Genomic DNA, 72,089 nt, shown 5'->3' on the forward strand with positions numbered 1-72,089 from the left:
TATTTTAATAATCATATTTCATGATTATTAATAATTAGCCAATTTCAAGTCTACTCCTATTGCACAACACTTCATTCACAACACACAGGAACAATTACTGTCAAATCAAATAGATGCATTTAATAATAATAAATCACATCTTTAATTATAAAGCACATCTCAAAAACGAACAAAGAAAAACTCGTAAAAGCAACAAATTCAAATTCACTCATAGAAGAATGAAAAACTAACAAAGTAGGATAAAGGTTAAGTTAAGGTTAAGGTCGTCTTATTGTCCCCGAAAGACAAGTTGGTTTGTAAACAGTAGTCACACACAACCCATACACATAGACCTCAGACAAACGGCGGTTTCGAACCCAAACAGAGCGAGGATGGCAGCAGCAGTGTTACGCTCCAGCGATGAAGAGCAGCTGCAGTGGAATCAACACGTCCTCTTTATCAATGTACAGGACATTTCTCCCTGTGATCACCGGGGTTTTCCATGTGAGACGTCCTGACACACAGACCTGAGACCTGCAGCTGTACGACCAGTCCCCCGGGCAGGCCTCCCCATAATCTTGATCAATAAATTGGCTATCTTTTCCCTTCTATGAAGGGTGGTGCCCCGCGAGAACTTAGTCAAACTAAAGTTATGATTTAATTTTTAATATTTTAAATATTAATGTTTTATTTTTATATTTTTGATAACCAAATTTATTGAACGCCTAAAGGCACAACAGCTTATGGTATCATTCCTAACCATTATTGCACAACAACACAAATACTACATCATGCATTTTCTGTGTTGATTTTCTGTATAGCTCATTTCATAAAGAATTAATCCGAAGCAGAATCTTGCTCTTTGAAAAAACTTTATTGCAACTGTACATACATACTTCTCTCACGACTGTAAAAAGTTAGCCTACTGTTTGCAAATGAACTTGGTATTAACATGAACATGGCTCCAGTGTAACAAGTTATCAACATGCTAGGTAATGACAGACACGTTCAACAACAACATAAAGTCATAGGTTTTCTTTTCTGGCAGACAATGTTCCCAACTCACTGCATCCAGGCTCCAGCTGAGCTCGGCTCGCCTCGTCTGGTATTCAACTTCCTTTAAGTTCCCTGTTAAAGACTAACTTCTGTAAAAAAAAGAGTGTAAAAATCTTCCTAATTCCTGAGCTTAACTTCCCATGGAAAGTTTCCAGAAAGTTTCCGGTAATGTTCCGCCCCTTTGCAACACTAATCAGGATCAACACAGGTTCTAAAACATCACACAACCTGATTTTACATTGATTTAGAAAACAACAGCAACATTAGTTCTTTCAAACAAATTCATGTCAGTGTATTTATAGATTTCTGTCTTTACAATGTGAGAACTAAATATGTGTGATAAAGGAAGGCCTGTGTTTTATTGACAGCTGATCTCTGTGCAGAGCAGAAACGTCACCACGACGAACTTTGATCAACAAACATGGAGACAAAAGAAGTTAAAGATTAACACACAGAAACTAAATCACTGCTTTTAATGACTTGAGTCTATTTGAGTTTACAGAACTCAGCTGTGGTTCCAAGATAAAGCCTAACTCCAGCATAGAGCGGCTGAGTGAATGTGGTCTGGACTCTGTGGAGGAGAGTCATGGTGTCAGAGACGCTGTAGAAGGACAGAACACCTGCACTGTGATCCAGGTACACTCCTACTCTGGAGGACACAGGACCTGACACTGGAGTCGTGATGCTGTTGTAATCAAAGTGATAACTGTTTATATCACAAGATAACAACCAAGATTTATCATTGAATCCAAATCTACATTCATGTGAGTTTCCTGATCTTCTGATATTCTTGTATGTGACTGCTATATCAACTCGCCAAAACCACTGCGCCCCCACCTTCACCTCCCAGTAACAACGACCAGTCAGACTCTCTCTACTCAGGACCTGAAGCCAATCAGTGAATCTGTCTGGGTGATCAGAATAAGACTGTCCTTGACTTATATGTGTTACTTTTCTGTTTCCCTCAGATAATAACAGACGTTTGTATGCTGTGTTTGGATCCATTGTGATTTCCTGTGAATATTTTAAGAAGTCAGCTCTGGTCTCTGGCTCTGGTTGTCGCAGTAAAACATCCACTTGAGACACAATCTGTAAAATCTCTGTCTCTGTCTCACTCAGAATGTCCTGTAGTTGACCTCTGACCTTTGACACAGCTGCTGTCACGTCCTCAAAGTTCCTCAGAGGACGGATCCTGATGCTGGATGAGTGTGTAGACTCACTGAGTGGTGACAGTGAGGGGTAGTTGTGTAGAAACTGGTTGTGATCCTCTGTGTCTGAGAGCTGCTTCAGTTCATGGTCTTTCCTCTTCAGCTCAGTGATCTCCTGCTCCAGTCTCTCCTGAAGCTCTCTGACTCGACTCACTTCAGTTTCCTGCTGGGATCTGATCTGCTGCTTCACATCAGAGCTTCTTTTCTCCAGCAGACGGATCAACTCAGTGAAGATCTCCTCACTGTCCTCCACTGCTTTATCAGCAGAGCCATTGACAGCCTCCTCCTCCTGTTGAAGCAGCTTCACGTCTTTCTCTGTGTCCTGGACTCTCTGCTGGATTGCTTGTCTCCTCAGCCCGAGCTCTCTCTGCCTCTCAGTCCTTTCTGCTGCAGCTGTCACTATGTCGTGGCCTTTATGTTCCTCCACAGAGCAGAGATAACAGATACACTGCTGATCAGTGCGGCAGAACATCTTCATCACCTCGTCGTGACGAGAGCAGAGGTTCTCCTGGAGCTTCTCCGAGGGCTCCACCAGCTTGTGCTTCTTCAATGGAGGTGACTGAAGATGACGCTGGAGGTGTTTTTCACAATAAGAGTCCAAACAAACCAAACAGGACTTGAGAGCTTTCAGTTTTCTCCCAGTGCAGACATCGCAGGCCACATCTTCAGGTCCAGCATAGCAGTGATCAGCAGGAGCAGCTTGGAGTCCAGTCTTCTTCAGCTCCTCCACTAAAGCAGCTAACATGGTGTTTTTCCCCAGGACAGGCCTCGGTGTGAAGGTCTCTCTACACTGAGGACAGCTGTAGCTTCCTCTCTCCTCCCCTTCGTCCCAGTGGGTGTTAATACAGCTCTTACAGTAGCTGTGTCCACAGCCAGTAGTCACCGGATCCTTCAGTAGATCCAGACAGATCGGACAGGAGAGTATTTCTCTGTCCAGTTGATTTTCTTGCTGCGCCATTTCAGCTGCTGCCAGTGACTGTAGAACACATTCACTTCCTCTGAACAGATACAGATCTCTGCTCCTCCCCCTCTCGTTCACTCCCTGCAGTGACTCATCTCCCACAGTTCCCAGCTTGTTGTTCACTGGTTCTTACACTGACACACCTGTGAAGGGAGGAGACACAGACATGTCCTGACTGGGAGGAGCTGCTTGTGTTTGAGGAAGAAGTTGTTGGTGTTTCAGGTTTTACTGCATTCCCCAGCGACCTGTTCTCACCTGGTGTTAAGAGGAGATTCAATGAGCGGCAGGGTGTGTTATCCTTCATTCACAACACACAGGAACAATTACAGTCAAATCAAACAGATGCATTTAATAATAATAAATCACATCTTTATTTATAAAGCACATCTCAAAATGAACAAAGAAAAACTCGTAAAAGCAACAAATACAAACTCACTCATAGAAGAATGAAAAACTAACAAAGTAGGATAAAGGTAAAGTTAAGGTTAAGGTTGTCTTTACTGTCCCCGAAGGACAAGTTGGTTTGTAAACAGTAGTCACACACAACCCATACACATAGACCTCAGACAAACGGCGGTTCGAACCCAAACAGAGCGAGGACGGCAGCAGCAGCGTTACGTTCCAGCGCTGAAGAGCAGCTGCAGTGGAATCAACACGTCCTCTTTATCAATGTACAGGACATTTCTCCCTGTGATCACCAGGGTTTTCCATGTGAGATGTCCTGACACACAGACCTGAGACCTGCAGCTGTACGAACAGTCCCCCCGGTCCCCAAGTTGGGTCGCTTTGTCCTTCAGCGTGTCATTCTAAATAACAGCTTAATTACTGTAAGTCAGCGTTTTTTTTAGACGCAGCATCGGGGAATTTTTTTGCTGCTCTGGTTATAGCTGTCAGAAATCGGGCCGTTTCCGTAGATAAGCATTGATGTGAACTTCTATTAGTCGGACTTCATGTTGCCGCAGGAGGTGGTGAAGCTTTAGTTTTCGGGGAGGAAACCGTAACACTTTCCTCAGCAGGTGATTCGTCCTGCAGAATAAAACGAGGAAACGGAATAACTGTACAACTGAGTGTATCTTCTGAAAGCAAAAGGAGTGACGCTTGCTGAGGGATTTCCTGATGAGCAGTGAATTAGCTGGTGTCACGTCATTGTCAGCAGAATATTACAGATGTCCTGTGAACCCTCAGTCTGCTTCAAACTGCTCCGGGACAGAAGAGAACAGTCGTCAATTTGTCGGCAACAATCGGGCTCATTACAGTGTCACAGCCATCAAATCCACAGAATAGTTAATATCCTCTTCATAGTGAAGTTGTTTAAATCCCTTAAGGATCCACTGGCATGTCGAATGTGGTTTTAACAGGAGAAATGAAAGCAAAGCCCCCCCCCCCTGCAAAATACAATTATAGTCTGAGTTATGAGCAGTGTAGTGATTCTCCAGCCACTGGGACAGCGCATGTGTTTCCAGATACCATCATTATAGATACGTCTTGATTTGATGTTTTTCTGAGCCAAAGGTTATTTACCTCTATTGTTGTTAATCCACAGGGAGGAGGGCGGCGCCCATGGAGGCTGCTGTGGGAGAAACAAAAGGTGCAGCGATAAACCTCTGCATGTTTGAAGACGGTGGAAGTTCAGTCTGAGTTCATGAAGCGTTCAGGAGAGGAAACAAGAAGAAGAATGGACCTCGCACATTTCAATAACATGAAGCGTGAGTGTCAACAGGCCCCGGGAATCTCTACAGATCGATCTTCAGGACTTGGACTTCATGTTGGGGGTCTTGTCCTGCTGGAGACTGAATTTGGGGCCAATCAGAAGCCACAGTTGCAGTAGTCTATACCTTTAAAGTGCCCAGCGTTTGCACAGTGATGCAGCTTGAGTGCATTAAAAACAATATTATATATTATATCTTAATAAAATATACTGTTACAGAAATACTACATCATGCATTTTCTGTGTTGATTTTCTGTTTCACTCAACTCATAAAGAAGTCATCCGAAGCAGAATCTTGCTCTTTGAAAATTTTTTATTGATAAATCCTTAAAATCTTTGGGGGGGGTTGAATATTTCTGATTGCAACTGTACATACATCCGTTTCTCACGGCTGTAAAAAGTTAGCCTATTGTATACAAATGAACTTGGTATTAACATGAACATGGCTTCAGTGTAACAAGTAATCAACATGCTAAGTAATGACAAAGACGTTCAACAACAACACAAAGTCATAGGTTTATTTTCTGGCAGACAATGTTCCTAACCAGCTGCATCCAGGCTCCAGCTGAGCTCGGCTCACCTCGTCTGGTTTTCAACTTCGTTTAAGTTCCCTGTTAAAGACTAACTTCTGCAAAAAAAGTGTAAAAATCTCCCAAATTCCTGAGCTTAATTTCCCATGGAAAGTTTCCAGAAAGTTTCCGGAAATGTTCCGCCCCTTTGCAGCACTAATCAGGATCAACACAGTTTCTAAAACATCACACAACCTGATTTCTACATTAATATAGAAAACAACAGCAACATCAGTTTTTCCAAACACATTCATGTCAGTGTAATTATAGATTTCTGTCTTTTACAAAGTGAGAACTAAATATGTGTGATAAAGGAAGGTCAGTGTTTGATTAACAGCTGATCTCTGTGCAGAGAAGAAACGTCACCACGACGAACTTTGATCAACAAACATGGAGACAAAAGAAGTTAAAGATTTACACACAGAATCTAAATCACTGCTTTTAATGACTCAAGTCTATTTGAGTTTACAGAACTCAGCTGAATATCCAGGATAAACCCAAACTCCAGCATAGAGAGGCTGAGTGAATGTGGTCTGGACTCTGTGGAGGAGAGTCATGGTGTCAGAGACTCTGTAGAAGGACAGAACACCTGCACTGTGATCCAGGTAAACTCCGACTCTGGAGGACACAGGACCTGACACTGGAGTCGTGATGCTGTTATAATCAAAGCTATAACTGTTTCTACCACAAGATAATGACCAAGATTTATTATTGAATCCAAATCTACATTCATGTGAGTCTCCTTCTCTGCTGATATTCTTGTATGCCACTGCTACACCAACTCCCCCCAACCACCCCACCATCACCTCCACCTCCCAGTAACAACGTCCAGTCAGACTCTCTCTACTCAGGACCTGACGCCAATCAGTGAATCTGTCTGGGTGATTAGAATAAGACTGTTCTTCTCTCATACATGTTACTTTTCTGTTTCCCTCAGATAATAATAGACGTCTGTTTGCTGTGTTTGGATCCAGTGTGATTTCCTGTGAATATTTTAAGAAGTCAGCTCTGGTCTCTGGCTCTGGTTTTCGCAGTAAAACATCCACTTGAGACACAATCTGTAAAATCTTTGTCCTTGTCTCACTCAGAATGTCCTGTAGTCGACCTCTGACCTGTGACACAGCTGCTGTCACGTCCTCAAAGTACCTCAGAGGACGGATCCTGATGCTGGATGAGTGTGTAGATCCACTGAGTGGTGACAGTGAGGGGTAGTTGTTTAGAAACTGGTTGTGATCATCTGTGTCTGAGAGCTGTTTCAGTTCATGGTCTTTCCTCTTCAGCTCAGTGATCTCCTGCTCCAGTCTCTCCTGAAGCTCTCTGACTCGACTCACTTCAGTTTCCTGCTGGGATCTGATCTGCTGCTTCACATCAGAGCTTCTTTTCTCCAGCAGACGGATCAGCTCAGTGAAGATCTCCTCACTGTCCTCCACTGCTTTATCAGCAGAGCCATTGACGGCCTCCTCCTCCTGTTGAAGCAGCTTCACGTCTTTCTCGGTGTCCTGGACTCTCTGCTGGATTGTTTGTCTCCTCAGCCCGAGCTCTCTCTGCCTCTCAGTCCTTTCTGCTGCAGCTGACACTGTGTCGTGGCCTTTATGTTCATCCACAGAGCAGAGATAACAGATACACTGCTGATCAGTGCGGCAGAACATCTTCATCACCTCGTCGTGACGAGAGCAGATGTTCTCCTGGAGCTTCTCCGAGGGCTCCACCAGCTTGTGCTTCTTCAATGGAGGTGACTGAAGATGACGCTGGAGATGTTTTTCACAATAAGAGGCCAAACAAACCAAACAGGACTTGAGAGCTTTCCATTTTCTCCCAGTGCAGACATCACAGGCCACATCTTCAGGTCCAGCATAGCAGTGATCAGCAGGAGCAGCTTGGAGTCCAGTCTTCTTCAGCTCCTCCACTAAAGCAGCTAACATGGTGTTTTTCCCCAGGACAGGCCTCGGTGTGAAGGTCTGTCTACACTGAGGGCAGCTGTAGCTTCCTCTCTCCTCCTCTTTGTCCCAGTGGGTGTTAATACAGCTCTTACAGAAGCTGTGTCCACAGACAGTAGTCACCGGATCCTTCAGTAGATCCAGACAGATGGGACAGGAGAGTATTTCTCTGTCCAGTTGATTTTCTTGCTGCGCCATTTCAGCTGCTGCCAGAGACTGTAGAACAGTTTCACTTACTCTGAACAGATACAGATCTCTGCTCCTCCCTCTCTCGTTCACACCCTGCAGTGACTCATCTCCCACAGTTCACAGCTTGTTGTTCACTGGTTCTTACGCTGACACACCTGTGAAGGGAGGAGACACAGACATGTCCTGACTGGGAGGAGCTGGTTGTGTCTGAGGAAGAAGTTGTTGGTGTTTCAGGTTTTACTGCATTTCCCAGCGGCCTGTTCTCACCTGGTGTTAAGAGGAGCTTTAAGTGAGAGGCAGGGTGTGTTTTCCTTCATTCACAAGACACAGGAACAATTACAGTCAAATCAAATAGATGCATTTAATAATAATAAATCACATCTTTAATTATTAAGCACATCTCAAAAACTAACAAAGAAAAACTTGTAAAAGCAACAAATTCAAATTCACTCATAGAAGAATGAAAAACTAACAAAGTAGGATAAAGGTTAAGTTAAGGTTAAGGTTGTCTTTACTGTCCCCGAGGGACAAGTTGGTTTGTAAACAGTAGTCACACACAACCCATACACATAGACCTCAGACAAACGGCGGTTTGAACCCAAACAGAGCGAGAACAGCAGCAGCAGCGTTACGCTCCAGCGCTGAAGAGCAGCTGCAGTGGAATCAACACGTCCTCTTTATCAATTCACAGGACATTTCTCCCTGTGATCACCGGGCTTTTGCATGAGAGATGTCCTGACACACAGACCTGAGACCTGCAGCTGTACAACCAGTCCCCCGGGTCGCCAAGTTGGGTTGCTTTGTCTTTCTAAGAAGCCGCATTTGAAAAATCTGAACTTTCTATCACCCTGTCATACCCTCAAGTTACCACGTCCCTCCCTCTGCACTTTATACTTACATAATTGCTCTTGAATTATGTGAATATGTGATTTAGCTCGACTCGGTGTAAGCGTTTCTCAGAGCCATTGTTTCCCGTGCAAAGCGAAGGGAACTTTAAACGCTTGCCTTCGTTTGCGACGAGCGAGGGACCCTGAAGTGCTCGCTGCCTCTGTTTGGATGTCACAGTCCCCAGTGAGTGGCGGTTTTAAAGAGTACAGTTGCAATCTGAAGATCCCCACAGGCTCTACAAAGCCTTTTGACCTTGCGGAGCGGAAGAATGAGGCAGAAGTCTTGGTGAATGTGTTCATTACTTCCCTCTGAAGACACTCGCCGGGCATGCAGAGATTTATTTGTGCAGAGGGCTCTTCCTTCCTTTGACGCACCTCGGCATCATCATCGTCTCTATCTGTGCTCGTTCGACCCTCGCTGACCCAACTTAGAACCAAACAAATACACAGCAGCGACTTGTCACAGGTGAAGGTGAAAGTAATGAGAGTTAATAAGACGCGTTTAGCTCCGGTTTTTCTTTGTCATTATTTTCTCTTGGAGACGCTCAGCAGTGGCATCAAGGGGATGAAAGTGCAAACAGCGGCGATGTTGTTCCCCGGTCGCTCTCAACCTCACGGCACTTTATCCGCCTGCAGATTTGCATAATATATGAAGTGCCCGGAGGAAGTGTCTCCTCGTTATAAGACGTGTCATTACACTTTATTAGTTTCACAATCTGGGCCTTTGAGTGCCCTGCCTGATAAGGTAGTTGACAGGAAGCAGACTGATGGGACGCACAACTGCACTGTCATGGGTTTGAACATCTGCGGCTCGTACGGGACCTTTGAGGATCGGATCGGCACGAGAAGCATCACATCTGTCTCAGGACAGTGAGGAGAGTCTGTAGTGTCCATCAATCAAGGGTAAAACTACCCAGAAACCTCAGAGAGCCACATGTGAGGGATCCCTCTCCCAGGACAGGCACAAGTCCACGTAGTTTCAAATCCCTTTCACTTTCCAGGTGTATTTTTTTGATTCTTTTTTATGAATTGACGTCTCCTTTTACAGATTTTCCGTCGTTCATCTGCGTTTTCATCCCAACACTGTTGTTACATCACCGTTTCGCTGTTTACTGCTCAGCTGGCAGGAGCCCGCGGTGCTTTTGTTATAAGTGTTTCCTGGCTGATTGTCATGCATACAAGTGCAACCTCCCTGCTGTGTTTTGACTGATCGTTCCAGGTGAAAATGCCAAAACATATCTTCATTTGGCTCGGTGCGTCGGGGGGGCGCGGTGTTGCGACTCCCCCACATCGCTGCTATTTACACGAGCTAACAAGGCTGGGGCAGGATTTAGACTCCTGAATGTCACGCTGGTTTTAAAGAAGCAGAATTTAATAAGCTCCCCTGTCAGGTCGGGCTGCAGCAGTGCAATAATGTGCATGAATATGTATAAGCATCTCTTCCTCACATTTAAAGGATTAGCAGCTGAGTCTGTTACCTGTTTTAGAATTGCCGGAGGAGGAGTATTTTCGGCTCTACCGTGGGAGAATTATTTATCATCATTATTATCGTGTGCTGGGGGCCATACCGCACCGAGCTAATGTCGACATTAAGGCAAAACTGGCTCAAAACAGCGGGCGCCTCTATGGCCCACCATAATTACTCGATTTTCATTTACATATTATGATAATTTGCGAGTCATATGCCGCTTTGCTCATTCGCGATTTTTGAATTAATAGCCTCTGACTGTCTGGGTGGTCCGGGGCGGAGGTGTGTGTGTTTGACCCACTTCCAGGAGTCTGTGTCACTGAGGATCCAGCTGAGTCAGGTCTGGCCTCCTCTCAGCCGCCCCTCACTCTCCCCTTTGTGCGCCCTCATCATCCCTGGGCCGATGTATTCCCATTTACTGTGGCTGACAGTGGGAATGAACTGAGCTGCAAATAGCACTGGATCGTTTAACCAGGGCACATGAACCTGAGGGGGGAGAACGTGGGCGTTGTGCTACTGGGTGGGTTGCAGGTTCAAATCCTAGGGCAAGTAGAGAGCACACACAAAAATGTAATAAATGCAACACATGCACCTAGAATGTCACTCAAAGGGTGAAGAGCTCCTTCACGGCTCAAATTAAAGCTGCACCAAATTTCACAGGCATACATACCAGTTTATGTGTTCTATTTTTTCATCCAGATCCATTAATTATTCTCTGAGGAATCCTGTCTCACAAATAATGGATCATTTTCTGACACACAAACGCACAAAGACGAAAACGTAACCCGAAGGAAACGAGAATCCTTTCCCCCAAACCGCCCCAGGATCGATGGGCTGCATTTGGATAAACAGAAACATGACAGATCCTTGTGCATCTGACCAAACCCTTTATTAAATTCAGATATTTTTCAGGCGAGAATCGCTTTGATTTTGAACAATGTTCTTCAGTTTATCTAAGTGTCTGTTTGAAAGTTTTCCTCAGAATCTTTCACACTTCAGATCTCATGAGGTGATCCGGTCGGGCGTGAACACTTTTATGCCTGGAGGCTGAATAAACAAATAAAAGATACACTATGAACAGTGCTTATGATATATGGTCACATTTTAATAAACATAATTATCTACAAACCGAATTAACAGAGTCCATGTGATCTCAGTGTTTTCCACCTGGAATGTGACGTCCTGCCACATGTGCCACGACTGTTTGGTGAAGAAATACATTTTCCTTTTTTACACTTATAATAGATTTCTAATTTAGTATTTTGTGTCGTTGCACAGCTGAACATCCATCAGCAACACCAGGAGTGATCCTGCTGTGTAAATTATTCATAAAGTTTTAACATCCTTGCATTTGTCTTATAAATTACTTTAATTATCTAATGACTTCAAAAATTGCAGTAAGTTATATATTTCTCTTTAACTTGTCAAATAGCTTAATCATGTTATTTCACATGCACCTATAATATAATATGATAATTGCAGTTAGGGTGAGTATCATGAATCATTATCCACAGAGCGAACTCCAGCCCGGTGGAGGTGTCGTGCATGGCCCCTATTAAATAAACTGATAAATTAAATTAGGCACAGAAACAGTTGTTCAACCAAAGTATGTCAGAGCTCATATTTCAAGATCCTCCAGCTCATGTTGCCTCAGTTGGTTGTTTGCGTTGTGCATTGAATTCCTCGAATCACTGCTTATATAACATAACACCCCTGGCCGACTGCTACACCTGCTGAAAGTCTAAGTGTTCTTTAAATCCATGGCTGAGAAAAACCAGGCAACTTTTGTTATCGAGCCACACTGCTGAAATGCCTTTGAGCAAGCACGTCTCCCAGCGCCTGCAGGTGAACCAGTGGATAAGATCTCAGGAACCTTCACCGCAGCTTGATCCACTCTCCTTACTAATGTGGATATTTTGCAAAAAAAAAACGTTTTCAGAGTGCAGATTTTGTAAAGCTCAGGTTTCTGACGGGTCGTTGATGTAGACTTTATCGCCACCTACTGGCCCTTCATGCTTGTTTAAAGTTTTTTAGTTTTTGTGTTCTCCTCTGGACGGAGATATTAAGTCTACCCAAGGGCCTGTGGACTAAATCATTTAATTAAAACATAATTTCTTTCTCAAACATGAGAGAGAACCTGTGGCAGCTTCAGTCGTCATAAAAACTCAAAAGGTTTAGTTTGTCCAGTCTGGGCTACTGTAAAAAAAACATGGCCGCCTCCGTAGAGAGGAGCCGCTCCTGATGTAAATATAAAGTATTTAAATATAAAGGGCCCATTCCAGGGTAAAGGAAACAACAATTTAGATGAAACACACAAGTTTAGTGAAAACATCATTAGGATTATTTTATATTCAATTTCAAATCTTAAACAGTTTTACCTTTAAGTTAGAATTGACCTTTTAAACTCAGGTTTTACTATTTTAACTTCTCAGGCTCGTGTTTTATACCTTGAGTTTGAATCTGTGTAACTTGCATGTGGGCGAGACGTTCTCTCCCGTCACAACCTGACTTCATGTTTGGAGATGTCCTGATGTTGACTGCCGTACCTGTTGAGCAAGCAGATTTTTATTCCACCTCTGAGATTTCACATTAGACGCGAGTTGATATTTGACTCATCTGTCATGTCGCATTAAAGCTAACGGCAGACGAGGCGAAACCTCGCGGAGCCGGAGCTGTGACAGAGGCACTTTGCATATCAGGAAAAAAAATGAAAAAGAAGAAACGAGCAGGGGGGGTGGGGGGGGATTAAATGAGGAAGTCAGATTTTATGCATACAGCTCAGCTACTGTATCCTCTCTCACAGAAGTGTCAGCCTGAGTTTAAACAGATCTCGCTGCTCGCCCGGCCTTGGCCGAAGTCGCCGGTTCACTGACGGTCAAACCCCTTTGATCAGGACTCGTGCTGCGACGCCCCCCCGGCCCTTTGTTGACGAGCAGATACGACCCAATGAGGCAGAGCGCAACCTGAGTCAGCTGAAAGCTAAACCCCCCCCCCCGCTGTCATAATAAGAAACGGATGGAGAAGCAGAGCTGAGCAAACCACAGGAGAGACGGCGATGACGCGGTCACGCATCCACAACCGGAGGCTCATTGGTCCCAGGAGATCCAGCTTATTGCTCCTTATTGGTTCTGTCACACGTAAGCAAAATAGCTCAAAGCTAATATGTGGCTTCAGCTTGAAATCATTATACTTCCTGTTGTATTCAAGCTCTTACTTTTACCAGTATAACCATAATGAGAGTAGAGCAACATAAACAGGTATTTATGAGAGATGCTCACAGATTGACTGTCGGCCCACGGGCGATCAAAGGGAATCGAAGGATGAACTTGAGAAGCGAGTAGAAAGAGGGAGGCGGCCGAAAGCACCTGGAGGTCAACAGCAAAACGCTGCACAAGCAGAAAATAGAGACAGCTTGTGCCTCAGGACATCAGCTAATGAGCAGGGAATGTCTTCTCTCGTCAAGGATCCGGAGCACGTGATGAAACGAGGAGGTTGATGGTCCGTGGCAAACGATTCTTCATTATCGGACAGAAAGGGAAATCATACGATGTGGTAAACGAGGGGGTTTCGAGCCAAAGGCCTGGATGTGTTTGAGGAATGTTGTCTTTTCTAAAACTCATCAATCATTACCTTTAAAAAAATAATGAAATGAATGTCAGCAGATGTTTGAGTAAAGAGCAATGTCTTCCAGCACCAGGAAGAAGCGTTAGTAACTAGATGTCTATGATTCAGAGTTGTTGCTTTTTGTCTTTTCACAGGATTTGCTGACAAAATGAAATATATAGAATGAATTCACTGTTTCATTGATGAGTTTTATGAAAAGCATTGAATGGGAAGTTAACGTCCAGTTGCAGATTCTCATGGCAGAGGACAGGAAACATCTGTATTTGATGTTCACGGGCAGTAAATCGAACAAAGAACCCCAATTCAGTCACATTCAAATTAGAATATAACCTTTAGCTAATCAGTATTATTGAATTTACACTTTTGTGAATCATTCAGAATCGAAAAATAACAGAGCCTTGATTTGCATGTTCATCCTTTTTCACTCGTTCCTCCAGCAAACATTCCTGTTTCTCAGCAAAAAACAAAAGACGAAAGGTTATTTTTCTTTACAGAATCTTTTGTTTGTCATAATGAAATTCACTCTTCATGTCTTTCACTGGCAGAGGTGACGTCTGCTGGTCTAACAGTTGTAATTAGATAATTACGCAGACAGTCTCACTGCTGGTGTAGTTTCACTGACGACAGCAGGCAGACGAAACAGTGATTTGTGTGTAACACAGACAATTGGATGTGAAACCACTGACAGCTCCTCTGCTATTAATTAAGAAATGGTAATTAATACTCCATGCAATAAGAACTCATTTCAAAAAATGACAGTTTGCCTTCAGTAATGAAATGAAGTAAGGTGATTTAGAAGGACGTGGCGAGTGTTAATGGTTAAAATTGATTTAAACTCCATTATTGACAGTTGTAAACTTCACCAGTTGCACAGTTTGAGCAGATTCCCTCACTCCGCTGCAAATGAACAACACAATTTGTCTCGTGTCCAAACAGCATCTTCAGAATAGAAATGAACAGCGTGAACACGGTGGCCTGTCTCGTTGTGTAGCCCCTTCGCACTCGGTTGTGTGACTGGGTTGTGAGGCTGCACCAGTTCCCATAAATCCCCGGCCGAGGGTGAAAGCGAACGTTGACGAGGAGCGAGCCTTTATCTGAGAATGATAAATCCCCCCCCGCTGCCACACGGAGGATCACCGAGGAACCTTGAGCTGATTTATGGAGCTCAGAGAAACAGGGAGAGTGAGGAAGCTGTCCTCTGTCTGGATATCGCTGCCATTCTTCATTTGGGTGACGTTTCACTCAACCCTTGAAAAGAGTCCCAGGGAAATACGGCACTCTCTGTCTTTAAAGAGCATTCTGTGGCGTTTCTGCTTCGTGGGACGGTGGGAAGACAGGAAGCAGGAGAGGAAAGAGGTTTGAGGAGGAGACGGCTGCCGGTCGTGAGACGCATGAAACACAGTGGAGTCGGTTTTCATTTTTATTCTTGTGGTCACAGCGTGTGATTTCAGGATATTTCCTGCCCAGCTTGGAGTTCACCAGTTCAAGCATGAATGATTTATTGAGGATGTCAGATTTTTGTGTGTCCAGACATCTACAACCACAGCAACTGTCAAAATATCTTATTTCAAGCATAGTCCAGAGTCCTGGTGCTCCTGGCCCAACCGGACCACCAGCACCAGTATGGCAGCCAAGACTAGGGCAAGTCAATACTGGTATTAAATAGGAGAAAATACCCAATCACATCCCGATAGTCCAAAATCAAACTTCTCACATCTGTAGAAAACAGTCCCTGATTATTTCCATGAATTAAATCCTGGAAATCAGTGAAAAAAAAAAAAAAACTCTGTCTAAGAAAGAAAGAAAGTGATAAACTAATTCTTAGATCTTCTCCTTGATCAGGATCTGGATACACACCAAAGTTTATTGGCCTTTCTCTTTATCTGTCCCGTAGATTTGGTGTAATCTTCCTCACCGATAAACCAACCATCAAACACACAGTCTGACTTCTTTCAAGAACCACCATTTAAAAAAGTAATTTAATAGATATATAAGCAGAAATCCACGTTGTCAGCGAGACCAGCTGCTGTTGCACCAGTAAAACATGATGCAATCTGCAGCCAAAACACACGGGAGAAATGTGTGTTTGTGTTTTTGTCTCCTATTGCATCTCTTTCTCCGCCTCCACACGCAACCCACAGTGAAACAAGTTCACCCCCGTCCTCCGGAGGCTGCTGGAGTAAACCAGGCGAGGCAGGTTGAAGGACACTGGGAACCACTCCACCAACCAGTCTCTCCCAGGGGGCGCTGAGCATCACAGATCTAACGATACCAGAGAACTCCAGGTCAGACAGTTCCCTTTAAAGCCAGTGAAGTTTTGCAAAGTCCTGCTCTGCACCGAGCGTCTGCTGCCGGCCCGAACCCTAAATCATTCACCTGGTGTTGAACTGGGCTTTGGGTGAATCTGCAGTCGTGGTTGGCTGATGTCATTCAAGCTGCTCTGGCTGCTGCCTGGGGGAAATACCATTCTATATTTAGAGAGTTGGTGAAGAGTCTTTCTAAACAAGTGCTGGCGAATGGAAGGATTCTGCTAATTTCTTAAGCATACACTGTAAAAATGGTAACTAGTAATTGTTGATCTCATAAGAATTTTCTAATTAAACTGACTCAGAAATAAGGCTTTGCAATATGCAATCTATAAAATCTTGTCTGTCCAGCAATTTTCTCTCATTGTTGTCCTAACTACTATTTTAAATCAGCACAACAAGGATTTGTAAATTTTTGAGCAGATTTTTGAGTTAAGTTGGGCCAACTCAGTAGATTCCAGTTCCGGTTTTAACGGCTCTCTGCTGAACCTGAGCGGGACATTTTCTGGATGGACAACGACGTGGAGCCCACAACAATTTTGCTCAAGAAGGTATGGTAAGTGCGTTTTTACTTTTATCACATTAAATTACGTTAGTTCTGGCATAGACTGGCATGTTTATAGCACTTCTGCTGTGGTTAAATTTGTTAAGATAACCCGTTTTGTATTTTGCCCATGCAAACGCGAGTGGTCATGCATACGCTTTCATGGGGCAGACACAGTGGCGGCTGGTGACATTTTGGGGGGAGCACCTCCGTGCACCTCCGAGACGTCCCGGACCCGGGTGCACCTCCAGGTGCGGGACCCGGTCCCGGTGCACCTCCAGGTGCTCCGGGTCCCGGGACCTCCAGGTGCCTCCAGGTGCCGGACCGGCGCCTCCAGGTCCGGCACCTGGAGCCGGACCGGCGCACCTCCAGGTGCCCATGCAAACGCGAGTGGTCATGCATACGCTTTCATGGGGCAGACACAGTGGCGGCTGGTGACATTTTGGGGGGAGCACCTCCGTGCACCTCCGAGACGTCCCGGACCCGGTCCGGGACCTCCAGGTGCCGGACCGGCGCACCTCCAGGTGCTCCTGGTCCCGGACCGGAACCGGATCCCGGTCCGGGACGTCAGTTGCATCCCGGACCAGGACCGGGTCCCGGACCGGGACGTCCCCTCCGGACGAACTTTAGAGGCTAATACAGACTAAACACAGAGGAGCATTTTATTCTCTGCAGCATTATGTGTTATCAGAATCGGTCAATAATTATGGAGTTATATTTCCACATTTCTATGATGTCATTTACTGTATTTACAGTTGAATGAGTGATGCTGACTGTGAGTTATGAGAATATAATACTGTATTTGTGTCTGTTGAATATAATGCAGCTAAATAAAAACATTGTGAACTACTAACAGCCTCATAATTAACGTCAGAGAATTTTTAATAAGATGAAAATGCAAAGTTTTATTTCCTGCATCAAAATTTCAAATGCACAAACAGCAGACTGCCCTCCTCGCATAATAGCCTAGCTCTCAAATTTGAATGTATTTATCCTGTTTATAGTCTAAGACAGACGGGCTCTGTTTCACTGGTAGAATTTATATGCTTATGGACAAATGACTCGTAAGATCTGGATCTGTTTAGTGACTCAGAAAGATTTGAATCCCTAAAAGGATTCAAGTTTGACATCTGTAGTTGTGTTATAAATTACAGAGACTGTTGTGAAAGTGATTGTAGCAAAACTGACTTTGTGTTATATGTGTCTCTTGTGTTTCAGAGGTGGATTTCATGCACTGTAAATTTTGCAAATTTGAAAGCTCCAGCCAAGAGACTCTTCTCAAGCATTTGCGGCTTCATCACGGACAAGGTGCACACTGGCCTTGCATTCATACAGACTGTGTTTGTGTATTTAAAACACCTGGAGCGTTACGATCACACATCTCAAGATCACACTCAACAGTGAAATCCCATGAAAATTTTACATTTCAGTGTGAATTGTGTGATTTTAAAGAAATTTGCAGTGAAAACATTTTTTGGAACCATCTCGGACATCATTTAAAGAAACGAGAAACTGTACAATGTCCCTTTCTAAGGTGTACCTTTAAAACAAACACTCGCCCAACCTTCAGTTCTCACAAAAGTCGAAACCATAAACATTTTACACTTAAGGATTTCCGAACAATAGCAAGAACTGTTACTGAAGATGAGATAATTGATGATGAACAATCTGATAGTGAAGCAGGGACATCAGCTCATAATACTGTGAGACTAAATGAGGTTTAAGATAGTGTTGAGGATGTAGATAGTGAGACTCTTGAGCACAAATTAGCTTCTCTCTTTTTGTCTATGCAAACTGTGTTGCATGTTTCTCGAGGTGCAACACAAAAGATTGTAGAAGATTTGCATAATCTGCTGTCTTTCTCTAACATTCAAACTTTGAACAGTGTCAAAGAGATCCTTTCAAAACATAAAATTGAAGTAAATGATTCTGTTTTGCAAGAAATTTCTAGTGCTATAGTTCAAACTAATCCACTCATTTTAACAACATTAGAGAAAGGATCCCTATCTACAGATCACCGAAGGAATATATATTTCAAAGAGCACTTTCCTGTTATTGAACCCACAGAATATCTGTACAACACAGCCCATAAAAACTCATTTGTATATATATCAGTCACCAAAGTACTTGAAACTTTACTTGGATGTTCAGATTTTTTGGACAAAATTGTATTTGATCAAAGAGATTTATCTGGTAACTTTAAGTCTTTTCAGGACGGCAAGTACTACAAGGAGAACAAGCTACTGGGACAACAAAACATCTGTATCAGTTTGGCATTATATATTGATGATTTTGAAGTTTGTAACCCACTGGGCACCTCTAGAAAAATCCATAAGATTACTGCAGTATATTGGGTAGTTCTAAATTTACCAGTCAGGTTTCGATCGAGTCTCACTTCAATTCAGGTAGCTCTCTTGGGTAAAAGTGTGGATGTCAAACAATATGGTTATGAAAAGTTTCTTGAGCCATTGCTTGAAGACATAAAGTGTCTAGAACAAGAGGGAATTTTTGTTGAAGTTGTGGGTCAGTTTGTTAAAAGCACTGTATATTGTGTTTGTGCTGATAACCTTGGTGCACATGGTCTTGCAGGCTTTCAAGAAAGTTTTACTGTTGAAAAGTTCTGTCGGTTTTGTTTGATAAGTCGGGACCAAATTGCAACCACTGAAGTTAATGATTTCCAATTGAGAAGTGTTGAGCAACATAACTTGTTTCTGGAAGAGCTTAGGCAGAAGTGCGTTAAAAGTGTTAATGGGGTTAAAAGTGAATGTGTCCTGGGAAAACATCTCCTGTTCTTTCACCCAATAACTGGATTTCCTCCAGATGTTTTGCATGACCTTTTTGAAGGAGTCATCCCTGTGGAATTGTCCTTATGTTTGAAAAATCTGATCTCAAAAGGCTTTATGACATTTGATGCATTAAATGACTGCATAAAATCATTTCCCTACAATTATTCAGGCAAAGTAAACAAACCTCAAAAAATTCCAAAAGCAAGCTTTGAAAAAGGAACAATTGGAGGTAATGGGCATGAAAATTGGACACTGCTGCGCTTACTTCCTTTTATAGTTGGACGTAAGATACCAGAACAGGAGCCTGCCTGGGAGATTTTGATGGACCTCAAGGAAACTGTTGAGATTGTTGTGTCAAACTGTCTCTCTGAGGAAGCATTGTGTTATTTATCTTGTAAACTACTGGATCATCGCAAGTTGCTCACCAGTACCTTTCCAGAGTTCAGACTGAGGCCAAAACACCACTTCATTGACCACTACCCACAACTTATTCGCTGCTATGGACCTTTAGTGGAATTGTGGACAATGAGATTCGAGGCAAAACATAGCTTCTTTAAAAAGGTTGTCCATGACACTCACAACTGGAAAAATGTGCTGCTCACTCTCTCCTCAAAACACCAGCAGATGATGGCATACCATCTGGACAGTGGGAACCTTTTCAAGCCAAAACTGTATGTTGAAAATGTGAAAGTGGTCAGGGTTTCAGATCTGGATCCATCAATCAAGTGTGAAATACTGAAGAAGTACCCACATCTAGACAGTGTGTCTCTGTCTAAAACAATTCACCTGCATGGACACAGTATGCAGCGGGCATGATTTTATCTGCTGGACAGTGCAGTGGCCTCCCGGAATTCCATAAGATTGTGAGCATTCTTGTCATTGCAAAGGATGTGGCATTCATTTGTAAAAGACTGTCTTCCTGGTACGTTGAACATTTCAGGTCCTATGAGCTTGAATATCACACCTGTGCAGACCTTCTTCTTCTGGATCCAGATGTGCTGACGGATTACCACCCTCTAGCAGCATACACAGTTGGTGGAAAGCTTATGGTGACCCCAAGGAAGTTCATTCTCCATTAAAGCTATTCAAAATGGTATGTTCTTTCCCCTCTCCTCTGCTCTCCTCCTCCTCTGTGTCTCCTCTCCTCACTCTCTCTTCTCTCTCCTCCCCCTCTGTCTCTCATCTGCTCACTCTCTCCCCTCTTCTCCTCTCTCACCACCCTCTGTCTTTCCTCTCCTCACCAACTCTCTTCTCCTGTCCTCTGCTCCCCTCTTTCCTTTCCTTTTGCTTTTCTTCTCTTCTCATTTGGACACTAAATTATTTGTTAATCAAACATAATCAGCTGATAAATCTCTCTCCTCTCTTTTCAGACTTTGTTACTTCGGGTCGTTCTTTCTACCAGAGAAGCCCGGCGAATCCAGCTTCCTGAAGTCCCAACATTTGTGGGGCAATTTATTGATATACTGAAAGAGAGACTTGAACTTCAAGGTGATTTCTCACTACAGTTTGAGGATCCAGAGTTTGGAAATGCACTCTGCAACTTAACAGAAATGTCTGAATTACCAGCTGAGCGTGCAGTCTTGCATATAATGTGGAACAGTGATTCATGTCCACTTGACCAATCCACTAGTTCAGTCTCCTCTCAGGACACACTCAGTGTTCACTCTGAAGATTTTAGGCCTAGTTGGACTGATTCTATCCAGAATAATTTAAGGCAAGTCGCAGAGTGGCCATCTCCATTTCCTATCCCTAAGTTTGCATATGATGTGGAACTGAAATTGTGTAAGGCCAATGACACATATAAAAAGTCAAAGAAGGGCCTTGCAGTGACAAGAGACATGAAAATGGAGATACTGGATAAAATTGCACAGGCAATTTTTGAAATCAAAAGCTACCCCGAGAAAGATGAGCTTGAGTCAGTTGCCGCTGCGCTGGTTCATAAGTATCCATGCCTGAAGGAGCCAAGTGGCATCACAGGCCATGAGGGATGGAAAACAAGTATCAAGTACAAACTTGGAAACTAAAGATCAAAGCTTCGCCAGGCAGGATGCAATGAGGTAAATGTGAACAGGAAAAGAAAAGAGGGGGGTGAAGATGACAGCCCGTTCACCCTGAAGAAGCCCAAACGTGGAGAGGTCAATCATGTGCCAGATTATCCACAACACCATGATGATTCTACACTTGAAGAGGAAAGAGTTGCTCTGGTTGATGAAATGAAAAAGAAGAAAAGGAACATGACATTGATACAGCAGAAGATGGAGCTGACGTTTTCCCTCAGGCGGAGAGAAGTCGTGGAGCGTCAGCCTATGGTATCTGAGGTCCAAGAGAGGTGGCCTGCGCTGTTTTCGTCTCAGGAGGTAAGGATGTCCTAATTTATTTAGCAATTGTCTTATACAACTACATTGGCTTTTCTTGAAGAAGAACAGTATCTACTGGGGAAATGTGTCAATTCTGTCTTGCCAGTGTTACATTTAAATCTATGATCCATTTGATTCTGTGACCTGTCCTAATTTTCTTACCCTAACCATCTCACTCCTATGGAAGCCCATTTCTTCCAGTTAAAGAAAAAAAAATCCCCATGCTTAATTGAAATTGCAATTAATTACAATATTTTGTTGATTTTCTTGTTTAGATATCTGAAGAATTTCGGCGTATCACCAGCAAAGACCTCCTGGGGACTTTTAATGCATCTCTTGAAAGATTTGGACCTGGCCTGCTAAAACTCTACCGGACTAAGAAGGGTGGTTTTGGCCAAGAAATGGAAGACCTCCTTGATAAACTCGATGATCAGGTGAGTGAAGTGCTCCTTTGCCTGGCATTTTTAGAAGAGCATGAATATACTTTCTTATAACAGACACAGAAAAAGATGTTGGGTGCTGTAAAAACTACCTTAGTGGATATGCTTCAGTAAAAATGGATGTCCGCAGTCCTTCCTTTGTGTTTTGGTGGCATTTGGTTTAACAGTATTTTAATTTGTTAAAGTAAAGTTGTGTGTGCTTCATCTTCAGTACTATAAAAGATTTCTGATTTTGCATTATGTGTATGTTCAGTACAGTACTATACTTATTGAAATACTTATTTTCCACTGGATACTCTTTAGACATCTGACATTGTTACACACCGAAAGACAGCAGCACTGAGAGGCTTGCCCATTTTCCTCCGCGAAGATACCAAAAAGTTTTTCATGAAGTGCTTGGTAAGTACTAGTAACTGTAGCAAAAAGATAAATACTTCAGGCCATGTAGCTAATTCCTCATTCTCATGAGATGTTTTAAAGTAGTAGTTCATCCAAAATGGAAACATACACCTCCCCAGTGCAGTTTATCAGTGCAGTAATCATATTTCTCTGATTTGTTCATATTTTCATACATTGTTCACACTAACTTTTTTACAATTCATGTAAATCAACCTCCTTTTCACAAGTTGTACTTCTAAACTACTAAATCTATTTTCAGCTATTACGTCAGCTATGTTGCCATTGCTTCATCAATTTTCTTTGGCTGTCAGGTTCCAGTGTATAGCTGCCCATTTTCTTATGCCTTTTTAACACTTCAACTGTTTTTAGCCGTTATGAAGCCAATCATATCTCAGCCTACAAATTATACTTTTCAGCTTTAGCACGGTCCTTCTCAGCATTCACACACATTTTCTTCAGAAAATGCTCTTTCTAGTTTGTCAAGGCTCAAATGCATCTGTTATTTTTCCTCAGGACACTGACATTTTGGCACCAGTGCTGGAAGGGGCGTCTGTGGCCATCCTCACCATCCTAGATGACGAAGCCGACATCTCACATGCTCGAGACCATGCAGTTGTTTTGGAAGGGGGCATCGTGCTGCATGAAATGGAAAACCTCTCCTCTGCGTTCGCCTACCTCTTTGGCCTTCTATATGCCCTCAATATAAATTACCCCAAACAGTTGAGGTATACATTTGAAGCCATCCAGACTATCTTTTTTGAGCTTGGTGGCTCTCGGTGCTCCCAGCGCACAAGATCTTTGAAAACGAAACTTTTATTTTGAATACACATTGTGTATGTGTTTGAATACACATTGTTTATGTGTATGTGTTTAAATATACACATTGTTGTATGTGTATGTGTTTAAATATACACATTGTTGTATGTGTATGTGTTTAAATACACATTGTGTATGTGTATGTGTTTAAATATACACCTTGTTGTATGTGTATGTGTTTAAATATACACATTGTTGTATGTGTATGTGTTTGAATACACATACACAATGTGTATGTGTCTAAATATACACATTGTTGTATGTGTATGTGTTTGAATATACACATTGTGTATGTGTTTGAATACACATTGTTGTATGTGTATACAAAAATGGTTAGTCATTCAATTTGATGTTGCGAACTAATTTGAGAAGATTGTTTTTTACAAAGGCGCTTAACCCGCCTGTTCAAAATAAATAAAAAAATATAAAGAAATAAAGAAATATTTCAGATAACATTCAGCTGTACTGTGTTTTATTTATTATCTGATTATTTATACAGATAAAATGTATGTTTATTCAACAAGAATATTTGTGTTTGGTGCATCTAGGAATATATGCCATTGAAGGGATAATTGTACGTTTATTCAACAAGAATACCTACGTTTAAAGGAGGTACAAATGCATGACATTGAGGGGCATAATTGTTTATTAATTCAACAAAAAAATCTGCGTTTAGTGAAGGTAGAAATACATGGCATTCAAGCAAGAATTTCTTTATTAGTCTCACATGATTATCCTAATTAGGTGAACAAGAAGATCCAAGTTGGCAGAACTCTTTGCAGAACTTGAAAACCTTAGTTAAGTCAACAACAGCAGGCAAAAGTTGAGAAAACTCAAAAATCTCTTGCATCATGTTGCCTTGATATTTTACGTTTTCTCAACTTTTTCTTTTTTACAGTGTATCAATAATAGTTGTATGTTCGCTGCAGACTGTTGAAGATTCCATTTTAAAGTTTAATCAGGCAACTTGCAGCCATTAGAAGGTCCAGTACACAAATATTTATCCAACAATTACTTGGATTTTCAGTTCTGAATTCACAATGTGGAACAGAAATGTGTAGTTTTTCAGATTTTTAATTTAAAAACCATCGTAGTCCCATCACAGATGTTGGTTCAAGTACTTTTCTACTTTCTACAAACCTCTGACGTGTTGCATTTTTACATCTTTTAGCACTTTACCATGATCAGTTGTAAATAAGTAATGGTGTGTGTATAGGGGGGGGTCCCACTGTTACCCACTGTTTGACATGTGGAATAAACACAGGAGCGAGGGGAAGATTTCCATGGAGAGCTCTGACATCACTATATCAAGGATAATTGGTCCATTGAACTCTGTATACATATTTTATAGATTTCTACTGTGGAGCATCAGTTTTATAAATGAGGTTTGTCTTCATTTACCAGAGAAAGAGGAAAATATATAATATATATAATAATAATATAATACTTTCATATTAATATGCCTGGTTGGATGTTTATTTAGCTTTTAAAAACAAATATGAAGAAGATGGTTTAAACAGAAGCTTTACACTTTATATGCTATTGAATATTTTAGTTTTTTTGTATCATCATGTAATAAATACTGTGGAAAATCACATTTTTCACGTTGTCATCTTGCTTCATTACTTTAAAGCAGTGGTACCAAAATAGATCTCAGCCAGTTTAGCATCGTATTCCATAACATTGTTACATGCAAGATACATATTCCACATATTTACACCATTTATACAGTTTTCTATAACAGTTTTAAAATCACACTGCCGCTGCACCAGAGAGTTTCCACAGTTCCTCTTTTCTTTCAGACGCGAGTATCTTTTCTCTTTCAAATACGTCCACCATCCATCTGCTGCTGCCGGAATCAGCCGCCAGTCATGTGGCTGTGTCACCATCAGTCCCGCCAATCACTGCGGCGTCAGAGGCCGTGCAAAGTGGCCTTTGGACAGCAGGAGAGTGATGTGGTTACAAGCAGCGGGCAGGCCATGAACCGGTGGGACGAGAGGACACCGAGACAGAGACGTGGAGACAGATGCACCGACTTTCACCTCATCATAACCTCGGCTGTTGTATTGAACTTGTAGCGATCGCATCCTTTCATGTTTTCATTGAGACCAACAACAGGTTTGCTATTCTTAATGCTGAAGCCCGTAGTGTGTGGTTTGAAGTCTCCATTCACTCGGGGCCTTGTAACATCTGGGTTGAACCTCTGGGTGATCGGAGCCGAGGGAGTGATGTGGACTCATTGATTTATTTGTCCTCCCGTGCTTCTCAATGCAGCTCGGTCTCACTGCTTCAGAACAAGGCGTCGGAGGTCCAGTGAGCTTCTGACACATTTACCATTATGTCTTGATGCTATTAAAATCAACCACACAGCCACGATTTTAAACACAGTGAATTAAGTGTTGAGTGAGTTTCTTGGCTCATGAACGTGTTGTAATGATCTAACGTTGGCTGTAAAATGTAGATCCTGCAGCAGGAGCCGATGGAAGAAGTAGCTTTCTTTGAAAATGCATAGTTTTTGTGAGGCAGCTGGTGAGGACTTTCATTTTGTGGTGGTTGAATGGAATCGACCTGCCTCATTGGGTCAAGCCTCACGATGACCTTTTGGTTCTAAACCCATCTGACACCTTAATGGACGTGGCAGAGCCGGGATGTTTCTTCAGTCTCTGAAAGGAACATAACCGTCATTAAATGAACCCTGCAGCTGTCTGCTCACTGCAGCGCTCCAGTCCGCCGATCGCTCCATCTGCCCTCGTCTCAGACGCCGTGATTGGTCGGATGCAGCTACGTTTCCTACAAGCTTTAGTCAGACCCAACCCAACCCCTCTCTGAGTCCAGCAGTGTGCTATGTGTCCAGCTTCCCATTCTCACCAGTGACATGTTATATATTGCTTTTACATGAATTAAGTTGGCAGGAAACTGAGGAGTAAACTAAGTCTTTTCTTTCGTTCTTTCTACGTAGCGAACTAAACTAGAGTTTGAACTGAGAACACTATAAAAGTGCATTTAATGGCTATTTTCATATTGTTCTACAAGACTGAAGCTAAAGCTGCGTGTCTTAAGCCAAAAGTCAACATCATCAGGAAATGATGATCAATGTAGGAACGTCTTTTTTCATCTGTTACTCAAGTTGTGGAGGATCTATATCGTAAATCCATCTTGGAGACAAACAAAATACGCACAATTCACAGTTATAGAAAAACATGTAGAGCTCAAGCTGAGCTAAGATTTTCAGCTTATAATAAAGCAGACAAAACACTCTTTCACGTTGAACTTGTCCATATGGACCCTTCTGGTGAACTGGGTAATTAAAAGGCAGCATTGAGTAGGAACATTTACTCGATGAGGAATTAGACAGTTTGCATGTTGAGGCTAAATGAGATGAAGGGTTGCAGGATAAGCTACAGCAATAATATCTTCTATTCCTGGTGCAGCCGAGCAGGATCCCTCAGATTCTGTGTTGTATAAAAAGATCTGTATTTTCCTAAATCCTCTTTTAGTCTTTTCTCTCCAGTCGGTGAGACACTGGAGCGTTTTGTTTTCACACGTCAGAATTCACACATGACTTGCAAACCTTTCGCGAAATGGACATGAAAGTCTTTCTGAATTTGTCTTTTCATGTGTTTCTCAGGCAGGTATCACATCACGTGGAGGGAATATTTAAGGGAGAGAAAACAGCGTCAGCCTTCAGCTCCAGGTTGGACTCAGACTCTTTGACTGATCTTAAAGGAACTCGGGGGGGAAACTCTGAGACAAACGTCTGCACATCTGAAGGCTGAGCTGTTCTCACGACCTCCACGACAGCCGAGTCCAATTCAATTTGTTCTTTTCACTTTCACTTACCTTTGTAATGCCTTCTGTATCAGCGGCGGTTTGATAAGGTTATGCTTCAAAACCATATACAGAGTCGTTACTCCGTCAGAGGCCGGAGGTTGAAATTGCACAAATTAGTGATGACAAAAAAACGCCTGCAGTGACACACAAGCTTTACACAAAGAACACACGGCTGTGAGTTTGAGTAGCGACAAGGACTTTGACATCAGAGTGGCATGTGATTAGAAAAGTCACAGTTCGTTTCTAAATCCTTTGGACTGGAGCTGCAGGTCTCCTTGTACAAGAAGTACTTTGAATGGTGCCACACTGGTTTTCATGTGATTACAATTTCTACTGCAACTTATTTAGCTGAAACACACAAGACACGTTCTCGTCATGTGCAGAGCGAGTTTTTAGAATTTAAAATGTAAACGTTTCTGGGTTTCGGACACTTTTAGCTACGACTCGTACATTTTGACGTGAAAGTTGAGTTAACGAGTTTTATCTCAAACTTTCTGAACAGCAGTGAACTCAAACAGCTCGGTGTCCATTTATGTTCCACGGGGTCACGACCATATTATATTTCCATATTAAGATGGATGCTATATGACAGCTCCCAAAAAATGAAGCCAAAGCACCTTGATCGCCCCCTGGTGGCTGGCTGCAGTAGAGGTGATAATCCTCACCACAACTTATCAGCAGATCTCTCATTCTTTGCGTTAAATATATAATTAATCTTTAAATCTGTCAGTGTTTGGTTTATTTAATCTATCTATATGTTAATTACCCGTGCTGATTATTTCCACCTACTGTTTTATTTCTCTGATTTGAATGAGTCTCACCCAGATCTCTTGTCATTGTCTCATCTAATCAATCTCTCCTTCTGCTGGTAGTTGGGAGGCGGCTCCATCTGGCGAGGAGTCGTGGAGCGTCACTAAGTGAGAATTCAGATATTTGCTCTCAGCGCTGTGCGTCAAACCAATTCAACAGCAGTTTAATTTTGTTCAAGCTCGATTTCATTTCTATTTTGTTGCCGCCTTGAGCAAAAAAGCAATGCTGGTGATTGACTTTTACTCTGCGTCCACATCGGAGTGAACAGACGTGATTCAACACACATCTGATGACAGATTGTGGGAGGAGAACATCAGGAGACATCAAATCTGAGACTGGTCGGATTTCGGTCTCTGTGAGGAACTGGTTTAAAATGTGAGAACCTCTCCGGTACAATGGAAAAAAACACAAACATTTCCCCAGTGTTTCATCTCCATAATGTCTCCACTACACATCGTGAGTCACATTCACTCCGGAGACATGAACTCATAAGCCTGTTATGCACTGCCGCCCGCTGAGCTCCTCAATTAGCTTTGCCGTCTTTTGCCAAGTCGCATCACTGAAATGAAATGTGAGCCGATATGCAGCGGAGCCGGCCTCCGTTTCCCTCAAGATAACCACACAGCTTCTCCCCCTGAAGTGAATCCTGCTCGTGATCCTTACCTCGTGTCATTCTCTCCGCGCGATCGCACAGATGATTTTGTTCCTATCGCAGGCTTTTGCCGAGAGTGTGTCGGTGTGTATCTCTCCCGTGCAGAGGAAGTTCTTCGCCGGTGACGCCGCTGTCAGCAGTGCAAACAAAACAAAAACCAACTGATTACAGGGGCGGAATGATCTGGATTGCCTGTCTCTCTGAGCATCCCCCAGATATCATGGCACCAAAGAACAGAGGAAGGTACCTGCCTTTGCACACACTTGTTCATGAGATAATATTTTTTATCTTTTAAGTCCCCATTTCCAAGCCCCGCCCCAAACAATATAAATGCATATGAGGTAAAAAAACCAGCCTGAATCTGATTTCAATATAAACCACATTTTTGTTGAGACTTGCAGTTTTTTGTTAGCGGTGAGCGACGCCACATCCAGAGCATCAGTGTTCTTCTTCTGTCAGTGCGACGTGTTGAGTGGAACACGACGCTGCTCAGAGGAAACTGCACCGGGGAAAACATCTTCAATAATCAGCGCCACAGGCAGATGTCACAGATTGTTATTTCTGTCATGAATTATTCCTCTGATATGAAGCTGGAGCAACTCACCTCACCTCCGTACATCCAACGGCCTCGTGGACTCGTTCTCTCTTGTTTACTGGAACACCGGTTCGGCTGCACAGGCCCAAAATAGAACGAGCTAGAGCGTGGATCGTAAAGTGTTTTGGTTTCATTGGACTTAATGGAGCTGAGACAGAACGGTGTGCCATTGAGAAAAAGGAGTGTCAGCGTCATAAAGTCACTGTAAAGAGCTCAACTCCCCTCGGAGCAGGAAGCTTACTTACGTATATGCTGGAAAAGAACAATAAAGGAGAAAGCTGTGAAACTAGCGGGTCACAGAGAAATTACCTCAAATTGAAGTTATTCTTACTGCTCACATTCAGAATTCAGCAGCTTTTTGTGTTAATGTCACACATCACGTTCAATTGCTCTGTGGTTACACTTTCAAAAGAAGCGAGGGGGAACTTTTCTTTCCTCTGAAAATCTCTTAAGAATGAATCTGTGGTTTTCGTGAGCCGCCCGCTGTGAAAGCTCATTTCCGTCCAGTGAGCAGAGAGGCTGATGGGAGCACAAAGACGTGACCATGTCGGATTAGCAGGCCGCACAGGTCCACTCCTCAGACAGAACAGCTGATTGACTCCTGCCTCAGTCTCATTAGCGAGTTCAGGGAGGTGCGTTTCAGGCAGGTGGGCCGAGGAGGGACTTCCTCACAGAGCGTGAAGGCCGAATACATCGCTTCCCTCGACAATACCAAGGACAGGGAGAGTCCTTGGCTCATTGAAAATCCTGTTTCACAAAATGGGAGCAAGCTGAAAGAAAAAACCCAATAACCAACATGATAATGAGGCTTTTCTTCAATTTCTACAACGTTTTTTTTTCTAATAAGATTCATCTGTGCTTATAATAGACGACAAACATCTGTGCCGCTCCGACTCTAATTCGTTGGGTAATTGTTGGCTGAGCACAGACTGAGCTAACCACGGTTTTAGTCAATAGCTATTAGAGTTCGTAGAGATATGACAAAATGGTCGTTCATTACAGTGCACGAGGAACAATGCTCTGAAGTGGATGTTTGCAAGGTAACAGTACGAGTACGAGATGGGACGTGTGTGCAGAAGTTCATGTTTCTTTTTTTTTTTAACAATATGTTTATTAGTTTTTTTCAGGTAATGAAGTACAAACAGACAAGTACTAGGAGTAAGAAAGAAATTATGCCAAAATGAAAGGAAAAGAGAAAGAAAAAAGTTCATGTTTCTGACCTGTTTCCTATCACCACAGTTTAGTTTACACTTTTATAATTATTGGAATATCCCGACGGTGAAAGTGTTTATGTTCCCTCTGGATGAATCTAATATTAATGAGCCTTAAACTTTAATAAATCACTTATACAAATGACGCTCCCCTCGGTCACAGTTGTTCATTGTGTTCATGTTTGTGGGTAGAAGCAAGGACGATGGTGAATGTGGTGACACTTACTTCTAAACATTAGCATGTTAGCATTCTCACTTTCTGCATATCAGACTTGATATTTTCCAGCTCTGTGTCTCCAGAGCCACTAGCTTGGATTAACCTTGTTGCATTTTACGATAATTTGAAGGATACATGAATTTACATATTAATTAAAAGCATTTCATTAGTAATTCTGCAGGTGAAAAGACATTTACTCTTCATCTGGATGAATTCAGCTGAAAGTTGAAGACACTTGCAGGATGTGTACGTTTGACTGACACAGTTTCATGCCCTGGTTACATGTTGGAATCTAATCATCAGAATAATGTTGGAACAATAGTGTTACGTAACCTGCACGTGGAAAAACGCTTTTACTCTGCACTGAATCCAGTTATTACCTAGACTGCTTTTCAACTTTTAATCCTAGAATCAATATTCAAAGCAAAGGTTGTTTTCTCCTCATGGAAGCTCCATCTTTCAGAGATTCATTCCCTGGCCAGTCATGAAGAAAGTTATTAGATGAAAACCATTTTCACAGAACATGTGATTCATCTGAAATGCTTTTTTATTCCCAGAGAAAGAACAACATGAACGAAGATCATACATTTCTGTGATACACAACTAGACTTTGTGTGTTTCTGGTCCCTGACAGACTGGGAAGCAGCTGTGACTCACATCTGTAAAACATTTTAAAACAGTTGCCGACACTCGGCTGGTGCAGAGGTTTATTCAATTAGCTGAAAGGCTGATGCTCTGCTATTTAGTGAGGAGAAATAATGATCCTCAGATGTCCTCCTTCAGGGACACCTGTCCACGCAGATCTGCAAATTAAAAAACGATTTAAAGAAACAACCTTGGTCGTCCCCTGTGAGGCGGTTGCGAGAAACAGGTGGACGCAAGAAAACGATTTCATGCTCCTTCGACTGTCGTCTGTCTGTGAAGAGCAAGAACCTGCGATGTCTCACTCGCCCTCAGCTGGTTTGTATTTAAACAGCTTCCTTCCACGTGGAAATATTAGCCACTGTTTGGAAATTACATCATATCTTCTCTCAAAATGACTGATAGAGGAACTGAGGACAGGATTACATCATCTTTACCAGATAGTAGGTAACTTATGACCTTCAGTGACAAATTGAAATGAATGATTTGAGTGTTTGAGTGTTTGAATAATGGAGGTTTAACGGTTTGGTCTTTAATGAGACGCAGCACTCAGAGATGAAACTTCTTTAAGAATACTCAAATATATTTTATCGACTGCACGGGAACGGAGGGAGCAGGATTCTGGCTGATGTTGGTTAATGTTGACATTTAGAAAGAACATATTGAAAAGCTGTTTTTAGACGTCAACTCTAGAAAAGATGTGGAGAGTTGAGTTTGTCTTTTAACTTAAGAAGAAGGCAGATCCTGCAGGACAAGACGTTTATGAATTGTGTTCTTATTTGCAGCGCAGCAACACTGGCTCTCATCACCAGAAGCTGTGGAATCTCATCATCAATCCACGTTAACACCTGATTTTGCGATATTAAGTTATTAAGTTATTTCCAGCATTTATCTTCATATCTGCAGCAATCGAAATATATATTTGTGAAAAATGCATGAGAAAAAAATGAGGAGGAATGCAGGTCGAGTGAGGAACGTCAGCTTTTTAAATTTGCTTTAAGGTATTTTTGGTTTATTGGAGTAAACTGTATCTGACACTGAGGAAAAGGACAAATTTATGCATAAAAAAGGTTCATGATTTAACATGAACTAAGGACCAGCATGAGGCTGAACCTGCTGTCACTCAGGGAAATTAACTCTGAGCTCATGGGGGGGGGGTGGAGTTGGACTTTGACGACTCGATCAATGTGGAAGAAGAAAGCCTGTGCTTCAGATATGTCCCCTGCAGGTTTGTGTGCTCATGGGTCGGTGCCATATTCTTAATTCACCTTTGTAGAGATTCACACATTTAGGAAAACACATGACAGCGATTCAACAGGTCCAAATAACAAACATGGTTTAGAGACCTGCTGTGTGGGTGGATCTGGGGCACATGCAGCACACGTGTACTGTGCACGTGTGCGTCCATGGTAACAGGGATCTCTCTCGTGACTCAAAGTCAGTTCCACAGGAGGAGTCGCTCTTTGCTTTATCGTCCGGCTCCTTTATTTGTTGTTGTTGTTAAATTGGGAGTTAATTGTGGTAAAGGCCGAGAGCTGCGGCCGGAGGCAGGAGGTAAAGTGAGGGACAGATTGGACGCTGCTGGTTCCAGGCTCTCACCGCTGAGAAGCAAATAGAGTCTCTGTCAGGAGCAGTGTCCGGGGAAGAGAAGTGTCTCTGCCGTGTCGGCGTCCGCTGACTTCTTCTGCTGCTGCTGCTGTTTTAACGTTGATTACAAAATCGAGCCATTGCACTTCCTTTTTCACGAATCACAGCATGACTCGTTTCTTTTTATGTTCAATTTATTTAATCCTTATTTAAAAGGTTAAATCCCATTAAGGCCGGAGACCAAAACGACACTTAGACAAACTCAACAGGCCAAAAACAATATTAACACAAAAAACAATAATGATATAAACGATCATGGAAGATTTAAAGGTGGTTCCAGAGAGGTTCGGGCTCGGGTGTAATCTATCGATGACAGATGGTGTTAATAACATGCTCATAAGAAAGTTACCAGGAGAATATCTGAACTTTAAATATGTATGTGATGTTTCTGTGACGGTAAAACTGTGAATTAAAAGTGGAATTAATACTAGAAATACAGGTAAATATATGTATAGAATACAAATAAAAGGAAGTGCTCAAGTTGGCTTGAGATGTTCAGAGGGAAAGACGTGTTGAGTTCAATTAAGAAATATGAGAGTAATAATAACGACATAATGATTAACTTTGAGTGATATTGTAATAAATCCCCCCCCACCACCACCCCCACCTTTTGGCATAGGGTGGCACCTCGAGATTCTCCTCAAGTCGGCAGATCTGCAAGATTAGTGTCACCAATTAGGTGTCGGGGGCCGAATGGGAAATATGGTCCCAGAATCTCCCTGTGTGAGTTATGGTGTTAATAAGAAAAGTGTTTTTTGCAGAACACTATGATGTCACTTTGGAGTTGACCTTTAACCTTCTGGATACAAGATGTCATACATGTATACATTTTTATCCAATTAGGTTATTTGTGCTGGACCACAGCAGTGTTGTGTTGCGTTGTGTTGTGTTTGCAGCAGATTGACGTGTGTGTGTGTGTGTGTGTTTTGTGTGTGTGTGTGTGTGTGTGTGTGTGTGTGTGTGTGTGTGTGTGTGTGTGTGTGTGTGTGTGTGTGTGTGTGTGTGTGTGTGTGTGTGTGTGTGTGTGTGGTGCAGCTGATGTCAATCTGTCTCAGTTAAAACACGCTGTGGATTACAGTGCGTGTGCTTAATGAACTAGATTGAAATGTAAATGTGACTCACTTGAAAGCAGCTGTTCAATGATGAGTCTGTTTGTACTTCTGATTTAAAACAAGGACGTGGAATTAAACGTCCTCGTACCCGAGCAGCCCCCCCCCCCCGTTGGAACCCGGAGCCCAGATGCTGTCGGACGTCTCCCTCCCTCCACTCTGCCAATTCTCCATCTTTGCTTCTCCACACGTTTTATTTCAGATGCTTTAAATTCAAATAAATACAAAATGCACTCACGTTGAGCTGCTTTATTGTGAAGAAACAAAAAGCGACCACATCGAGAGAAGACCCTTTGATCACGAGTCTTGAAGGTGGCGTTCTGCGATTGAATAAAGAGAGCGAGCGCGTGGGTTGTTTCTCTCTCACTAATGTCGCTCATTTCACTTTTAAAGCAGGTGCATTTTTTAGGTAAAAAACAAAAGCTGTGCTCTTGAACTGCACCTGCCTTGCGTTAATGGAAGCCGTGCAGCTGAAGGTGGAAGGCTGCAGCCCTCCAGGGATCCTTGATAAAAAGCCATTAGTCTCCTGTGGGCAGAGCCTGCTACTCTACAGTATATAATGGACTTAACATGCCGGTGCTGTTGCTCTGTGTTTTAACCGTCGTACTGGGATTAATCCCTGAAGGCTGATGGACGCTAAATGAATATTTATGACCCCAAACGGTGAGGGTGAGTCCTGTAGACACACACAACCGACCGTCTCACCACCTGTGTGTGTTTGTGTGTGTGTGTGTGTGTGTGTGTGTGTGTGTGTGTGTGTGTGTGTGTGTGTGTGTGTGTGTGTGTGTGTGTGTGTGTGTGTGTGTGTGTGTGTGTGTGTGTCTGTGTGTGTCTGTGTGTGTGTGTGTGTGTGTGAGGTTTCGGCCCGACATCATAAAATCCTCATAACATTCTCTTAACAGAAGCACTTTACTGAAACATGGGTTTATAGATTTTGTTTTTTCAGGTCTAAAACAGCTTCCACCTCTCGCAGCTTGACTCCTCGTCCTCAGGCGGCCTCTGGAGGAATCAGGTGTTTTCTCTGTTGCTTTTTATAATGTTCACACTGCTATGATTAGCATCCAAACACCAGCTAGCCAGTAACTATTAATTGGGCTGATTAAATTAAGAATAAATCCAGATGTTAGACGTGTCCTACTGAAGGATTTGAAATCGTCTACGTCCTGTACATTTGGCAGAATTGACGATGAATTTGACTTTGGCTTAATTCTGGGATCTGCAATTCACAGGAGACTCCACCCCCCCAAATGAGACCCTTGACTCTCACTTTCTGATGTTTTAATGTGTGTCTGATGTGTGTGTGATGGAGGTTTGCACTTAAACTTTACCACATGTGTGTCTATGGGATCCGTGCATTTACTTTATATCTCTGACCCCAACAGAATCTGCCTAATCCAACATATTGCAACTAACAGAACTTGAAGTAAAAGTTTCCCTCACAGGTTAAAATGGCTCTTTTTTAAATGCCTGCCAGATATGTACCAGACATGTCTGAGCAAACATCTCTTCTGAATGCTTCTGTGCTCCTCCCTCCAGGGCCTCCATCTGGACGTTTGAGGTTCTGTTCACTTCTTCGCTCTTCCCAGCACGTCTTCCAGTATCAGGCCTATTAAACGCTCTCCAGCCTCCAGCGACTGCTAGCACGTCTCTGGACGTTTATTTTAAAGACCGTCTGAATGCAGCACTAAAAAAAATCAAAGTTCACACCTACACATTTTCCTTATGCAACCACGGGCGAAGAAGGATCCAGAATCAAGACTGAGCGGCGCAGCGATGACGGGAGGAAATGTGGAACTTTTGCAAATAAGTCAATTGAGATTGTTGGAGAAAACTTTCAGTGGTTTGCTAAAGTGACGTTTTCCAGCTTGATGCAGAAAGATCGTGAGATTTGTCCTCAGTGACGAGCAGGAAACTGTGCATTTGATCCTATGTGAGATGTGGTGTTCACGTGAAGCATTGAGAAATCAGCTTTTTCATATTAAAACAAGTATCCCAGTTGTACCTGTGTGCTGTTTAACATTCAACATCACAGCCTATCTGATACCTGTATCGTGGAGACGGAGGCAGCTTTACCCTTCAGCGGGCCCACAGCTCTGCTAAATACCAGCATTGCATTTCGGATTTGGCTTATCCACCTTATTGCCGTCAGTGGGAGACGAGAGCGACGGCAAATATTAAAACACGTCCTCCGCAGAACCAGGGCGCAGTGGAAGAAGAGGAGCGGCCGTGACCGGTGGGATCGGGTTCGGCACGATGGAGTTCAGTGACACCGACTGGAGAGAGAGGTTTCACAATCCGTTTACTGGCTGAAGCGTTCGTGAGACTGGAGGAAACCACAGGAAGCAAAGTCAGATGTCGGTATTGGTCAGAAACTGGAATGAGACAGATACATGCACCAGTGTCCAACTTCTCCAGGTTTCTTACAACTGGGATTCTGGAATCTGGATATAATGTTTACATGCTTTAACACGGGATACCACAAAAAACCCAATAATAACTAGAAGAGAGACTTTTGAAGCGTGAATCATACTTTGCTGAACCCTACATTTTGCTCATGGACAGATGGACCCCCTGCTGTTTATCGTCTGTGGGAACAAGCTTGTTTCTCAGTTTCCTTGTTTCTTCATCTACAGAAATGAATCGTCTTTCACCCTCTTGTCGATTGTGTTACTTGCAGTGTGAACGCAGCGTTTGCATCAATCTCCTGCTGCTTACTGATCTGCATGGAGAATTTACCCCCCCCCCCCATTGGAAAGCGTCAGTGTCACGCTCTGCCCAGTGAGATCTACTCGACCAGAGAACAACCTGACAGCGCGTAAAGATTTACATTAAAGTCTTTCTGATGTCATTTCAAGTCTCCGTGATGGCTTTCATGCAAATGCTGGAACTCTCCCACATGACATGTCTGTTCTGTGGTTAAGGGCACTTCTTAAAATGATTTTTTTTTTTGCTGCATTGCAGTTGAATCCATCGGGTTAACTTGCTCTTTTTAACATCAGCCGCTTGCCGGGGGTTTCACAAAAATTGCAAATCAGCGGCTGGTGCCACTCTCTGTCATGTCTGCAGCGAGGAGGAGAGACAGAGAGTCGGCAGGTGGAGGAGAGAGGAAGCACCACCGGTATCTAACACCTGCAAATGGAAACTGTCACAGCTGGATAACAAACCTAGAGGAGGTTGAGCAGAACAAACACTGAGCGCTCTAGTGTCGCGGCTTAATGAGGTTTTCAATGATACAACTCAGTGAGACGGAAACCAGTGAGTGGCAGCGGAGAACCTGATCCTGGGGGGGGGGGGCGAGCCGGCGCCTGTGACCCCTGCCGGGATCTGTAGGTCTCGGCCGCCATACATTTCATTCCTCTCAATGGCCGGGATCCTGCAGAATATCATAAAAGGAGTCACCGCCACGGCTCGGCGCTCGGCTCAGCCGGTGATTTAGTGCGGGAGACGTCCGCAGACACCGAGGCAGCCTTGCGTGACTGGAGGCAAATGAAACAGGAAACTGACCACCTCATCTCCTCAAGGGTATCTGAGGGGGTGGGCCGGGGCGGTAAGGTTGGGGAGATGTATTTTACTAATGAGGACACCGACGCCCACACACGCAGGGATGACACGAAGATATAAATCATATTCCTCCAGTGCACCTGAACCTGCATTCAGCTGAACAACATTTAAAAGATAATCACGGCTCCCCAGGTGTGACGTGGTCTCCTCTGGATTGCCCCCTGGTGTCTGGTTGCAGTATGGGTCACAAACCCTGTGTGCTCCATGTTAGTAGATGGGACGTGGACCAAACTAATAAGTCATAAGTAGGGATAGGTATCGTTTGGTTTTTATCCGATACCGGTTCCTAACCGATACTTTTAAAACGATACCGGTGCCTAAACGGTGCCTGAACCGATACTTTTTTCAAAAAAGTGCACAAAACGATGCTTGACCAAGAAAGGCTTTTTTATTGCCAAATATATTAACTGTATAAAGTAGATAATAAATATGAATAAATACAAAACCCTTTTGAACTTAAAACTATGAATAACATGCGAACTGTTAACAAAAGTTTACACTATACTTAAATAAATAAAAGTAAATACAAAACACACACACTCTGACTCGTGACTCTGACTTCGGTGCCTGACTGAGGGTCGCTTTTCCATCACTCAGAGACCCCCCCCCCCCCCGTGTCTCCGCGGCTGGGGCTGTCGCAGGGGGGCTTCGGCCCGCCTTCGCCCCCCTAAAATGCGGTCGCTTTTATGAAACATTTCTCGGCGTGGTCTTCGTTCCTCCCGCCCGAGCCGGTCCCGGAGCACCGCCGAGGAGGAAATGCGCCCGGCGGGGGGGGGGCAGCCAGCGCCGGGGAGAGGTCTCACGAGGAGATCCCCCCCCATATTGGAACCGGTTCTCGGTACCCAACACTAGTCATAAGTGCACATTGAATAACATTTTCTCGATGATGGTTGCACTCATTAAAGGTAGTAGGGTGAAACGTGATGATTGACAGCTGAGACGGAGTCGCAACTGGTCGAGTTAAACCAAAATCTCTTCTCTCTCCAAATGACATCACAAGGGAAAGATGGCGACACCCCTATCTGGGATAATTTATATATATATAATTTAACCCAACTGGAGGAACAGGGCATCCATCTTTATATGAGTCTATGGTGAAACTCTGCAGCTGTGCCAACTAGCTGTTTATACAGCTGCAGTATAAATAGTTCTGTGTACAGACTAATGAAGATATACATTAGAGAGTGATGACATATGGTGGATTTAAATGATGGAACTTTATTTATAATGGGGACATTATTGTAGCAGTGTGTCAACCCCTAATCAGATATGTGAGTGTGCAGAAGAATCTCCAAATGTATAATGAGACTTGTGAGTGTGTACATGGATCTGAAGCTGTATTTAGAATATGTGTGTGTGTGTGTAAACAGATTTGAAAATGTGTGGAGAAATATGTATTCAGATTTGAAAAGTGTATTTATGTCTGTAAACGTGTTGACGAATCTATAAACATGGAGATTAACGGCTGAAAAGCATTTTGCTTCAAGAGCAGAGAATACAGACGAGTCACATTCACACGCGGCTCCATAGAATTTACTATAAATTGATAAATGGTTGAAGTTCCATCCAGAGTTTTATCTCGTCCCTTTTTCGCTGCACGTTGCCTCTTGTATAATAAAAGCTGATCTTTAATTTCCACCTCTGAGTCGTGACTCGCCCGTCGAAGTGGAAAGTCGACTTCTACCCTCACAAACATTTCATCTGCAACACTTGCTCTTGACGTGTCTTGCGTTCTGAAGAGTTATGACCACACTGACTTTGAGTGATTTAACAGTTTCCAGCTCGCAGTGTTTCTCAAGGACACTTTGGGGATAGAACGCCTTTTTTTCCCGGGGATCTAACCCGTGATCCTTTAATTACAGGGACGTCTCTGGGAGGCCACCCGGCCGCCTTTAGCTCCTCGTGCCGTTCACAGTTCACGAGTCCATAATCCATTGAGGTGTGGGAGGCGCGAGCTTCATTACAAATGAAATGGTGCGTGCACACGGGGGGGGGGGGGAGGAGACGGGAGGGTCACATTAGCAGAGTGGACCTGATATTCTACGCTGTCACTTCTCTGCCCGGAGACGTGCTTGGACTCTGACAGAAAGAGCTCTGGTCTTCACGCTGCAGTAAGTGGACCGACTCTGTTACGAGCGGCGATGACACATGAACCGCAGAATGCCAAAAGTGCAAGAGGATGATTTACCGACAGTCCGACTGTGACCAAGTGCTGTTACGTTTCCATTTGGCCGGTGCCTTCATCCAGAGCGTTTCACGGAGGTTGGGCTCTGACGGTGAGAAGAAGAAGAACCTCTGTCCACATCGTTCGCCTCGAGAAGGTTTCGGGTGATTTGTTCCTTCAGTCGAGAAGAGTCGGACGAGTGAGAAGAGCATAATTTAAACTGAGCTCGTCAGTAGCTCTGTCAACACAAGTAGGAAGCAAACGTTTGATGACACGTGTCCAGAGTCATCGCCAAAAAGATCCTGGAAAGAATAACATGGACCGAGTGAAGCTGGAATTCAACCACTTCCCAGAGAATCACACACTTAACTTCCTAAAGTGTCAGTGTCAGTATCTCATACACTCTGCATCTGCTTGCTGCAGCACTTTATCCTAGTTGGAGTGTGTACAGTAAATAATGCTGACACTGAGTTGAGCATTTACATTTTATGACTGCAGCATTACATCAAATTAACTTTCTCTCTCTTGGAATTCCTCCTGATGTGTTTATATCAACCGGTACAACTCCAGATTTAGGGATGTGAGTAAAGAGAGGACGTATAAGGCCAGCTCCCTTGTGGTTAGAGCAGAAGTTGCAGGGACAGGATTCAGATTTATTTGGGCTTTTCCATTGGAGGATTGAGGAAAGTGGCTCAGTGTGACACAGGTGGAGACACGTGTAAGTTAAAGTAAATACCCTAAAACATGCAGTACTCAATAAAACGTAAATGATTTAAGTTAAAGGAAACACACCCGTCAGGAAAAGTGGAATCAAACTTAAAAATTGTTTTGTTTCTAGAGAGATTCATTTAACTTCTGAGTGTCGAGACCTTTTAGTCCCAACTCCAGAATAATTTACTGAACTTTTATTAAATATTAAATGAGACAACCCTCTGTCTGTGTGTGTGTCACATATCTTGAGAACCGTTCATCTCAGCAGCTTCACAGTTGGTATTTGTATTGTTCAGGACCCAAGGAAATGCTCTGTTGAATTTGGTGGGATTTGGACACGCAATATGTTCAATATGAATAATCTTTGAATCAACATAAGTGACGACAATGGGGAACTTTGAATAAGATATGATAAAAACTTTATTGATCCACACAACGGGGGAAATTCAGTTGTTACAGCAGCAGCAGGTCAGGGTGACGTAGACGAGGGAATAAGAAATATAAAAAAAGGCAATAGAATAAGAAATTAACTTAAAAATGGTGATTATTTACATTATAAACACCTTTCACTGTAGTGGTTTGTATAGAAATGTTATGAAGTCAAGTGCAGTGGCACAGGATGAGGAATAAATCGGTGGACCGGCTCTGTGTGAAGCAGCGGTGGCTCCAGGAGTTCCAGCAGCGGGTCCTTTTGCCGCAGCTCAATTACCGCCGGTCACTTTTTACAGTTTCCAGAGAAACAGCTGCAGCCCGCGTCACCGCAGGCCAAAGCAAACAGCCCGGTCCCGGCTGAGCGGGGGGGGGGGTGCACTCGGTTACTTCAATCCGAGCTGTGCTGGCTGCAGCTCGGAGAGGAGGCGACACCCTTCACGCCTTCAGGCCACTTCTCCACGGGATCTGTGACGAATGAACCTGAGCTTTCACTGGACGTCAAAGCTTCATTTTATAGAAGTTAATTTGTTAAATCAGCGAAGTGACACCGATAACAACTTTTCCACATCTCTATAATGAACAGAATAATCAGCTGGTGGAGGCCGCTGTCAAACCGAACATCCGCACTTCTTCTCCCCCCCCCATGGGCTCATTAGTGTGCTGCTGAAAGCTGCGCCCCACTGCTATACAACATATTTATTATTTAGTATCTTTTTGCCTATTCTTCCTTTTTTTAAAACCCACTCGGCTCGTTGGCATTCTTCAGCAGCCGCTCTGTGATCGAGCTCCGAACTCGGCTTCATGTAGTTCACTCTCCTACTTCACATTCGTTAAAGGAGACGATAAAGGATTGTTAATTTGGTCGAGCTCCAGAAAAGCTGCGGCGTGGTTTGATACTGTTTGGAAGTTGTTCAATTTGCATTTGAGTATTCACAGTGTTTTCATTGTTCCACTTACTGTGTGATCACACGTTATAGTGACGCAACCTCAGGAAGCCTCGTGAAGCTGGAATAAAAAACATCTGCTGAAAAGGTCGATTTCTCTCGGCACCTTTCTGCGTCAGAGAGAACTGAACGTGAACAACATGTAATCACTGACGTCCAGGGGGGCGTTGAAAAGAGAGAAGCACAGATGTGATGTATGGTTTCCTGGTGGAGACAGACAGGTCAGCCCAGACTTCCAGATATGAGGTTTCTAGAAAAGGTATTTTCACGTCTGAGATGTGCAGTGAAGACAGAAGGTATCAGAGCCTCTTGTGTTTTTTTGTGTTTCAGCTTTGGTTTTCGGTTGTTTACATCCAGAGTCGGAGCCCGAGCCGATAAAAACCTGCGTCTACTGCAAAGTCATTTCCCGTTTGAGGAGTGAATGTAGATTTCAGATTAAATCCAGCTGTCAGTGAGTGTTTGTGGTGTTTTTTGACCAGTGGAAAAGAGGCTTCACTTGTCATGTGGTTGCTGATGTTTTGCCGTCGGTGTGTGAAGTCTCTGACCGAGGCCGACACCGTGGATCTCCCTCACCGACTCGGTGCTGTGCAGCCACCTTCACTCTCCTCCTCTTTCAGCCCGGTCTTTAGAAAGCAGCGTTGGATCCCAGCCACGGAAACCGACTCTGCCAAGAACCAACCTGTCGCCGGAGAGAGAAAAAGCAGAAGAGCATCAGAGTGAATGTTCCTGTCTTTTTATGTCGGATGTAGTTCAGGCATCGGTGGATTAATTTACTCTTTCATAGTCGGTGATGACTTGATGCACCTGTCGCAGCTCGAGCCAAGACTCAGGTTCTGCAGCTGAAACAGACACTTGCAGATATTTGCTCACAGAGTAAACGTGTCTGCTCAGGCCTGACGATAACAGTTAACCGTTTACAACCTGAGGGGAAACAATCAGACTCAGCAACATAAACACCAGTGAAGATTATTAGACAGTAAACTTTAATACTGAGTCTTCTTGCCCATAAAGACGCCTCTGCCCAAAACAGGTTTTCCATAAACACTGTGTCTTTCTTTGTGTGTTGTGTCAGGTTTGTTAACATATTTATTTATATATGTTTTATAAGACAATCGTCACCACATCATTGGGCTGCTGTTGTGTCCTAAAATCTCATTAAATCTCATGTATCAAGCCGTTTCTTCTTCATTGCACTTGGTTCCTATAAACACGGTGGAATCAAATCCTCGGTTTCCTGTTAACTCCGAACACGAGCGTCTCGTTTGGTCTTGAATATTTACCTCACTTCACTGTTTTCTTGTAAAAAATGTGTTTTCTCGACAAATCAGTGGTTTTAAAAAAATGTCTCGGGGCAAATCTTCACTGGGAAAAACATTTTCTCTTCAAACACCATCAATGTTTTAAGACTATTTTGTGAGCTCCTTCCCACCCGGGCGCTGCAGAACGCACTGAACTGCAGGAACATCCCTGAAACTTGTTATGAACAACTTGAGATACACAAGCGTGTACGTGCAGGCGTTTACAGAGCGGGTGATGGAGGAGGAGGAGGAGGAGGAGGAGGAGGACGTGTCACGGTTTGTTGAAGGAGATGGACCCAGGATGCAGATGTTATAACAAAAAATTGTATTTAATTTAACAAGAGTCTTTTAACAAGACAATAACAAAGCATAAACACTAACAGGTAACACTGGAGGGAACAAGAACACGAGGATCATAACCCAAGCGACAAGGCGCACGGAGAACACAGAAGATCCGGGACGGGAAAGCTGGACGAGACAGCGAGACAAGACAAACCTTATGCAACAACGAGTAAAGCGAATCGACAAAGGACAAAGGGGAACACAGAGGCTTATATGGAGACACAGGGAAGGCAGGGGTAATTAGCCACTGGTGCAACACATGAGGATTGGGGAAGACAATCACCAAGACAGGAAGTGACACACCCGAGAAGCTGGAACAACACACAAGGAAAGCGAGGCTACAAAATAAAACCGGAAACAGAAAACCCAAAGAGACTGAAATTAACAAACTAAAATGACTGAACATCACAGGAGGAGGAGGAGGAGGAGGAGGAGGAGGAGGAGGAGGAGGAGGAGGAGGAGGAGGAGGAGGAGGAGGAGGAAGAGGAGGAGGAGGATACGTTGGATCGTGACCTGACGGCTGATTTCGGGAAGCGTCCGAGCAGCAGGGAACCTGGACCTACGGGGGGGCGGGAGTTGATGAGTTATTCAACAGCTGCTCGGTGTTCATCAGGCCGATGCTGTGGTCGTACCGCTGGAGCTCCCGGCTGTGAATGTAATTGTGTGCATGTGAAGCTGCAGGAACAGAGCGTGCATGCTCAATCAACTTCCCCTGGATAAATCATATGGAAAGAGATTAGAGCGCCAGCAGAGATGGTATTTGTGTTGCATACATTTTAATTTGTCACCCTCACATTAAGCTGTTGAGTTATGTTGAATAAATGAATTCTAAAATTGAATTTGAAGGGGAAATTAAATACAGAATCTTTATGTAGATTTAAATTAAACTTGTGACAAAATTGACACAGTCAATATGAAGACAGTACACAGGGTCCAAACATGAATGAGATGCTTACAACCAGCATCAAGACAGTAATCAGATGAGAGGACTTTTTATCCTATTAAATATAAATGATGTATCTGACACTGTGACCACAAGTGGCAGCAACAGGATAATAAGACAAAGTGAAGCAGTGGGACAGTAGCACAAGTACATTTAGTATTTAAATCAGTAAACAGACCCAGTCAGTCCAGAGACATGTTTAAAATCGACTAACTTTAGCAAACTTTAGTTACTGGTCATACAAGTGATAACGAGTGTTAAAGGTGTCTTGTATTACCATGTGGTACAAGTGAGTGTCCTCTTAACTTGGAGGGATTTGTTCATGCTCACTTATTTCTATTTAACTCTTATGCTTACTTTGGAATCCTGCTGACAAATAACAGACGCAGGTGAAAACGTCCTCGGCACAGGCGATTAACTTCATCTTAAACTTCCACTTGTTCATTTCTTGCTTTTCCATCACTTCAAGATGACTGAACTCACCGATGATGATACAAATACAACGACAGTGCAGATTTTCAATTGTCACAGTTTATCACGAGTGGTTCGAAGCAGCTTTGCCTGAAATCACTTCAGCTTGAAGCACATTTTCAGGCCGACTGCTCCTCAAGTGTCTGCAGGTGTTGATGCCAACAAGTAAACTGTTCTGACACTTCAGCTGCTTCGTGGTTTGATATATTAACTTGTACGTCTTTAACGTTCCTGCATTACTACTTCAAATATTACCATACGTTTTCCAGGGAATCTTTCTCATAACTTGAATTTAAGAAATAATAGAAATATTTAGTTGGCTGATATTTATGAGTGTGTCCACTTTGGTCTCTGGATTGTTTGTGTTTGTTCTGTCGTGAAAATAACTTGCACGTACTGTTACCGTGGTAACCATGTTTAATGACGAGTGTCAGACGTCATCAAAAAGGTCGACGTGATCTGCTCCGGTTTCATGAACTGAGGCAGTTACAGTTTGTTCTTTCATTGTGTGACGTGTGATTGTCCACATTTCTCATCACAGTCAGTGGTGATTAGTCGATGTTTGTCAGTGGTGATAATAGTAGAAATAGAGTTGGAGTAAAACCCTGAAAATCTGTTGTACGTCCTCGTCAACAACATCATCACCTGTCGTTAAACTTGTAATAATGAAGTGTTTGTTGGATTCGGTGGGAGGTCATTTCACATTTTACTAAATGTGTCACATCCGACTAGACTGAAATTGTTATTGTTTAAATGATAAAACCGGCACCAGTGTGTACATCTCTGTGTGTAATCATGTTTTCTGTGTGTGTGTGTGTGTGTGTGCGTGTGTGTGTGTGTGTTTGGTGTGTGTGTGCGTGTGTGTATGTGATGACTTCTGACTCAGCTGGAGAGGGCAGACAATGACAATGATGACATTCAGTCACACTCACGGCCTTAATTTAGACATGCTGCACTCACAAAGTACAAAGCCGCACTGTGTCGTGCACTGACAGTCGACACATAATTTTTGTATTCATGAAACTGCTAAATTTATCTTTCGCCCGAATAAAACCTTTTCCCTGTTCTTCTTATTTTAGAAGCCATAAAAACGTCAAATTTGATGCAGAGCAAAGTATAAATACGTTTTTAATTGTCTCCTCTTTCACAAACGTCCTCTGACCTATAACTCATCTGATTTGTGTCATGAAAGTAACAAGGCTCTCTCTCCTTTTGTTGCATCTCAGGCGATGAATGGAATAATTCGGGCTGTGGGGTTACTGTCGGGTGAATGTCAGCGTTGAACCGTTTCTCATCGTGACTTCCTCTCCCCAGATGGCCTCATTGATTTATCCATTTCCACGCATCCTCACAGGGAATCTGAAATATGCCGCCGCAAACACACCATGAAAACATCCCTAAATAACCAAGGGCATATGGTTCTCTTAGTTTTTATGTGTCACACTTCTTTCTGGACACATTTGTCTCATCACCTGCCCACCGCGATGGACAGATATGCTCATAATTACACCTCAGGACGGCTTTGAAAAGCCCCAGCATGCCCTGCTTCTCCTGCGTGTTTTCTCTTCCTCTGCCAGGATTCGGCTACAGCTCCAGTCTGTGACGAGGGCAGAGGATGATGCCGCAGTACATTGGCACCACTACAGGGGGAGCAGCTCATATTCTGCTTCATAATCAAACGGAGTTCATTGTTGCAGAAGAGGCCAGAGACACGTTGGCGCCGTGATGACATGAGTGAGGGAAAAATATGTTGCTTGATACAAACTCTTGTTCCGACTCCTATGTTTGATTTTTCCCTCTTCAATTCCAATTTCAACCTTTTTATCATGGTCATGTGACCAGGCACAGGCTCAATGCTTTGTCATACAAATACAGAAAGCCACCTTTATTATCTAGAACACAAATTAATAAATCTAGGACTACATGTGCAGCTGAAACTGAAGTTTGCAGATGTCACTCCTTGTGGAGATTAAAGCAAATTGCTCTATAGCTACCAATTGTACCCAAACTCATCAGAAAAAACACTTGAAGTCAACACTTGAAGAAACATCAGTGGGATAAGAATTATTTTTATTATAAGGATTATTAGCTGGGACTTATGACCTATACCGCTGCCAGCCACCCGGTGGTGATCAAGACGCTTTGGCTTCACTTGGGGGAGCGGTCATGTCGTCCATGCTTTTATAGTTTATGATAAAACATTTAAGAAGGAAGTGATTCTGGAAGAGACACATACATGCAATAGGTGTCAAATAGGAGAGAGATGAAATACTCACAAAATACATGTTGGAGAAAAGAGTTAATATTAGGTGAGAAACTACAAAAATATATGAATGAAGACAGATTTTCAGAAAATTCCATAACTTCAAACATATTCACATCTTAGTTGCATAAAAGTTTTTATTAGAATATATAAAGGAAAGTTGAAGATGCGGTGCAGTAAACATTAACAACCAAGCTGCATATTTTAATTACAGACTTCACTGTTCACGCTCCTCACAGAATTCTGTCTGCTGAGGCTGTCACACCTGAGAACCCTGATCCTGGACATGAGAGGAGACGTGCTGCGCTTCCTCCGACTCACATCTCGTATCTCTGCTCACAAACAATAGCTCCCCTGCTTTTAAAGGCCATAACGCACAGCAAATGTTTTGTGACAGTGTGGCTTTGTAATATTTCCCACAGCGGGGACAGAATTTGCAAATGGGACGGAATCAGTGTGACGGCTGAGGGAAGAGCCATCAGTCCAGAGCTTCAGTCGACGCACCACAGGGTTCGGCTTCTGCCACGGTTCAGCCCGAGGGAAGGCAGAGTCAAATGTAATGAACTAAACGGAGCAATGCAACATTAACAATATATTAACAAAATGTAAGATAGCATAGGTTTGAAAAGAACAAGACCAGAACAAGTTTGAGGCCAAAATATGAATCAACAGTAAACACCAGGATGTAGAAAACTTCAGAATTCAGAAATGCTGATTACTTCTGCGATATACTGTCACTTTTTATTGCTGGACGGGGGCAAAGATTTTTTATAAACAGTTTATGCTGCAGAGCGACATTGGAAAACATTGTGTTCATCCTACCTGGTTTATGGTGGATATTTTATTTACACGTTTAATGTTGGCTTTTGAATAATCTTCAAACCCAAGTTCACAACCTTTCAAAATAAAAAGCTCTGTAATTTAGCTGCTTATGAAGCATTGCCGTAACAAAACAAACACTGTGCTTTTACTTTGAAGGCTACTTGCTAAAGAGGAAGTGAATGTATGACTGTTGAGTTGAATCTAGACATTTTCTCTTCCTCGTTTACATTGTGAGGTTTTAAACCTTTTACCTGATTTCTCAGAGAATAATTAGTAGAATCTGAGAGACAGTGAACAGTGGTTTCATGAGGGGACTGTTGGTCGAGATGTGACTTCTCCTGGAAGCTGAATGTTCATTACAACCTTCAGCTTGATGTATTTTATATAATTGTAAATTCCATATACCGACGGACTGGCTGCACTTCTGAATCATGTGAGATACTGTAGATCTGGATTCCCAGTGTATGTTTATATTCTGTGATTTGCAGTTGTGCATCAACGGATTCTTCCCTTGCTTTGCAACAGAGTGGAGGAAGGGTCAAATTGATCTATCAAGGTCGTGCACTACAAACTCTCTGCACATCTCAGCCACATTAACACTACAGAGAATAACTGAGCATGAATGTGGTGATTACATGCAGGTATTTTATTCAGGAATGAGTCAAAGTGGAATTTAACACTGTGGCTTGAATACCAAAGTGAATCAAAGAATCCGAGTTATGTGGGAATAAGACAAAAGCTGATCAATGAAACCTGAAGTGAAGGAATCTACGTTGTACCTTCGTCAAGTGGATGTCGGGCTTCAGGCTTCCTCCTGAACGCCAAAGATATACAACACGAGAGGAAGAGAGGAGCGCCGGATCCCAAGTGAACGCAGGAAGACAAAACATCAGTTCATCATTGTGCACCGAGCATCAGGAAAAACAGCAGGACAGATTGTAGAGTTTAACAAAACTAGTCTTTACTTAAAATGTGCACATGTAGAGGAAATAGAGACGAGTGAAAGGAGAGCACGTCCGACAGCATTTGGAAGCTTAAAAGCTTAAAACAACTGAAGTGCCCTTGGGCAATATACTGAACCCTGAATGAATGTGTGTGTTCTTCTGCAGCAGTGGAAATGACAGTTCAGAATCCATTTTTAAATTTCAATTTCTCACCTCCAGTGTAGAGACGTGACCATAGAAGGTCAGCAGGTTCCATTTCAGGATGTATTTGACGAACAGGAAGCTTTTGTCAGTTGCGGCAACATTTTGTGCTCAAACAAATATAATATTATAACATTAAAGGTTCAGTATGTAGAATGTAGTGACATCTAGTGGTGAAGTGTAGTGTTGCGGCTTAATAACCCCCCACTTCCAAAAATGAGAGAGAATCTGTGTTATACTTTAGTTTGTCCAGTTTGAGCTACTGTAAAAGAAACATGGCAGCCTCCGTAGAGAGGACCCGCTCCTGATGTAAATATAAAGTATTTCAATATAAAGTACGTGAATATAAAGTATTTTAATATAAAAGGTTCATTCTAGGGTAAAGAAAACAACAATTTGTGTAATTTAGATGAAACACACTAGTGAAAACATCACTGGGATTATTTAATATTCAGTTTCTTCCATTTGATCCTTTCACCTAAATCTGACACACTGAACCTTTAAGTTCTTGCCAAGTACATAATATGTGCGAAGGAAGACAACAGCAGAGAAGGAGTCAGGTCCGAGGTTTGGATTCGTACCCTGGCGGATATCCAGCGCATCTCCTGAGCACTTCCTGCCGCCTTGCTCAAGGGCAAACTGGCTGCAGGTGCACGTGGGACGGCACAACAATCGATTCATATCTCCAAAAACAGGTTTTCTATGAAGGTTATTCAAGTTCAACTCAGGCTTCCTCCTCACTCCAGCATCCCCTGAATTACAGCGTGTGCCAAAAACGAAGGCGTATTGATCCACACCTCGACCCTTTAGAATCTAATGTCCCCCCGCCTGCTGTGGATTGGATCCTTCCAGAGACCGAGCTGGGTATCGACTTAAAAAGAGCCGTCTCGCCCCTTAAACCACTGGTGATGCTGATGTCATAAGTCAGAGGAGCACGTGGGACAGGCTCCTGCTGGGAATGGCCATGGAAGAGCGGAGGAATCAGACAATCGGCTGATAAGACGTGTTAATGCATACAGATGAACGCCATGTTTTGACACATGCAGAGAGAAATTAGAGGGAGAGAATGCATGAGAGCAATGTGGGAGGCGTCCTGCTGCAAGTCGCCATTTCACTGGGTCTCCAGGACGTGATGGAGGCGTTCTGTGGTCCCTTCATCGACCGGCGACGGAGCTGAATCAGATGGAACAACTTCCAAGGCCACAGCTTGTAGACAGAAGCTTTCAGAGCGGCCGAGGCGATGAAAGCACGGTTACATGATCGAGTCTCAAGGCCCGACGGCAGCACAACACTCTGCTCTGTGTCTTTCTTCAACTCCACAGTTTAACTCGCGTACACTCAGCCTTTACCCTTGTTCAGGATTACACAACAATATCCAGTTGATGCTTTTCAATCTTCACAAACTCTGCCTGGTGACAAACCTGCAGAGCAGCTTTTACCTGACTACAAACTAAACTTTAACATATATGTCGTACAAATTTGGTGCATCGAGACAAGAAGGTACCAGACGTTCTCTGGACTTCTTCCTTTCACATACAAGCTACACAGCATCAGATTTCCATAGTGGTTCAGATGAGCAGTGGCGCCTGAGAAGAAGAAGAAATTGTTCACAGGTTTTCTCACTTCTGTTACATTGAAGATTTCCATCTGATGTCTGAATTTTCTCTGTCGTTTTCTATTAAACATAAGATGAATTACCCAGCATTTAAACTCATACTCATTTTAAGTGCTGTAAAATGATTCAATTTTGAATTGTTTTACCATTTATTGCACAGGAGTGAATTCAGTTTTATTATAAACTATGTTATTGGCCTTGGAGAACAGATCCTGCTCCTACAGAAAAAAACTAAATACCAAACAGAAGGTTGCATCTAAGGTTGTGCAGCTTCAGAAACAGTGCAGAATCCCAGGTTCCGTAAGTGTCAGTCTTTTTTACACACTTGTCTGCATCTCGTCCAACTGGGGACCAGCAGCTTCTTCTTCTTTCCTCCCGACATGTTCATCCGTGCAGGTACACGTGCACAGCGGCGTGCACGGCCTCCAGGGCGACACGCACGCACGCAACAACAACAACACAAATGCAGAGAAAAGACACGCACGCGTCTCCATCCAGTGCACCACAGCTGTCCATCACACTCCAGATGTTTCCTGGGGTCTTATAATAGAATAATAAAAACCCTGGATCCTCATGTTCTCTCCCGCACGCAGCTGATCATCACACGCACGCAGCTGATGTTGCAGGAAGATACACGTCTCATTCATTACGCAACTTTGCAACACACATAAAAATCAAGCGACACAAAACACTGAAGAGCAAGTTCAACTCAATTATCATCCGAGCGTTGTTTAACTCACCGATGAGCGCCAGCTGCAGGAAGTACAGTCCGAGGAAGTCCATAACGGAGCGAGGCATGATTCAATCCTGGGCGATGGATGGTGATGATGATGAAGATGATGATGGTGATGAAGATGATGAAGGTGATGATGATGGTGATGATGATGTGCGAGAATAAAAAAAAAAATCCCTCAGTCGCTTCAAACTGGTTCCGATCGCAGGTTATTTCTCAGGAGATGGATCCGGATCAGTCAAACTTTTTGTCGGAACCGGATCAAAGCCCCTGGTTCCGAGGGGGGTGGAGGGGGGAGGGGGGAGGGGGGGAGAAGGAGAAAGAAAAAAGCTGCTCGTTCCTTATTACGGGGAGTAAATGTTGAGCATCCGCGGCTGTTCCATCAGTCCGCTGCCTCTCCTCCGCTGCGCCTCCTCCACCTGCACCGGCTCTGCACATTGCGCATGAATCACCAGGGGGGGGGGGTGGCTGCTCTCTCTCTCTCTCTCTCTCTCTCTCTCTCTCTCTCTCTCTCTCTCTCTCTCTCTCTCTCTCTCTCTCTCTCTCTCTCACCATCTCTCTCTCTCTCTCTCTCTCTCTCTCTCTCTCTCTATCTCTCTCTCTCTCACCATCTCTCTCTCTCTCTCTCTCCCTCCCTTCCTCGACAACTCAAACTGACTATTAAAGTCTCTGTTCTCTCTCTCTCTCTCTCTCTCTCTCTCTCTCTCTCTCTCTCTCTCTCTCTCTCTCTCTCTCTCTCTCTCTCTCTCTCTCTCTCACTCTCACTCGCGTGCCCGCTGTCTCTTTTTATTTTCCCAAAAAGACGGCCCAAATGGGCAGAATTAATAATGAAGATATTAAATAAAACAAAAGAGCGAGAAACAAATACTTTGTAATGAGAAAAATAAATTGGCATAATAGCCGAAACAATTGATTGCAATAACAGTCAACTTTACCACGTTCGCTGGTTGAGAAACAATTTCTTAGGAGAGCTCTAAGACTTTCGTCTATCATCCAGTAGCAGTTCTCCCGACAGAATGATTAGACACAGAGATGCAGTACAACTACAAACTGCATTTTAATTTGGTTTTCAATTCTAAAGCACTGAAAATCAACCGTTTTGTTGTTTTTTACAAAGATTTTTCTAGATTTGTTTTAGGTTTTTAAATAAAACCAACATGCAAAACTTACTTTCTAGTCAGAATGGTGGTCCCTGGGACAAAACCAGTTGAAAACCCCTCCTCTAGAGTCCATTTTGATCGTCTTCTCGGCTCCGCCAGGGCCGATACGAGGACCTCACTAAACCATCCAATGGAGAGTAGCGATGTGTGTGGGCAGGGACTTAATCAACACAAGCACATTCCCATCCATTTATTCCCTTTAGAATTATCCAGGTGCTCATGCAGGAGTACATTATATACATTATATGGACATTGTTGTTATACTTTTTCAGTCAGTTTAAATAAATCTTGAGGGGAAACAAGTCACTTTCAGGTAAGATATCTGTACTTTTACTCAAGTATGGCTTTAAAGTACTTTATACACCACTGGCCACAGGCCAGTACAACCTTGCCCACAGATCTTAGAAAATTACTAACCAGCTTCTGATCTGCATCTGATACCTCATTTTTAGTTATTTTTGTCATGTGTTGATCCATTGTATTGCTTAAAAAGGCTACTGTTTAAGCACTTTATTTGTTGCACTTTTTTGTTTAATGGAACATGTGGTGGGAGGCTTTGAATAATGAAAAATATTTCTCCCTAACTAATCTTGTGTAATTTTTTGCTGCACATAAATCATTAACTGCTCTTAAGAATACAGTTATTAACAATATAGGTTAGGTTTCAGTTAAGAATTAGTTGAATACCATTGTAATCAAAATGTCAATCAACCTTGGTCAAATCTTAAACACATGTCTATTAATTAGGCTATATTGTGGTACATAGACAGTCATTGAGGCACATCAATAGTTTTCTGGTTGAATGTTCAGCTCAAGTCTAGAAGGCCCTACAAGTCATGATCAGATGAACATGAATCAGAATAAGTTCAGGTATTGCACATCTTTAGCATACCACCCAAAAATCCACTAGAATGCAGGAAATAACATCTACTTAAACCAACATTTCCTGGGGGTGGACCTTCAGCTATGTCTTTGCTTCACAGAATGTAACCAATGTTGTACATCTCCAGTCAGACGCCCCTATCAACGACTCTGGGCCCCACAAACCACCAGAATCGGAACATGGGTACAACGCCAAATTAATTTGAATTCCCTGATATTTGAGCCACCGACGTGTGTGGCTGCGTGCGCGGCAAGCTCTGAGTATGTCAGCTGTGGTGGGTAAGATAATTAGTGAGTTAGTTGGTTATATAGTTAGTTAGTCTGTTAGTGAATTAGCGAGTGAGCTAGTTAGTGTGCTGGTCAGTTAGTTAGTTTGTTAGCTGGGGGTGGGTAAGTTAATTAGTGAGTTTGTTGGTTATATAGTTAGTCTGTTAGTGAGTGAATAAGTTAGTTGGTTATCTGGTTAGTCTGTTAGTGAGTGAGTTACTTAGTTATTTAGTGAGTTGATTATATATTTAGTTGGTTCATTAGTTAGCATATGACACTGCCAACAGGTTGAGATCAGCAGGATTTTCTTCTACTTGATTGTTTCCATACTCATGTAAATTTGCTCCAATTAAAACTTAGACTTAAGTTAAATTGATTTATTTCACAAAGTGTTGAAACTCAAAGAAACAGAAACTTTGTGACTGTCTAAACTCTCGTGTGTTGGTCGGTTAGTGGCAGAAGCTGAATCTACAGTTTGAACACAAACTAAAACATGATAATATATGAATGTACAATTTAAAACCGTCCTTTAATCCCTCAAACGCAGACTCTGCATCCCTCTCGTGGTGTTAAAGTCATTTAGTGACGTTTATCTCGAGGAACCTTTACCTCTTCTCAACAGAAATCTGATCTGTTAACCAGGATACCTACAGGTTAGGAATTATGGGATGTCCTTCAAGAGTTTGCCACTAATGAATCAGACGAACCTCTTACTTTGCTTTAGGAGTTTATTATAACACACATGCAGACAAACCAGTAAGTGAGAGGGTAAAGTAAAGTAAGTAGGGTCTCTGGGGGTCTGACGGTGAGGGGAGATCCTTTCTACACCTTTCAGCCACATGGCTTCAGGAGAAAACACATCACACACAATATTAAAAGTTTGAGAAGAAGCAAATTTCACAGGCAGGTCAAACCTTCCCATTTCTCACATTTAGGCCTGAGGCGTTGAAGATCGACTTCTTTCCTCTGCATGTCGTGCATTTCGAACATTTCTGCTTTTTCAGAAAATCACAAACTTGTTGCAATTTCGAAGATTGTGAAAGAGCAGCAGCAGCAGCGTGATGATGCAATCCGCCGCTCGTCTGTCTGCTTCCTGCTGATCCTCCGAGGCTCCACTATGTAGAAAGCATCAGATGGACCGGAGGAGCTTGTCAATCTTCTCTGCAGTCGTCTAGTTTGTTTTCAGGCTCCTTCCTCTCTTTCCTCCCACATGACAAACTGTAACTGCTCGTTATCGCGGTGAAAGGACAATGCTCCGTCTCCGAGCGGAGGAAGAGAATGACGATACCTGTCGTGCTGCTTGACGACAATTTGATTTGTATATATTTACCTTTGCAGAGGAGGTGTTGTTTTCCATTCGTTTGTTTGGGATCATGCAAAAACTAGAGAACAGATTTCCACAAAGCTTGGTGGAAGGTTGCTGGTGGAAATACAAACAGAGACGGGATCCAGGAATTCTTTTAGAACTTTTTAAAACTGATGTTTTTTGCTTTTTATGGGACATTTTCAAGCTTTTCCCAGGAAATAATTAATGGATCTTGATGAAAAATCGAACCTACCTGGCTGAGACATGAGTGACATTCTAGTTCATGTATGAACAAACTATTAACACATGAAGGAAACAAATGATTTTACAGTTGTTCTCATTTCAGTTGGTCTAATAAGGCCTGAAACGCTTCCTTACATTTCAATTAGCTCATGCTTTTATCCAAAGAGACTTACAATAAGCTTCAATGATTAGATAGTTAACAGAAAACTGTCTCATCATATTCAAAATCAGAATTCTTTTTTTTTTTATTTGCCAAGTATATTTGCACATACAGGAAATTGCCTTGGTGTGGTTGGTGCACTGTACATAAATAACAATCAGACATTAAATAGTTTCTCTCTCTCTCTCTCTCTCTCTCTCTCTCTCTCTCTCTCTCTCTCTCTCTCTCTCTCTCTCTCTCTCTCTCTCTCTCTCTCTCTCTCTCTCTCTCTCTCTCTCTCTCTCTCTCTCTCTCTCTCTCTCAGGCAGGTGAGGAGCGCGGTGTCTCTATCCCGCGAGGCCTCGGGGGGGCGGCCGCCGGGTGAGGCGCTGCCCGGGGACGAGGCCCTGGCCCTGCAGGACGCCAGCAGCGGCGTGGTGCGTCTGCGAGCCGGCGACCCGTTCTCTGAGGAGATGAGCGCTCTGTGGCTGGGGGTCCAGAGTCTGGGCTTCACGCTGGTGTGCGAGCCTCACGAGAACCTGCTGCTGGCCGAGGGAACCCTCCGGACCCTGACCCGACACTGCCTGGAGCACCTGCACATGCTGGGCCCGGGCAGCGAGGTGAGGACACTGTGGTGAGAGGAGGCACCAAAGGGTTAAAGGAGGTTTATTCAATCATTTCAAATAACATTTAACCTTTTGAAAATACTCTGTCCCACCTGTGGGAGGCTCTGGCCTTGGTTGTGCTGCTTCAGTCGTGTTTCTTGTCTGTACCAGACTCGTCCTCCCACAACCTTGACAAATCAGACCTTGTTTGAAAGCTCCTGATTCTGTCTGTGCAAAGAAAGATAGTCTGAAAAAATAAGGAAAGCTAAATTTCTACCATGTTTGTGCCTCTTCTGTACATTTTAAAAGATCCGTCTCTGGGTTAAAACCTCAGGAAGAAAGTGGTACTTGGAATATGTGTTTTTACAAAAAATGTTCTTGTCTCATTTGTGTTCAATGACAAATAAACCCACTGTATCTGCAGCACGGCCTCTTCACAGGCCTCATTAGACTGAGATCAGTTCACTTCACCTCTGCAGAAACAAGCTCTGCCGGCCTCATTCCCAACTGTAGCAACTCATTACACCTTATGGAAGCCGCAGTGAAAAGCACAAGGCAACTGTAGTGACACAAGATCGCAGCCGAACAGATTTTCATGACCACCTGTAACTAACAGTGATGATTACTGAGTCCGCATGGGGTCGTCACTAGGGTTGCAAAGGGGCGGAAAGTTTCCGGTAAAATTCCGGAAACTTTCCATGAGAAGTTTGTCTCTGGAATTTTGGGAATTTTGAAAAAAAAAAAAAACTACGCAAATTAAACGCTGAGCAATAAAAACATCATTCAAAACTCTATTTTAAAGATGTATGGAATGCAGCACACGCTGGATTTTGAATTTCAACCCTCCACTGTGCATTCTTCCATCACATGCACAGATAACTCCCAGCATCCTTCACTCTACAGCAGGGCTATTGAGGCCTGCTGTAGTGTGCAGGACTAGTCAGGTAAGTTCAGATGATATCACTGGGGAAAATATATTAGCATGCTGATTGAGGATTGTTCATCTGTTCATCTAGTCTATTTCTATTAATTTATCCATCAATTGTAAAATATGTTTACAGACGATTCCAATTGTTTGGCTAACTATTTATATCTCTGGCATTGCATTAGTGTTTTTTTACAAACTTTTTTCTCATCTTATTCTACAGAACAATCCCACGTGCACTCTCTCATGTGTGGAGACATTTCACCCCATCCAATGTAGAAGGAAAGGCTGTGTACATTTGCAACTACTGTGCAAAGACCTATGTTAAGAATGACACAACGATGCAGAAGCATATAGTCAAGTGCCCAAAGTTTCCTCAGGGCTCAAATCAGCCTTTAACAAAACAAAATGTTTATAATTATGTCTGTATATGACAAGGTAAATACAGTTAGTATAAATTACCCACAACATTTCCAGTTTATTCCCGTTAATTCCCGTATATTCCCGTTAATTCCCATGGAAAGTTTCCAACTTTGAATATTCCCGGAATTTTGCAACCCTAGTCGTCACTAACGGCAACTCTCCCTCCAGGTGCTGCTGAGGAGCAACCGCATCGACGCCCTGCTCAGCCGCCTCCTTCCTCACGGCCAGCTCCTCTTCCTCAACCACCGCTTCGCCCAGAGTCTGGAGAAGGACGTCGCAGCCTACATGGCCAAGTGACCCCCCGGGACCCATCGAGGCTCCGCCCACCTGACGTCCAGGGCGAGCTGCGTCCGTGCGAGCTCTCAAACAAACAAGTCAACTCTCGTTTACCTCCGGTGACACTTCTGCGTCGGTGGAAGAAGCACGGACGACTGGCAGCTGCTGGTTCAGATAACAGGAGGTGGTAAACACACAGAGTGGTAAACATTTCCCCCTCAGCCACTCGCAGCTCACTCCTGACTGTTTACTGTGTGGGAGGCTTCAGTTCAAATCCTGTTTGTCAAATCGAGGAGTGGAAAGGAGAATGTGTCAGATTAAAGAGTGCGGCTGAAGAGGCCAGTTAAGACCTACTCACCCGCACCAGAGACGGACACTTATCTAATTCCCCGCACTTCAAATGTCAACGCGTGACCTTGGATCACCAAGACTTCACCTGCTCTTTTCGACAGTTCTCCGAGTATAAAAGAATCTTGAGAGTGCTCTGTCGGCGAGTCGTGACTTCCAGCCGAGCGGAGCTGTTCCAGGAGAGTGGGAGGAAACCGGAGCCAAACAGCCGAAAGACTAAATCAAAGCCAAACCAGTTTAACATCATTCTTTGAACCAAATATGTCAGAATCCTTGAGACAGCGAGGACAAAGGGAGAAAGACGGGCGATGACATGAAATATTTTTAAAAACACAATGGATGAATGAGGACATGTTGGCAAGAAGAACAAACATGCAGACGTTCAGACAACAAATAACAAATCTATTCCCATATCTGAACATCTGTTGTACCTCTGACAGCACCCCCCCCCCCCCCCCTTCTCCTGCTCCCATTAAATTATCTTAAACCCTCAGTTTCTGTGTTGGCAACCAAATCCAAAACTAAACATGTGGGATTTCAAGGAGAGGAAATCTGTCTGGATGCCAGGATCAGTTGCTTTGATTGTTTCCTCTTTTTTTTTTTTCTGTATTAAAGAATTGAACTCATTTCTAGTCTTACCCAGGGCGTACTCTGTGAAGCTCCAGCACACAGGACGTGTTTTCCAAAAAACAAGGCTCAGGGGATTGAAGATTAAAGTGATGAATCACACAAAAAGGATTTAGAGGTTGTGTTGCTCCCATGGGGTAAAAAAAACAACACAACACAACATCAGCCAGATAAAAACATCTGCAAACTGAAAAACAAGTCAGGTGAACAGGTTCTACTGTAAGACCAGCAGAGGGCGACACTGATCCTATTATAAAGTGTGTTTGTGTGATTTTATTAAATGTATATATGGAATGTCTGAGATGTAATTCTTGATTTATTGCACAGTGTATTGCCAAAAGTATGTGGACACCCCCACCTTTACATGTCTGTGTGCGTTTTGGGATGTTTTTATGTGGCACTAGTTCTAATGGGGATATAAAATAATGGTTAATTAAATTAGTTGCCATGTTTGTTTTATACTTTCATACTTGAAGTCGTTATTTATATTTTGAATCAGCCGTTTAAGTGATAAAGATTCAGGTACAATTATTCCTTTCCATTATAGAGGAGGAAAATGTAAATTTAAAAACTCAAATCAATAAATAATCCAATTAAACTAGAGAAAATAAGTGATTGGTTATTCATTAGGTATAATTACCTTTCTTGCAGTGGCTTTCAGAAGTAACCTGGCTGCAGAGATAACATTTTAAAGGTTTTAGCAAGAGTACAAGCAATGAATCCTTCTCCAGAAATAATTTAATTTTGATAATTATTTAATCTTAAGTAAGCCCAGAATGTAATGATGATTTTTTTTTTTAAATCAGTGTGTAGAATTTAAAAAGAAAAACAATTTGTACAATTTAGTGGAAACATCACAAGGATTGTTTTGTTCTCAATCTCTGCTAACAGATTCCCTTTCACCTAAATCTCACACACTGAGCCTTCAAACAAATCTCCATATATTAATATCTCTGAGCCTCGAACAAACAACTTCTCCCCAGTAATTGTTTGATTTGTATTTGTGTCATTAGCTAACAAATTACCACAAAACTCCATGTTAGACGCCACATTGGGCCAAGAAAGATAACATTCAAATTTGCCGTGGAACCAGATCAGGTTAACATCGTGAGAAAGGGCTGGTTTATAAATCTTCACTTACTCAGGGAGTAATTATTGATTCTTGGTGGAAATAATCTGGTATATTTAGGGAACTGATATCTATTGACTGTGTGTGAATCTGGATCTAGTGGATTTAAAAGTGGTTTCACAAGTGGTCTAGGCCTTTTTGGCGAATAGGGCTTTAATAATAACGTGGATTCGTAATCTTAAACGTTTGTAAACCTTCTCAACAAACTGCAGCATCAGGACCGACAGGCCTGTGTTTTCCACACTAGGGGGCAGTATGCAGTCAGGCAAGGGGGATGGGGGGGGGGGGGGGGGGGCTGCAGTGTCGGCTGCTGCTGCTGATAAGAGACAAATAGTGACACCAGAGCAAAAATCCACCTCGGATACAAAATCTGCAATGCTGCTGCTCTGAGACAATTTACACTGAGCTGGTTGGTAGACATCAAACACACACAGCGCCGACACTGTCTTCATGTGTGTGTGTGAAAATAGATTGTAATTACATCTAATTAGTGATGTGCAGGCACAGGAAGTTGATCCTTGCCTGCAAACAGCTGTTTGATCAAATGCATGAGTTGTTGTCAAGTGGAGATTAAAGTTACAGAGTCTGCTGCAGAGTTTCCTGTGTGTTTGCTCCTCTATCTCCTGTGATGGGGTCTGGGTGATTCCACGGCACAGTTTGTTTTGTGTTATCAATAACGTTGCATTGTTCAACGTGCACATGAGCAGATCAGCCAAAGGGGAAATCACACATCTGGAAGACACAGCGATGCTACACAATGAGCATATTTCAGGGTGTTCATCAGGGTGAAAGTTAGAAGATGAAATGGATCATGGTGACGTCGAGGTTCTGGACTCAGTGCTGCTGCAAACCACAGAACGTGCAGGTTGTTATTCCAGCCTGCAGATGATCGCTCCCTGATTAGCATGAGGCACAAGCTCGTCAGTGAAATCAGCTTCTTAAATGCGCAGCTGAAATGAAAACCCCGAAAACACTCTCGGGCTTCGGAAGCACTTACACAGGGAATAAATTGAGGGCCATTAACTGGAGAACATAAAAATTCTCATAGCAAGAAAAAAAACAATCTTGTGGCATTCACCGCAAGTTTGCAAATTGGATTTTAGCAGAGGAGGTTAAAGAAAACAGAGCAGATGGAGAGAGAGAGAGAGAGAGAGAGGGCAAAGGTCAAACTGCACAGGGCTGCAGGGCCAGTGGATCAAAAGCTGCAACGTGAATTTGAAGACCGGCTCGACTACGCTGTTCCGTTTGGAGGTTTCTTCCAAATGCAGCCGACTAACGAGTTCTTCCAGCGCCGAGAAACAAGTGCTCGGACGGGCGGGATCCTTCTCGGCCCAACAGCCATCCCAGGATTCATGGTCCTCTGAGGATGAACCGTTATCCAAAGAGGTTTATGGCTTCGCTGGTCTTCGTGGGTCAGGTACAGACCACCAGCTCTGAACTGGACTGAGAGGTGCACAGATCTTCCTTACGGGTCAATACGTGATGGAGAAACCTCTCAGGACCACCGGCGACCATCTTCCTCCCCAGGCCCCCCCCCTCGCCTCCCCTCCCCTCCCCTCCCCTCCCTCCTCCGAGCTGCCCTCATATTCACTCATCGTCTGAGCGGGCGGACCAGACCGAGGCCGACGCTGTCACAGCCCATCTCACTCACTCACACAATCTTTTCTTCCTCCTGCACAGCCTCTCATTGAATTCAGATACTGGCTGTTGAATATGCCGACTCTTGAGTGAGAGAGAGGTTTTTTTTTTTTTTCCATATTTTCCCTCCTGCCTCATTAGACGTCTCCCTGACTATTGTACGGCTCATGGCGAGAGCACAGGGGGAGAAAATGGGCTCGGCTCCAGCCAGGGATACAATATGAATTTCAATATGAGTTGACGACTTATTCACTTTGGCCGCCGTCAGGGCATGCGGCGTGAAATACCCCAACGCCATGGCTCCCATTCATATACATTAGCCATCGTTTCCATTCCCTTTCATGCGCACGTCCCTCGGATTTCAGATATTCCTCTCACAGGCGAGAGCTAAGCGCAGCCTCTATTAAAGTGGCGCTTGAGGAATGCTCAGTGATAACAGCTAAACGCCACTCGTATTAGGTGTCACAACAGATCTGCTTGATCTGTACATTTCTGCCTTTTCCTCCGCCTGTGTAGGAGGAAGATTATATGTTTGAAGCACAGAATGTAGTTGACATGCTAAGCTTGAAATAACGGCCGGGACGTAATAATCATCATTTCTTCATCTTGCTTCTTTGCAATAATTCTACAAATTACACCTGGACTTGGCCTGTTTCACCCTTTTCCTGCACAAACAAACACAAACACATTTATCTTGTACTTCTACAGATGTGCGGACACTCATTGGCGTTATGCATTCCCTGGCTCCTTAACCATTACGACTAAATACTTATCCCTATTCAATTCAATTCAACTTTATTGCAGACACAAAGCTTCAGTGTTCAGCTGCAACATGACACTTCACCACTAGATGTCATTAAACTCTATACAGGGAACCTTTAAGGCTCGTGCAGGGATTTGTTCCAGTGTTTAGAAACAAGAGGAAACACACACACACGCACACACACACACAAACACACACACACACACACACACACACACAAACACACACAAAGAGTTGTGTCTCCAAGACTTCAGGTGTCTGGCAATGCAGCCTTTTATTGGTAAAGTGCTAAATAATTGACATAAACAACAATAGACAGTGAACAAAAATTCAGACACAAAGGGTGAAGGCAAATCGAAAAATAAACAAAAGACTCTGAACTGACGGTTTCACAAAAAAGAAAGACTGTCTGCTAATTAAACTAAAGTATCCTTCATACAAATAACAAAACATTCAGGCCACCACCCATAACGGCTGGTGAACCTACGAAAAGGAGTCTGTGTGACGTGTACAATGAAACAAGGAAAATAACAAACTAAGCTACAGACCAAAAATCAAAACTCACAAGTTTCCATTCATCAACAATCCTAGCGCGAACCAATACTCGGTTATAAAACACACACAAGTTAACACAACACAACGAGAAGCACAGAGGCAAACTGATCCAACTGAACCTTTTGGTTTGTGCTCACATCAGACATCCCCATACAGGGGTTAACCCTAACCCTTACCCTAACACTAACCCTTACCTTAACCCGAACCCCCTACCCTAACCCTAACCCCCCTACCTAAACCCTAACCCTTAACCTAACCCTTACCTTAACCCGAACCCCCGACCCTAACCCTAACCCCCCTACCTAAACCCTAACCCTTACCCTAACACTAACCCTTACCTTAACCCGAACCCCCTACCCTAACCCTCCTACCTAAACCCTAACCCTAACCCTTACCCTAACACTAACCCTAACACTAACCCTTACCTTAACCCGAACCCCCTACCCTAACCCTCCTACCTAAACCCTAACCCTAACCCTTACCCTAACACTAACCCTAACACTAACCCTTACCTTAACCGGAACACCCTACCCTAACCCTAACCCCCCTACCTAAACCCTAACCCTTACCCTTACCCTTACCCTTACCCTTACCCTAACCCTAACCCTTACCCTAACCCTTACCCTACCCTAACCCTAACCCCCTACCTGAACCCTAACCCTTACCCTAACCCTAACCCTAACCCTTACCCTAACACTAACACTAACACTAACCCTTACCTTAACCCGAACCCCCTACCCTGACCCTAACCCCCCTATCTAAACCCTAACCCTAACCCCCTATCTAAACCCTAACCCTTAACCCTTACCTTAACCCTAACCCCCCTACCTTAACCCTAAACCCTAACCCTAACCTAAACCTTATTCTAACCCTAAAATCAAGTTTTAATCCTAAAACAGCCCAGTAAAAGTGGATGAGAAAGGGAGGACCGGCCAAAATGTCCTCACTGTGTAGGTGGCAAGTTAAAAATGGTCCTCACAAACATATCTGTACAATTACACACACACACACACACACACAGAATACATGTTGCCTGCATCAGAAGAGAGATGTTCTCTCGTAGCATCTCAAATCGCTTTAGATTTCCAATTTCAAGCCATTTATTTCCTGTTTTTTTCCCACCGGCTCCTGAAAAATGCCTTTTTTTACCAAATCGACCAATCACAACGAGGCGCCTGCTGTCTGAAGGTGTAGCTTGTCGGCGTGAGACGATCCCACCTCTTCAAATAACTCAATCAATTGAAAATATAAGTAAATTATTGTTTAATTAAGCTCCTTCCGCTGTGTGCTGCCTCTGTAGGTTGAAGCTGCTTGTTACCAACGAAGTGGCGTCTGCGTCTGCTTCACAGAAAGGAAATGGAAACAAGGATTTTCATATCTTCGATTTCTTGTTTTTCTCCTCGGCTCTTTTGGTTTTCCCCCACAAATTGATTGGTTGATCTGTAAATAAGCTCAGCGATAAAGAAAGTCTAGACCGAGAAAGTCCACTTAGTCCCGATGCTGTGACAGCGACTCCGAGGGGATTAGATGGCAAACAGGACGCAGACATTATTTAAGATACTTTCAAACTCTTCTTCCTCTTGCAACAACACTTAGACCTGTTTTAATCTCACTGGTAAAACGTCCTCATATCATCATCAGACACAGAAACCTGATGCTTCTTTATCTCCCGCACTTTGTCATTAATTGCAGTTTTAACAGTAATTAAAACAACTGGGGGCGAGGTTGAGAGGCGTCGGTGCAGCGACATCATCCAGGATCATAATCTCAACGGCTCTGAGCAAATGTGATCATATCCTTTACGGCGCAGCGGCTGTAAAACGTTACGACCGACTCGATAAATCTACATCTGAGTGTGGCTGTGAGTCTTTTATGGTGAAATTACAGTGAGGCTGCGTGTCACTGTATTTTACTCGGAGGCCTGGAGGGTTTAACGGCTCCCACTCCTTTATCTCACTCACACACACACACACACACATACACACACACACACACACACACACACACACAAACACACTCGCACACACACACACACACACACACACACACACACACACTCAAACTCAAACAATTTGTTCACGTATTATCATTATGTACATTTGTGTCCACATGGAAACCATAATAAGCCTCGAAGCCTTACGATGATTTGATTTGATTATGATTTCTACAAGTTGTACATAAGGTGATTCTTTTAAGGTAATTAGCACATAAGTAAATGAATAAACAAGCAGAGTATATCTGAAGTTATTTGTTTGCTTATTCTGTAAAAAAAAAAAATAGAGGATAGGGATTTTTCTGTGTCAGTTACCATAGAAACACTTTGATTTTATGTTGATGTTTGTGTGTTTTCATGTTATGCTGAATAGATTATTAAAAGGTTTTCACGTGTCCATGTTTGTTCCCAGTTTGTTATGATTAATATTGTTCTTTCATTAAGGTACAGTCTTCTGGTTTAGTTATTATTTATTTGCGCAATAAAATATTAAATATTTAGCACAAAAATAAATGAATGAATTGGCTATTTTCCCCCCTTTAAGTGTAGATTTACTGTAGATTTGGGGAGTTTCATGAATTATGTAAACATAATCGATTAAAAAGCTTTTTATTTTTGCATCTCTGAACAAGTTGGAAAAGTGTGGACTGTGAATCAAAGGGTTGAGAACCAGCTCAGGATGTTTCAGCTTCATCTCCAGCTCGGTCTTTCTGATACTTAGTCCAAAGCAGGTGAAAAGAGATGAATCTCCTTGAGTCTGTCACCTTGAGCAACACTTTTCATATTCAACACACTAATATGATCGGTTTCAAATGCTTCTAATACAGAAACATAATAAGACAGACGAGTGCTACCTGACTTGTCCCTGCAGGACTGGGGATCAAAAGTTTGTGCTGATTTGGGCAAAAACATTTTCGTGCCAATTCTTGGATAAATAAATCAGTCAATCAGCACCCTGTTAAAAACAAGAATAGTTTGTGTCTCTTGCTTTTCGCCCGTGCACCAGTTTACCACAGTTAATTAGCGGCTTCAGATTCAGCCACTCGGTGCTGGTGGCATGTGAGAGCGCACCGGGGGGGAAATACTGTGCAAAAAGGGCTTCATTACTGCTGCTTTCCAAATTAAATGGCGAAGATGTATAATTCATTTGTGGAGAATCCCCCTGTGAGTGAGGCCCAGCAGGAAAACAGGAAGTGTGTGTGTGTGTCTCTCTCTTTTGCCTAGCACTTAGCAAATGATTGATAACAACCAGTTCTGCAGCCGGGACCCAGGAGAAGGTGGAACAGCCGGGACCCAGGAGAAGGTGGAGCAGCCGGGACCCAGGAGAAGGTGGAGCAGCCAGGACTCAGGAGAAGGTGGAGCAGCAGCATCCATGTACAGGATTCACAGGATGTCCAGGATGTCCAGGATGTCCAGGAGGCCTTTTCGAATGAGATGCTTTCACTTTGCACCTGATAACAACATCTTTCCTGTCATCTTTCGCTCTTTGGTTTTATTCTGCTCAGTTCCAGAGATGTAATGAGAAAATGCACCATCGCCTAATTCAGGGTCAGGATGCCACCGGGTCATAACCGCGTCGATGTTCGATTCCCAAGTCGTCCTTTGCGTGAATTCACACATCATACCCAGTTTTCTTATAGTCCCATAAATTGTTTAACGGGGCAGCAGAGCCGAATCGACTCCAAAAATCAATAATTATCACAAGAGCACGTCGTGTGTACCGAGGAGTTTTGATGAGATCGTAATCTTCTCCCAGTAAATGGTAAATCAGCAGAACTAGACCAGTGGAAGCGTCACTGCAGGATGTAAATAATGGAAATCCAGGCAGAGAAGCCGCTCTTGGCTCTCGTTAGCCGCATGGACATGATGTTATTCACACAGTAAAATGGAACATGTGTGTAAATAGTTGCCATCACATCCGCAGCTCATGCAATAAACATGAGTATTATGGGAACTTGTCTCTGGTTTCCTCACTTCTTGATGATTATGTGGAGATTTTGACGACAAGCAGCATCCGTTCCCTTCCCTGATGGCTGCTCACCTTTGTCTGATTTATTCAGAGGATCAGGCCACATATACACACAGCTACAGTATCACTTCATGTAAATCAGTGAGCACAGGGATCGTAAATATGTATGATTTTGTGTTTGACGTATAGTAACCCACTCCACGGCTTTGATAACAACGACTAATTCCCTTCGCATTGTGTGTAATCCACTGCAGAACTGCACATTGAATCTGGGTTTGTGCATAGTAATGCAGTTTCCAAGAGGGACTTGCAATTAGAGAGGGGAAAGTGGGTCGCTCACGACACCACGGACTGTGCAGCTTGTCGTGTCATCTCTCTCTAAGCTGCAGTCACTCAGGAGCGCCCCCCCGCTGTCACTGGCTTCGGTTTGGGGAGGTTGAATCCCACTCCAAAAGCACGCCTGTCCAATTTCCACCCGTACCGGCCATTACCTTTCACAGCGAGAGCCTCCGATGTGTTCGAGGACAGCTGTCAAGGAGATTAGAGCTCGGCCCCGGCTTTGCATATGATAGGAATCCTCATCGGAGAACATTTGGAAACACGGTGCACGTGCAGAGGTTGAGGAGTTTATTAAAGCTGCTTTTAATCCCAGACACGTCATGGAGGTGGTGTATGAGAATTCACAGTAGACTCCCAGTTCACCTGTGATGGAAGCTTCAAGGAATAATTCACTGCAGGGAAGATGGCCTTCGAATAAATAAATCAACCGTCTGAGCTGGAGAAAGGTTTGGTGCTTCATGAGGAAACTCAGAAAAAGGGCTTGTTGGGCTACCTTCATGTCGGCCATCTTTATATACAGTCTATGGTGTGTGTGTGTGTGTGTGTGTGTGTGTGTGTGTGTCCTGCTGCAATTCTCCATATTATTATTGATCACATCATAGAAATTGGAGCATTTTGATCGTATTATTATTAATCTTCACATTATATCCATGTCAGACGTCAGAGTTTTTCCAACACATCATCAAAATTGACTTGTTTCAGTTTTAGTATAAATAAACTTACACTGAATAATGATCCCTGACAGACAAATTAAACATTCATCTCTTCCAGTCGTCTTCAGCTTGATTCATCTCAGCTCAGTTCTGTGAGACCTCGTCCAGATTGATCCAGACTCACTCTCGATAGTGTTTCAGATTTTACAAGGGGTCCAGCCCCAGTTTATTTATCCCTGCCTCATTCCAGTCCATCACTTGTACTCCCGATCCTGTTCTGGTTATTTACAGAGTCCTCCCTCTGCCTGTAAATCCTGATCTTGTTTCAGGTTTTTACGGCGGCCCTCCTCCTCCTCCTCTCAGTTTGGGTCTGTGTGGAACAGAGGAGGACACACACAGTTTTCCACCTCCTTCCAAGTTAATTCCCCACCCATCCATTCCTGGTTTAATGATGGTGCCTCCCGCAGTCAGTTTGGGTCTGTGGGCAGTCGAGGGTGAAACAAAAGTAAAAAGTTTCTTCCCGTCCAGTTGAAAATGGGATAAAGAATCACGAGAGTGCAAAGAACTTAACTGTAATTCAAACTTTTATTCAAACAACAATTACAGAGGACGAGATCCACAGGAGAGCAGTAAGTGACCCTGACCGTATTCAAGTATTACCTGAGATATTTCTCTTATACTATCAGGCACAAAATAGTTTCATCTCAGTACTCACACATAAACCTTTCAGAGCTCCGGTAAAGTGCATAAAACATATCATACAAATGAAAGAAATAAAGCAAGATTTCAAAATATTACCATGTTACATGTTAATTCCATTCAAAGTCCACCACACACCTGGAAATAGACTGACAATGTGAGATAAACACAATTTTCTTTGGACATTGTCAGCTTGTTCCTCAACTAGCCCCTTTATCAATGTGGGTTGGATAGACATTAGTCTTGCAATAATAATGAAAAGCCTTTTCAAGAGACTCGAGGACACTTTACGTGTGTCAGTGGGGACAGAAAACAGAAAAGAGAAGAAAGCAACGAGCACAAAACAGGACAGAAATACAGCTGAGAGAAGAGAGTTGTTTAGAAATGTCAAAGTTCACGTAATTTCAGTTATATAAGTATTAAAACTCATCCTTTTTTTCTGAAACCACATAGTACACAATCCCTCAGCACGGCTTCAAAATAAAAGCATTTCTCCGCGGGGACACCAACATCAATCCCACTGATTTCCGTCGACCCCCCCCCCCCTTCACCCGACTGACGGCCGCAATTAGACAACAAAAGGTAATCTCAATCAATTTCAATTTCACCTTTGTAGCGAGGATAGCGAAACACGAGGGGTTAATTATCCCTCGGCCGTATTGATTGGTGTTTCTCTCTGGCCTGTTAATTAGGGTGACTGATCCGGGATCGGAGCGAGAGATAAGTGATGAGCGTGAGCGGATCTGCGGCCGGTTGGAATGATTCCCCCCCGCTCGTCCTCCTCCTCCTCGGATTCTTCCCACTGATTGACTGTGCTTCCAGCTGAATAATGTAAAGGCAGCTGACTTTTAAACTCCTCCAAACCACCTTTGCATATTTGCACTATTCACACAATTGAACTATTGTCACACAATTGAACTATTGTTGCTCAATTTTTCCCGAGCTTGAGCTGTATATATATATTTTTTAGATATATACATTTTATTTTCTATTTTAAATTTTTGATATTCTATTTTATTCTATTTTATTCTATTTTATTCTATTTTATACTATTTCTATTTCATTTTCATTTGTATTTTTTACTTGAGCATTGCTAGAAGAGAGCCTGTGACTCAAGCATTTCATTGCCAGCGACTGCTTAATGTTATTGTTGTGCATTTGATAATTGAAATCTTGAAAAATCTTGAAAATCTTGAATCTTTGACGAATCAGACCTGATGGAGGCATCTGTCACTCAGGACCCGGAGACTTTTGGATATCGCTATTTACCCGTGACGGCCTAAAAGCTCGTCTTCTTCCTCTTGCTGGAAGACCAGTCCTCCTCCAGCCGTCTTGTTGTCCTGTCTCGTTGACGGCTGCTTGATATGGAATGAATGAATCCCAGCTGCAGAAACATCCCTTTCCCGGGAGTTCCCCCCCGTGTGCCCGGCGGCTCCGCGGCTCGGCTCCGCTCGGCTGAACAGGCGACAGTGTGGCTGAGCTGCAGAGACCAGGCGTAATTGAAATCCCCTCCGATGTGAGACAGAGGAGTTGGAGCTGTAGAAGCGTTCTGTAATTACTGAGGCCGCTAATGAGAGATAATTAGGTCGTATGGCAACGTCTCTACCGGGGCTCCGCCGCCAGAGATGTGGAATAAAAAGGTGGGCAAACTATGAACTCCTGTTGCTCATTCCCATTATGAGCTAACATTACAAGTGAACAGTTCATTAGAAGTAAAGAGTTGTCTTCTTCTTTTCATTAGCAGCAGAGTGAGCACTGCCCAGGGCCACATCCTGAGGCCTGAGGCAGGAGCGGAGAAACAGACTTGAAGCTCTCAGTATATCGTCATTTAACTCCCAATAAATCTTTACTTTTGTACCTGAACTTCATTTTCTTTGTCCAAAACACACAAATCTTGTGTAATACTGAGCGTTATATGCAGACTTTTAATCCCTTTAAATGCAGTTTTATTTATTGCAATTGTTCAACGTTTATCTCACAGTTTCTTTTTTACAAGACTAACGTGAAAGTTGATGCTTCTTCTATGTGTTTTGTGTGAACTTCTCAGTTTGTGGTAAACATCGATTTTGGGCTCAGTTCACTAGTAAAGGATGAAGTTCCTCTACAGCTGTGTGTGTGTGTGTGTGTGTGTGTGTGTGTGTGTGTGTGTGTGTGTGTGTGTGTGTGTGTGGTAGAGTGATGCCCATGAGGACCCTGAAGTAGACATCTCAATGACATATGAGGAAAACACAATAATGTATCACAATGATTGACATTACAACAACAAATCAGAAAAACACAAGTGAAAAGGCAAAACAGCTGTTTGTTGTTTGATTTTGTCATTGTTTGTTGTGATCTGTTGTCGTGTCTTGCGATTTACTGTTGTTGTTCTTTGATTGGCTGTTGTCTATTAGCTGTTGTGTTGTGCTGGTTGATTTGCACCTCCGGGCCACCGTAGCTGCTGCACACGTTCTCCAGCCTCAGTGAAGGTTTCACAAACACGTCAGACGCCTCTGTGGACAACAATCAGCCTTGTGTATGTGGGTGTGTGTGTGTGTGTGTGTGTGTGTGTGTGTGTGTTTTATTGGAGGAGTAAAAAATAAACAAAGTGCAGAGTCGTGGCTCCAGCTTTGGAAAACCCTAATGGCTTTCTTCAGAACTCTTCAGGATAACGACCTCTTCAGCTCGCCAACCATTAAAGCGATCTCCAGTTAATTGGGCCGGAACCTCAATCATGTCGCCCCCCCCCCACACACACACACACCTGACCCTGCTCTCTTTTTATCCATTAGCAGTATTTTTATTCCACACCTTCCAGAGCGCTTGCCGAGGGAAATTATTTTCACGGTTAAAGTTGAATCTCTTAGAAAAACCAACGTTGAAGGGAAATTTAATTTTCTCACAAAGAAGGAACTTTTTTGTTTGCTCACCAGAGCACAACATGTTTTAAATAAACTGTAACAGGATAAAACACTCAGGCTATTTACATTTTTTTTTTTACCTGCAAGAGTGGATTTCTATCCAGTCTGATAAGATCATTGGTCAATTTATTCAATGTATTTGTCTTTAGCTGTTGCTCATATGTTTAGTCTTAAAAAGGATTTCATGCAGACTTGAAGCTACAGGATCCAGGACTGTTGGAAACGCATCCTGAAGCGGCTGTGGTGAAGTTCAAGCTCCGGATGCAAAGCTGTGAAACTCACCAAGTTCTATGACTGTACCCGGGTCTTTCATATGTTTTTCTTTTTATTAAAGGAACACCAGATCATCATTGATTGATGGAGATGTGCATCAGGGCTAACATGCAAAACGTGGCCGGAAATCTCTGTTCTAGGTGGTTTGAGAAATCCAGAGTGAAAGTGACGCGTTTCATAACTGAAACTTAATCGGGTGGAGGGAGTCTCAGTGACAGATAGACGGTGGCGTCTCCGGGCTGGAGGCCTCTGCAGCACGGGGACCGGGTGAGACGCAATGAATATTTATCACATGGGCACTGTTTCACCCCATCAGCTTCATGCCGGCTGGTCCCAGTCCTCCGATAAGAGACAGACGAGCAGAACATGGCTGAGCAAGCGGTGACGGGAGTGAGGGACGTGAAGCCGACTGAGGGAAGGAGAGGTTCTGGCTTTGGAAAGATTCTTTGACTGGATGAGAAAGACAACTTGGGAGGGTGGACGGTGGGAATGGGGGAGAGCGGAGGAGAGACACTGAGGCTGGGGGAGAAGGATTGCTTTGGAAAGATGACTAGACGTATGGAGGTGTAGGAGGGTTTCAGAGGG

The 72,089-nt window shown here is 43.2% G+C and overlaps 3 protein-coding genes across 3 annotated transcripts; 2 read left to right on the forward strand and 1 right to left on the reverse strand.

Moving 5' to 3' along the window:
• Positions 1 to 941: 941 nt before the first annotated feature.
• Positions 942 to 7,616, reverse strand: LOC133015049 (E3 ubiquitin/ISG15 ligase TRIM25-like). The gene is made up of 2 exons (XM_061082185.1): positions 5,949 to 7,616; positions 942 to 3,201 (listed from the first exon to the last, which is right to left on the reverse strand). Exons 1-2 carry the CDS (start codon positions 7,614 to 7,616, stop codon positions 1,522 to 1,524), a joined length of 3,348 nt encoding a protein of 1,115 aa, XP_060938168.1. The 3' UTR covers positions 942 to 1,521.
• An 8,778-nt stretch (positions 7,617 to 16,394) lies between these two features.
• On the forward strand, positions 16,395 to 23,240 carry LOC133016000 (uncharacterized). Its single transcript, XM_061083295.1, has 4 exons — positions 16,395 to 16,443; positions 21,855 to 22,013; positions 22,323 to 22,418; positions 22,932 to 23,240. Exons 1-4 carry the CDS (start codon positions 16,402 to 16,404, stop codon positions 23,238 to 23,240), a joined length of 606 nt encoding a protein of 201 aa, XP_060939278.1. The 5' UTR covers positions 16,395 to 16,401.
• Positions 23,241 to 25,105: 1,865 nt separating this feature from the next.
• LOC133015050 (AP-5 complex subunit sigma-1-like) lies at positions 25,106 to 59,063 on the forward strand. Its single transcript, XM_061082186.1, has 7 exons — positions 25,106 to 25,221; positions 26,746 to 26,748; positions 26,863 to 26,866; positions 28,570 to 28,659; positions 53,563 to 53,618; positions 55,715 to 56,009; positions 57,511 to 59,063. Exons 1-7 carry the CDS (start codon positions 25,106 to 25,108, stop codon positions 57,637 to 57,639), a joined length of 693 nt encoding a protein of 230 aa, XP_060938169.1. The 3' UTR covers positions 57,640 to 59,063.
• Positions 59,064 to 72,089: the final 13,026 nt, after the last annotated feature.

The sequence above is a fragment of the Limanda limanda genome, chromosome 12, assembly GCF_963576545.1.
Source record: "Limanda limanda chromosome 12, fLimLim1.1, whole genome shotgun sequence".
Classification (NCBI taxonomy): domain Eukaryota; kingdom Metazoa; phylum Chordata; class Actinopteri; order Pleuronectiformes; family Pleuronectidae; genus Limanda; species Limanda limanda.

Excerpts from the sequence above, each read along its gene's own strand:
- LOC133015049 (XM_061082185.1), bottom strand. The coding sequence starts at position 7,616 with ATGGCGCAGCAAGAAAATCAACTGGACAGAGAAATACTCTCCTGTCCC. Across the intron at positions 3,202-5,948 it reads GATATTCAGCTGAGTTCTGT|ATGGCGCAGCAAGAAAATCA; the intron begins AAACTCAAATAG and ends GCAGCAGCTGAA.
- LOC133016000 (XM_061083295.1), top strand. The coding sequence starts at position 16,402 with ATGGACAACGACGTGGAGCCCACAACAATTTTGCTCAAGAAG. Across the intron at positions 16,444-21,854 it reads CAACAATTTTGCTCAAGAAG|ATATCTGAAGAATTTCGGCG; the intron begins GTATGGTAAGTG and ends TTTCTTGTTTAG. Across the intron at positions 22,014-22,322 it reads TTGATAAACTCGATGATCAG|ACATCTGACATTGTTACACA; the intron begins GTGAGTGAAGTG and ends GATACTCTTTAG.
- LOC133015050 (XM_061082186.1), top strand. The coding sequence starts at position 25,106 with ATGTGGCTGTGTCACCATCAGTCCCGCCAATCACTGCGGCGTCAGAGG. Across the intron at positions 53,619-55,714 it reads CCACCAGAATCGGAACATGG|GCAGGTGAGGAGCGCGGTGT; the intron begins GTACAACGCCAA and ends TCTCTCTCTCAG. Across the intron at positions 56,010-57,510 it reads TGCTGGGCCCGGGCAGCGAG|GTGCTGCTGAGGAGCAACCG; the intron begins GTGAGGACACTG and ends CTCTCCCTCCAG.